Source organism: Sarcophilus harrisii, chromosome X, assembly GCF_902635505.1.
Source record: "Sarcophilus harrisii chromosome X, mSarHar1.11, whole genome shotgun sequence".
NCBI lineage: Eukaryota > Metazoa > Chordata > Mammalia > Dasyuromorphia > Dasyuridae > Sarcophilus > Sarcophilus harrisii.
In genome coordinates, this window is record NC_045432.1 from 57053989 (window position 1) to 57126077 (window position 72089).

Sequence of the window (72089 nt, forward strand, 5' to 3'; positions counted from 1 at the left end):
TGAGACCAATTTGTTTCAATGTCAATGAAAGTGGCTGAAGCAGGTGCTGTGGAGTGCTTAGAGCTTGGTCAGGCACAGAAGGAGTCAAGGTCTTCTGCTGCAACCTGGGCCATCGCCCATCTTCTTGACTTTCATCCTGCCACTGGATTTGGATGCCTCTGGAAGAGCGATTGAAGCTGATGACTTTGTGCAGGTCTGCCTCACTGAGATCCAATTAAGGGCCAAGTGAAGACATCATCCTGTGAGGTCGTTGGTCCTTTGTGAACACAAAGGACAAATGTCAATAATAATGTAGATGCTATGTCCAATTGTTGCAAGTTGTAGCCGTCCCACAGAACCAAGTTCTTACCAGAGGCTCAGGATCATGCCAGAAATGAGAAGGGACTGTATTTGGATACAGTGACATTGAATCTTGGTTAAGGTGTGCAAGTAGACTCTGGGTTTTCAAAGGCTCAGCCAATGGAAGGCAAGGTCTGGTGAGTTATACCAGGCTGGAAAGGTCTCTTGTCCTGTCTTGATGATGGATTCTGTCTGTCATCTGTGATGGGCCATCCATTTGAAGGTGAAGAGCCTCACTAGCTGCAGGTGGCCGCAAGGATGATGGAATTATTTTTTAACTTATTATAGTATTTTGTTTTCCAGTTACATGTAAAGATGGTTTTCAACATTCATTTTTATAAGATCTTGAGTTCCTAACTTTTTCCGTCCTCTTACCCCCTTCCCCAAGATAGCAACAGCAAACAATCTGCTATAGGTTATACATTACAATCATTTAAAATCAATTTTCATATTAATAATGTTGTGAAAGAAAAATCCAAACAAAAGGAAAAAAACCTAGAGAAAGAAAAAACAACAACAAAAATGAAAATAGTATTCTTTGATTCTCACTCAATTGCTCTAGTTCTTTCTCTGGATGCCAATGGCATTTTTCAGGTGATAAGCCTATTAGGCCACAACAACTCAGGAAAACTTTCCACCAAGGCATGATTTCTAGCAACATCAAGGAACAAATCCTAGGTTGAATTACCTGCTTCTTGTCCCTCCCTTCTTCCATCCATTTTGCACAAAGCGGTCAAAATCACCTTCTTCAAACACAACTCTGTCATTCCCCTGCTCAAAAGCCTTCAGCCCTATTGCCCTTGGAAGAGAATGAAAATTCCTTAGCTTAGCTCTGAAAACTCTCCACAATCTGGCTCCAATCCTCTTACTCCCTCCTCCCGGCTTCTCCAATACCCTAGGGCTTTTATTCCATGAACAATCTTCAGGAGCCTAGGATCAGATCTACAGTACTATGAGGCTCACATGGGTGAGGAGATGAGTGAGATGAAAGGAAGGAAGGACACTTTAGTGAGTGGGATCTATATAAGCATAAACCCTTTTTTAAAAAAAAATATGGTCATCTCTGCCTTGAATAATACATTCTCGACCAGTCCTCTGAAACCTGTCTTCTTCTCCAAACTTAGTGGTAGAAATCAAAGAACAGGTTCAGGACCCAGATGCCCCATGCTTTGTTCTATGGCTTAGGGGGTCACAGTGGTGACTCATGAGGCCCATAGGTCAGGGCTGCAACCCTCCTCATGGGCACCATGCCTGGAGGCTTCTCAGTTCTAAGATGTTCCTAAGTCTCAAGTTAGGCAGACTGGAGTTTGAGAACCTCTAGGCATCTATAACTTCTGGAGGATGGGAGAGCTGGGGGTCCACTCTGAGTCTCTGATACAAGGGCCATGGGGATGGAAGGACCAGTCTAGGTAAATTCTAAATCAGTGTTGGGAAAGAGAGGAAATATTTTGCTGCCCCCAAATTGAGACCCCTTTGAGGGTAGCATAGGGGAAAGAGAGCTAAATTTGGAGCCAGAGGAATGCTGCCTCTGCTGCTTTCTCTCTGGATGTCATCATCTCCTGTCAAATGAAGGGGCCGATCTAGATAAGGTCTCTTGCATCTCCATCATTCTAAGTCCTGACCTAGGGAGGAAACACTGCTGTTCTTCTCTTTGAGAGTCACTTCTTATCCATCCTGAGAGAAGTGAAACCCAAAGCACCCGAGGGCTGCTGGGAACTCGGCGTACCCTACGTACAGCCTTTGCTCACTCAGTGGAACATACCAAAATTTACCCAGCCACAGTGCCCATCCCCAGAAACAAGGAGGTTGGGCGATACCACAAACCCACACTGAATGTGACCACAAGTTTAGAAGACAATACACTCTGGCCTTATAAATAGAAAAGATAGTTGTGCCCCCGCTTCCCCCCTCCCCCAGTGTTAAGCTGTATGGCCTCATCCCATGGTCCCAGGGCCCAGCCCAGCCTCATTAATCAGAGAGAGGGAGCTGCCCCCTGGGAAACGGAAATGCTCAACGTGCACTCAGTCTCTTGTAGATCTCACTCTGACATTTCCCTACCATGTTTTATAATATGGTAGGAGGTTTAGAGCTGTGAGCTTCCTTTCTTTTTTTCTGGTGAGGGAAGGAAGACCTGCAGTCATTCTCGAGCCGGGGAGCCAGAATCGATGCGCAGATCAGACTGTCAGGTTGGACTTGCTGTCGGATGAGCCCTTGGGGAGTGGGGGGAGGGCTCGCTGGACAAGAAAGCCAAGGAAAGTCACAAGGTAGGTACCTCATTTATTTTCTGCCATGCCGAGCCTTCACTCAAGATTCCTCCTCCATAGGGCCCGGGGACCTACTCGGTCCATTAGCTCCCCGGGGACCTTTGAGGAATACCTTGATCCTGTACTGGCCATGGAGATCATTTCCTCTGGATTTGTCTTCATGGGGTGAGTCTGGTGGCTGAGTGGCTATTGAGGGGTAGATGGGCCCTTGGGGAGATGAGAATTTTAGCCTATTTGGGGGGGGGAGGTTATTCTCTAACTTCTCTCCCAGTGGTTCTCAAGCAATTGATGTTCAGAAAATGGCCCTAATGGATTCCCCCCCCCCACCCCGGCAAGGTGGCTATGTGCAATCTGACTGATTATCACATACGCGAGCTGATGCTCATGCAAGACAAGTTTTGGTCCATAGTGCTGGATGTAACTATGGCTTTTCTTCTTTTTGCCATCTGTAGAGTAAATTAATGTGTATTTTCTACTTTCGCATCCATTCCTTTTTTTCCCACTCAGAATTTTATCTATGATAAGAAAAACTCTATTGGGTGAATTATATTGTCTAGGGACCCCGATCCACATGGCTGATGCTGCCTCACATCCTACCCTATACATTGGACACTTGGATTATTAAAACTCTGCTTTCCACAAGGCTATCTGGTAAAATTCTGCTTTTGAAAGAGGGGAGGGTGGGGGCATAAAGACGCAAACAAACCATTTTTTATAATGTGAGAGAGAAGGGAAATAGGACAGATTCCTGCTGTTCTGTTCTTTGTAGATAAGCTTTATCTATTGGAAGAATATTTGGCAGTAGACAAAAAACATCAACAGTGAATAGAAGGAATTGGGCTTCAGTTTGTAGCTTGTAAACACTTAAAACAGCCTGAATTTGTTTGGACCCAACAGAAAGGTCAGTTTACTAGTTTTCTCAAGAGAACCATCTATGAAAATTCCCTTTAATTTGAAACAAAATGAGTCAAGCTGGAAGAGATGGGGGCTGAGAGCTGCATAACATAGGAGAAAGTGAAGGGTAGACTTCTCCCTTGGGAGGAAGTAATGCTGCACCCCCAACCCCCAAGAGCACTCCTATCCTTTCCAGCCCCATTGTCAACTGGGCCAAGTGAGGACTGCTGGTTAGTATTTTCTATTCTTGCCTGAGAAGGAGAAAATAGCAAACCTTCATAGAAGTGAGTTGTGGTGATTCCTATTATTATTGCTGTTGCTGCTGCTGCTGCTCTTGCTATTGTTGTTATTCTATTCAGTTAGCAGGGCTAAATAATTAGTGAGCCAAAAGGTAGCCACAAGAATTCCCAGGTATGTGGGAAAAAGCTATGTGGCAGGCAGAACACCATTGGTCCATCCCCAGGTCCAGGATGTGTAATACCCATCACCTGATAGATATTCTGATCATAAAAATCAGCTCTCTGAGACAAAAGGTGGGAGGCTGAATTGTTCTGCCAGTTGGCTTTGAAAAGACTCTTCTAAGGGACCCGGCTTCTCATCTCAGCTCTACAACCTCCAGACATTCCGACTTAGATTAAGTTACTTCCCCAGTTTAGGCCTCTTTCTTTCCTCATCCATCAAAGGAGAGTGTTGAACTAGATGATTTAATGACATTACTCCAGCTCTCAATCCTATGAAAACCTTGGAGATGGAATCATCAGGGACTCCCTTCTGTCAGAACCAGCGGCCTCTGGTGTTGTCTACTGCTAAGAGGCATACCCTGATAGTGGTCATCAGCGGCCTCTGGTGTTGTCTACTGCTAAGAGGCATACCCTGATAGTGGTCATCAGACCTGTTCCATGAGGAAAATTTCTGCTGAAAATCTAAGAGTGATGAACAAATTAGACTTACAGATAAAGAAATTGAGGCAGAGAGAGGTTAAGTGTCACCCAGCTGGTATCTGAGGCTGGATTTTTAACATACTTTTACTATGCTGCCTATCCACAGGGTCATGCCATTTTGGTGCCCCAGAGGCTGCCCAGCTCAAGGAAGAGAATTCTCCTCCTTATACCCATGATTGACCTAAGGCCAACTATAGGCATCCTCGTGTCTGTTAGTCCAGGAAGTAGCTCCAGGGCCCTTCTGAGCATCAGGCCAGAGATGGAGGCCCAATTGCCCCAGGAGCAATTTCCCATCTTTTGGGTTACAATATCAATTTCTGCTTGAATGACAGAATACTTTTAGAGCCAGAATTTCATTTCCTCCTCACTATGGCCCTTTAGACTTGCCATCTAGAAAATTCAAGGCCCAAGGAAATTGGCCTCCTTGGCTAGGGTGAGTTATCTGGGAGAGTCATGGTTCAAACAGGGCACTTATGACTATGCTTGTGCTGCCTACCATAAGCAGGAAAATAGTACTGGGGCAAAACAGCTTGATCCAAATACTGCCTTTCTTCTTGCCACCGGTGTGACCTTGGGCAAGTGATTTGTCCACCCCCAGTATCATCATCTAAACAGTTAAGGTGTTGGAATTCTCTACATCTAGGTTTTCTTCCAGTTCTCCATCTTGATTTTCAGATGATATTCATCAAGAAAAGTGAAAGGAGCTCATTGTAAAACCCCCCCTGGGTGATTTCTAAATATAGGGAATTTCTTCCCATAGTCCAGCCATCCTTCATTCCTGTTCATTCATTCATTCATTCATTCACTCACCCATCCATTTATTCTTTCATCCCTCCATTCAGTAAGCATTTATTAGGCATGTCTCATATGCCAGGCACTGTGCTAGGTGCTGAGGATTTAAAGACAAAAAAGGAAATGGTACTTGGTTGCCATGAACTTTCATTCCTTTGGGTGGGCAATAGAATGGACATAGAAGAATAATGCCAAATTTGGACAGAATAAAGATGAAGCGATTTGGAGAAGGAGGGCACTAAGAACCAGGGACAAAGAGATGAGGGCAGTTCTAGTATAACAGGTGTTTGGTCCATGAACTGAACCTTGAAGGAATGTGCTCAGGGGCAGGGTTTTGGTGATGGCAGGAGAGAATATGAGATCGGAGCCAGGTTATCTGGACTGGAATTCTGCCTCTGCCACTTCTTATCTGTGTGAGATTCACCTCCATGGACCTCGATTTCCCCATCTATAAAGGGAGAAGGTTGGATCATATGGCTTCTGGTGTGCTTTCAAGGATATCCTGATATCCAAACTGGCTATCCCTTCCGGTGTCTGCTCCCATGGCAAAAGCAGCCTTTCAAAGGTTCTGCCAATAAAGGGCCTGCCTCACAGGTCCCACCGAACACCAGAGATCCAGCCACTAAGTGATGAATTTTCATTGACGATTGCTCATAAAACCAGCTCTGGCAATGTAGAGGAGCTGTTATCTGTGTCAGAGAAGAGAGCGCCCACACAGATGGAACCATACATGCTGAGGGGGAGGAGGTGGCAAGCACCTTGTAATTAAGTGAGCAAAGACTGGGAGGAAGGAAGATTGTTTCCTCTGCTTGATTCTATATTTCTACTAGACCTGGAAGTCTGAAATACCAGGTTGAGACTGAGGAGGCAGCCCTATCTCCTGACCAGGGCAGACATCCTCTTCCCAAGTCTGATTGGTTCTGAACTGCCTGACTTACACACTTACCCTTGATGACTTTAACTTTGGTTTACTCCTCTGAGAAATGAAGAGCATTATGCAACCTGTGGTGGGTCCCCAGTCCCTAGGAGTCCCCATCGGGGTTTGCCTTTGGGAAATATAGCCTGATTTGGGTGCCGCTTACTGCCTCTAGTCAGAGATCACAGAAGGAAAGGCTCTTAGAGTTCATGCAGTTCCAGTCTTTGTCACTTTATAGCTAAGGAGATGAAATGGCTTACTCAGGATCATTCGGATTATAAGTGGTCAGAAAAAGCGATACAAGGATGCTCTTGAGGTGTCTCTTAAGAACTTTAGAGTCGATTGTGTGACACGGGAGACACTGGTACAGGACCGCCCAGCATGGTGTACCCTCATCAGAGAAGGTACTGTGCTCTGTGAACAAAGCAGAATTGAATTAGCTCAGAAGAAATGCAAGATGCACAAAGTTAGAGAGTTCCCCCCCAAATGTTCATAGAGATGACTTGTGTCTGACCTGTGGCAGAGCATTCTGAACTTGTATCGGTTGGATCAGCTACAATGGAACATACTAACTCTATTCTAACATGGTGATGTCATTTTGATCCTCTTCAAGAAGGAAAAACAGCAGCCAGCTAACCAATCAACCAACGGGCAAGTCTGAGTATGAAACTCAAGGTTTTAAAATTTAAAAAGCTCTTGCCCAGTGCCACCTAGCTAGTTAGTGGTAGCACCAGGACTAGAGTCTAGGCCTTCTAAGTCTACCACTTCCTAGCTGGGTGGCCTTGGACAAGTCATTTCCCTTCTTCTAAGATTCAGTTTCCTCCTCAAAAAAATGGGAAAACAGGAGTAGATTTTCCAAGGTCCCTTCCAGCTACAACATTGTGGATTCTAAGACCTCTTCCAGCGCTTCCATTTTTTGCCTTAAGGTCCCTCCCAGGTATGAGATTCTCTGCTCCAAGGTCCCCTCTAGCCCTAGGACTTAGGAGTCTATTTCTTGCCTTTTTAGATTTTCATCAGCAGATGACAGGAAGTGAAATTGATTTCTTAAATGAGACCTAATGAGAAAATTCTGCCAAACCGTTGAAACATTTTTTTCATTCTGAATTTTAAAAAATAAGATTCCTCTCTTCTTCCAAAAAGACAAAAGCTATTGAGACTAATGCACATTTGGCATTGGGACAGGCCTAGTGGATGTTTAAGTATCAAGGAGCTGCTGTGCAGATTTGTAAACAACCCCTCCCTTTCCCAGTAAAGGGCACTGGAATTATCTTTAACACAATAGGGCAGTAAAACTGCTTTAAAATTTTACTAGCAAAATAAAAACCATCAGCTGCTCTGCTAATGGTGCCGGAAATGAGGTTGGTTTCATATTTGCCAAAGTGCTCCAAGAGTTAAGGGATTATCCAATTCATTTGGTCATGGTAGAAACAGGAATTGGGCAATCCAGGACAATTAAACACACCTTTGTCCTCATTGGGAGGAGGAAAATGTTTTCGTCGTTCTATATAAAATATCAGAGGATGCTCCCCCCCCCTCCAAAAAAAATAGATTACAAGTAGACCTTCTTAAACTTAAAAAAAATTAGTCAAAGGTACTTCTTAATTCTTTGATACCAAAGATATCATCCATTTGACTTCCAAGAACAGAACCCTTTGCCCTTCTGGTGACTTGTTTGCAGCTCTTCACTCTTTCCCCCTCTTCTCTTAATAGCCTTATGATAAAACAATTCAATCTTTTGAGTGTTTCTAAAGCACTGCTATATGCTTTAACTATATAAAGCTATATGCAAAACACCCACCTTAAAAAATAGCGCTCACCTAGGTCCCGGAACCTCAAAGACAAAATGCAGAAACAGCCCTTGACCTTGAGAAGCTTATATTCTATTGGAAATTCCAAACTCAGGCATTCAAACTCCTCCATGATCTGGCTCCCACTGATTTTTTTTCATCTGATTTCTCTTCATGCACTCTCATTCCATTCAAATTAGCCATCCCAATCTCTGTAGCTTTGCACAAGTACCTCCTTTGTCTAGAATATACAGTACTCCCTCTTCATCTTCCCCTTCTAGAGTCCTACTTTTTCTTCAACATATAGCTCCTGCTTCCCCTTTTGTGATGCCTTTCTCGAGTATAGATATAAATATATAGATATGTGTATGTTCAGTTGTTCTCAGTCACGTCCGACTCATCGTGATCCCATCTGAAATTTTTTTTGGCAGAGATAATAGTGTAGTTTGCCATTTCTTTTTCCAGCTCATTTGACAACGGAGGAAACTGAGGCAAACAGGGTGAAGTGACTTTACCAGGGTCACACATTTGTATCTTAGGTCACAGTTGAATTCAGGAAGATGAGTCTTCTGACTCCAGACAAAGCACTCTGTCCAAAGCAGCACCTCCTACTTGGTATTGATAGATAGATACAAGTCTGTGTGTATACACACACACACACACACACACACACACACAAACATATACACACATATATACATATCCATTTATACATATTATGCATACACACATATGTAGCATTGAATTGAATTGAATTTCAGTGGGGGAAGGGGTACAATATTGAACAGACAAGTCTAGATGCTCTCCTCTGAAGAGCAAGGAATGCACTAAATAACTAAGGCAATCAGAATGAGCTGAGCCTTGAAGGAAACCAGGGATTCAAAGAGACAGAGATGAGAAGAGAGAGGATGTTCTGCTGCAGATTCTGGAGATCATTGAATGGCATGCAAAGTAGTTTGAATTCTCCTCAGCAGACAGTAAGAAATGGCTAAAAAATATATTTTCCAAAACTTTTGCGAAGACAATTGACATCACAAGGTGTATGTATAGGGGGACTGATTCTGGCAGCAATATGAAACCCAGATTGGATTGGAGAGAAAGAAGAGGCAGAAAGACTTGGTAGGAGAGTATTACAGTGTTCTAGACAAACGATAAGTCTTCTTCTAGTGATAGCTGAGGGAATTACAAAGGGGAGACTGGAGAGACCTTAGACATAACATTGGTGGAGGCTAGTAAATGATTGAATATGAGAGGAAAGGGTCAAAGATAACATTGGATTTTGGACAAGGACGAGTGGTGGAATGGTGTGCCCCTGGGAGAAACAGTGATATCTGAAAAAAGAACCAGTTTAAGAGAAATGATGAGGAAACATGTAAGACACATGTTGAATGTGTGTCATGTTGAATGACATTCAGGGAAAATGTCCTGTAGGCAGTTGGATATCAAAGGTCTAAAGCCTCAGAGATGAGTAAGAATCATCCGCACTGAGAGAATACTTGAAGCTCTTGGCCATGAGAGAAAGGACGAGAAGAGGGGAGAGAAGAGGAGACCAGACAAGATGAAATGAGATGAGACCAGACGAGAGGAGCTCTTCTATGAGATGGATAGAAGATGCAGGGTGGCTGTGACTCAGGCATGGTGAAATGGAGAAAGATGGCATTGAGGATGAAATTGACGACTTCATGAGTTTGGGATGGATGAGAGATCACCAACACAGATCCTGAACTTCCTGAGATGATGACAGGAGATGGAATGGAGTCGAAAACTCTAAGTCAGCTGCTCATGTCGGTAAAACAGTTGGGAGAATAGTCTGCCATTTGGTACATGATGTGCCTAGACTTGAAGTCAGGAAGATCTGCCTCTATCTATACTAACTGTGTGGTCTGGGGCAAATCACTGAAACTCTGAGCCTTCATTTCCTCATCTATCAAAGTTTCCTGTATTCTCTAGCTCAGAAGTCATAAAAGCATAGTGGCTAGGGAGCTGAGAGGACCAGGGAGCTAGGGAGGACCTGGGTTCAAGTTCCGCCTTTGACACATTGGCTGGCCCCTTTCAGTGCTCCCGGCAATTGCAGAAAAGGTCTGACCTGCATGGTAGAGGGAATTCTCTCTACCAGTGAAACTACAACACCGGCCCTGATCTCTCTCCTCCTTACCTAGTGTGCAGGTTTGCGGGCAGGGCGAATGGAAGAAGGTGTTCAAAAGTGATTGTGTATGTAAAGCCCTGTGGAAATGTTTACCATCAGGATTGAGATGAGGACAAGATTCAGGAAGGGGGCAGTTGGGGTCGCTTAGAGTCATCGCTCAGACTTCCAGAGAAGGAAGGACCAATTGGTATGGGGGACCCGGCAAACTTCTTCCAATTCTGGGCTCGGGTACAACTTTGAGAACATTTTGTGATCTGCAGAGAACAGCACTGTTTCTCAGAATAAATAAAGTATGACCCAGGTCATACTGTACACAGACTTTCAAGGTAATAAGTATCTGTACAGGAGAAATCATTTCATTCCATGTGGAGAAATATTTGTGTCCATTTACATCTTTTCTAAAAGGAACAGAAAAATAGTTCTGGAAACATTAAAAAGGAAAATCTCTGTGACTTGATTCCCATTTTTTAAAATCTGTCCCTGTGATTTCACTGGGGCAGGGGATTTAATCAGTCAATCAAAAAAGAAGTATTTTTTTTAAAGGTTGTGTGCCCTGTGCCATTTTCAGAGACAAAAGTGAAGCGATTCCTGACATTGTAGGGCTCATGTTCTATTGGAGGAAGACAATGTATACATGCATCACTAGCTGCAAAAATGAATGCCTGGTAATTTGGAGGAACAGAACACTAGCAGTCAGGAGGCTCCAGAAAGCCTTTGTGATTGTGGGAAGTGGCACGCAAGCTGAACTTGGAAGAAACTTAGGGATTTGGAGAGGCAGAAATGAGGAAGAAGAGCATTCTAGATGTGGAGGCCAGCCAGACAAAGGTGTGCAGTTGGGAGATGGACTGTGCTGTGGAAGGCACAGTAGGCATACCAGTTTGGGTGGACCAGAGAGTGTTTTGTGAGGGGGAGTGAGATGCACTAAAGCTGAGAAAGCAGGTGTGAAATTCTCAGTGGGCAACTAGCCTTCACCAAATACTGGTCTGTAACTTGGCATCCTCCAAACTCCCAGGATTTTCTAGGGGCAGTGACACAGGAAGTGATTTGCCCAGGATGATACAACTAGTTTGTATCACAAGGACTAAATCTTCCTGAGTCCAAGGCCAATACACTAAGCTGCCTTATGAGCAAAAGCAGGGTTAATTACCCAAGTTTGTTTGTAAGTTATTTCCTGGCTGTCATTTGCTCAAAAAATGTAGCTAAAAGGGCAGGCAGCCAATATCTGGAGGTTATGAGCAGATCTCACTCCACCCCAATTCACGCAGTTCTACAGGTCGAATTCCCTGGTTAGGGGCACAGTCAGAGTTCAGTTGCTCACTCTCAACACACACACACAGAGCCCTTTTTCACTTTTTCTTTCCACCATATATCTGAGACTTTGATACATCAACCAGGATCAGACAGAGAAAGAAGGGGCCAGACTAGCAAGAACCCTCAAACTAAGTGAAATAGGTGTGGAATATACCCCATAACCCCCAAGAAAATGGCCTTTTTCCGGGGTCTGGGAGCCTAAAGCCAATTGTAGCACCATATGTGTGCAGGCATGCTGACCTGTCTCATTCTAAGCAGCCCTGGGAGGAGGCTGAGAAAAGTATATTCTCCATCTGTAAAACATCAGAATCCTTGCCATTTCAATAGCCAACAGGACTTAGTTCCCAAACTCAGAACTTGATTTGGGAAGCCAGGTTTGATTTTTGGCAAAGTTTCTCCTTGCTCATTTGAAAAGATTTCTCAGGGCTTGGGATGTAAAGGGGCTTTTCTTTGCCCACCTGGTCTCCCTGGCACTGCTGGTGATCATGTCTGTTGACTCAGGGTGCCAGCCTGGGAACTGGGTGAAGCAGCTGGCAACAGCTGGTGGTATGAGCCACAGGATGCTATCAAGGAATGGGAAGGAGAGAACTAGAGGGCAGTAGATTACCACTGAAAAGATATAAAGAGATGGTAGAAATAGGAAAGGAAAGAGAATGAGCATTTGTATTGCTAGGTTGAGAAATTGAGGCAAACAGAGGTTAAGTGGCCTACCCAGGGTCACACACTAGTACTGGTCTGAAGCTAGATTTCAATTCAGGTCTTCCTGAGTTTAGGCATGATGCTCTATTTACTCTAGTGCCACATAGCTGCCCTCAAATGAAATGGGCAGCATGGACCTCCAGAGAGATGGCGGCTAGGGGCAAGGAAGCCCAGGCCATTGGCGTACTTCTGCTGTCCCTTCCATCAAGTGCTCTACTAGTCTCTGTGGTTGGTCACTCTGATCCAAAGTTCTGTACATTTGATTGTACAGCATTATACGGACCAATCAGTGGGGGGACAGAATGCTTCATAAGATCACTGAGTTAGAGCTGGAAGGGACCTCAGATGGGGCAAAAGAAGCCCCAAGACATAGAGAGACTTGTCCAAGATAACACAGCTAGTTAGTAGCAGACCTATGCTTTGAACCCATGCCTTCTGACTCCAAATTGTATTCTTTTCCACTGTACCATGATACAGTGATACATGTTTTTTGTTATATAGATTTCATCTCACTTGGGAAATACACTTATCGTTTTAGATTACTCTTAACATATAACATAGTTCCCCAGCTCACCCCAATGCTTAGAAGCAACAGGAAGACTCAACTTTAGCAGGGACCCCACTGGGCCCCTGTGGGACTGCTCTTGGCCAGGGGAATTAGACATCTGTTAAGGGTTGGAAGGGACCTCAGAAGACGTCCATCTCAAGCATCTCCTTGATCAGGAGTCCCCACTCCAGCACTTCTAGCAAGTGGTTTTCCAGCCCCTATTTGGAGACCTCCAGCAAAACGGAGCCCACTCCCTCTCAAGGCAGCCCATTTCATTTTGGGACCACTCTAGTTGTTGGGAATTGTTCTCATTACATTGAGCAGAAATCAGCCTCTCTTTGGAAATTCCAATTCAGTTCTAATATTTAGGACGCATGTACTATGTGCCAGGCACTGTGTTAGCTGCTAAGTATCCAGAGACAAGAATGGAACCATCCTTGCACTCAAAGAGCTTGTATTCTTGAAGTAGATTCTAACAGGGCACAGAGAAGAAAAAAGAAAATGATCAAAGGCGGGAAGAGAGCACCATCAACTGGGATCAATCCATGGGGTTGTTGTGGCCCTAATCCCATATTCTCAGCTTTGTTACCTTCCATCTATTCTGAATCTGTCTGGGAGATACTTAATTGTTTAGCTCTCATCTCTCCCATTAGTATGCAAGGTCCTTGAGGATAGGGGCTGGTTTTGCTTTTTTCTTTGTATCCTCAGCACTTAGCAGAGTGCCCGAACATAGAGTAAGCATTTAATAAAAGCTTATTGCCTGATTATCTGTCCTGAATTATGAAACTGGAAGCTTAAATTACACAAGGAAATTCATAAAGACTTATGTTAAGATATCTTGTTTGAAATAAACAGAAATAGATCTTCATACACACTGATGATCCATGAGATTAAGGAACCGAAAAGGAAACCAAACAGTGCAAGTTTAATTTTTCTTCCATATGACAACCCTTCTGAATACTTGAGGACATCTATCAGGTTTCCTTTGAATATGTTTTCCAGCCCAAATATCCCCAAATCCAATCAGCTGATCTTCATAGGACATTTAGGGCAGCTATAGTACATAAAGAATCGGACCTAGCGTCAGGAAGATTTGAATTCAAATCAGTTTACTTACAAGCTGTGTGACCCTGGGAGAGTCATCCCATTTGCCCCAGCTTTCTCATTTGGAAGATGAGCTGGAGAAGGAAACGGTAAAGTTCTCCAGTATCTTTGTCAAGAAAACCCCAAATGTGCTCACAAAGAGTCAGACACAACTAAAAACAACTGAACAACAACAACATATGACATATGGACTCATAGCTTTCATGAAGCTACATTTTTTGAAGTTTCCATAGGAAAAGAGAAAATGAGGAAGAAGGAAGGAGAGAAAGATAAAAAGAAAGAAAAAAAAAAAGAAAATGAGTTCAAAGTGATGAAATTTCTGATAGCTTAGAAGGAGATGCAGACCCAGATCAACTCTTTTGCTTATTTATTGTTCATTCTTTTAGTTCTGCCTTACAAAAGGCCAACGAATTTGGACAAGATCTTAACCTTTGTTTTCCATGTTTGCTTTTGTTTATGGTTGTTAGGTTTACTTAAATTTTGAAAAGAAATTGGCAACTAAAAGTAGGCTTGAAATACCAACTCAGTCTATTTTTCTCGAACAGACATTTATTAAGCATTTATTATGTTCCCAATAAAGACAGAAGTAGTGTAAAACAAAGATGGCCATTGGTCTTAGGGAGTCCAGTACAATGGAGAAAGAGCTATACTTGGAAGCAAGAGACCTAGGTTTGAATTCCAAGTCTATCACTTACTTGCTGTGTGACTTGGCTAAGCCCCTCAATCTCTTTCAGCTTCACTTTCCTTATCTGTAAAATGGGAATGATAATAGTTGCACTATCAACCTCCTAGGAGTGTTATAAGCTAAAAAGGGATGGAGAAAGATGAATTGCTTGGGAAGAGAAAAGTTACATATCAAAGCTCAGCTTTCTTGCCTTAGAGGTACTAAGATTTTCAAGCCACAGCTAGGAGGGACTTTAGAGATCACATAGTCTAGTCCTCTCATTTTATGAAGGAAAAAAAAAAGGCCCAGAGAAGGGTAGTAACTGGTCCGAGGTCACATAGCTGGTACAACTGGAAGAAGTTGGCTCACTTTTTGCTAACCAAGTAGATGATTTTTAAAAATTTTTTTAGTATTTTATTTTTCAAAATACATGCAAAGATAGCTTTCCACATTCACCTTTGCAAAGCCTTGTGTTCCAAATTTTTCTTCCCCTTCCTCCCCTCCCCCCTCTCCAAGACATCAAGTAATCTGATATAGGTTAAACATGTGCAATTCTTCTAAACATATATCCATAGTCATCATACTGTGCAAGAAAAATCAGATCAAAAGGGAAAAAACAAGAGAAAGAAAAAAACAAGCAAACAAATAACAATAACAAAAGGAGATAATACTATGCTTTGATGCCAAATGGGTGATTTTTGAAAGTTGGAGTCTAGATGCTCCCAAATCTAGTCTTAGGATTTTATCATTGTCTAGGGCAAATGACACCGTTTCACTCTAGAAAAAGAAGCCAGATGAGATCAAAGGGAATCTTTCATTTCCAGAAGAAGCAACAAGAAGAAAGAGTGAGAAAAAGGGTGTAGAGAGAAAAAAAAAATAAAAGAATTATACAAATTCCTCAAAAGAGGTTTGGGGTAAGGATTTGGGGTCATTATTTTAGGCAAGTTAATATACATCCTTGTGCTCCTACCTCGAGATTCTTAATCTGGGGGTTGGGAGTTACAGTTATAGGAAAAATGTGTTTTCCTTTATATATGGAGAGGAAAAGGGAAAGAAGAAGAGGAGGAAGAAGAAAAAGGAGAAGGAGGAGGAGAAAAAAGGAGAAGAGGAAGAAGAAGAGGAAGAAGAAGAAGAAGAAGAAGAAGAAGAAGAAGAAGAAGAAGAAAAACAGGGAGAAAGAGGAACAAGGAAGAGGAGGAAAAGAAGGAGAAAGAAGAACAAGAACAAGAACAAAAAGAACAAGAAGAAAATCATTGAACCTTTCAATGGTCTAAGCCCTCAACACTCCCAAGTATGGCAAAATCAGATTAAATTGTAATTGGGTATCACCTAACTAAATAAAAATACAGCACATCATAGATGATGTCAACAAGTTGATTTCTAAGTTAATATGCAGCCTACAAGGATCCATATGTACAGTTTAATGGTCCCCTTTCTATTTGCTTGACCCCACTATTCTGGGTAACTCTTTAAGAGCATGAGTTATATGAGGGGGGTTGAGCTGAATTAGCTGAAGGGATTTCATCTTCTAGAAAGGGAGAAGAGGGAAATATGCATTTATTAAGTACCTACTTTGTTCTAGGCACTGTACTAACTACTTGACAAATATTAGCTCATTTGATCCCTGGAGCTCCTTACCTTTATACAAACACAGGGCTGGTAAACAATGACAAACATATTACCACAAGAATAACAGATATTTCTATTTTAAAGTCTGCAAAGCATTTTACCAACATAATCACAACCAAACCTAAAAGATTTCCCTAAACCAAAGCAGCCCATTCCCAATGGGACACCCCTGGTGACTGGGGAGTTTTTTCCTTGGGTCAAACCAAAATCTGTTTCCCAATTATAAATATCATTCCTTTAGAACCTTACGTTTTCTAAAGTGCCTTCCTCCCAACCGTCTAAGTGCTAGGCAGGTGGTGTAAGTATTATTACATTATCCCCATTTTAGAGTTGGGGATTATCCATCCTTATGGCTCAGAAAGGTGAACTGACTTGACCAGGGTCACAGAGTCAGTGAGCATCCCAGCTGGTGCTCAGGGCCAAGTCTTCTGACTCCAAATCTAACACTCTTTCCTCCGTTCTACACCAGGGAGTTGGAAGGGGGTGGGGGAGCACAGCGGGTGTGCCTCTCTGCAAATTCCCGATCTGTTGCATGCTGGGCTTTATCCATTTAAAAGCACCCCCGAGAGTTCCGTTGCATCTGTTGAACTAAATTCATCTGTCTTTTACCTGTTATTCTAAACCAAATTATAAAGTAGAATTCATGGGAAACAACTGTTGCCCTCCCTCTCTCTTTCCCTCTCTTTTTTTTTCTTTTAACTGAAAGGTTTCTTTCAGCACACAGGGGCAGTACACTTGGCTAGGCTTATTCTGGGGGATGCCAGAGAGGGACCAAATGGTTAAAAGATTTGCAGCTGGGGGACCAAGGAGGATCATGGGAGCATGGTTAATCCATATGCAGGAGAATTGAGAGCCAAGTGCTGTTTATGGTCTTTATGGTCTTGAATTTTCCAAATAGCACATTGAGGGGCCCCATGTTGTTCCGGATTAGAGCTGGACTTTTGCCCTTACCCTGGTAGCCCAAGCCCTTCTCCAGAGCTGAATAGTTTCTATACAAGGAACACTTGGCACTTTCCAGTTTGAGTGTTTTCCCCACAATCTAGCATGAGCAAATGCTTCTTCAATACTCCAGGCTCCTCAAAGACAAGGGCTATTTCATTTCTGCCTCTGTATCCCCAGTGCCTAGCCTGTTGTCTGGCACACAGCAACTACTTAATAAGTGCTTGTTGGATTGGATCAGGTCAGAGCTGCAAGCTCAGTGACTTATTTGAATGGACTCCCAATTATACAGATCACAATCCATCCGTCTCTTTGTATTTTGGGTGATTTGTATCCATATCCTCATGTAAGTCCTAAGTAGGAGGTCCACCCAACCATCTGGAGGACTTCTTCTGAGTCTTTTACCACTCTGCAGGTCAATGGCTCGATTCTTCTACTATGTATGCCTACTCATTGGCCATTGGGGAAAGGAAGGGAAGAGGAACAAGAGTGTATGTCCTAAGTACCGTGCTAAGCACTTTACAAATATCTCGTTTGATCCTTATAACCTTTTAAGTCGGGATTATTATTATCCCCATTTAACAGTGAGGAAATTGAAGTGACTGCGTGAGGATGCCCATCACTCTCATGTTTAGCCCAGACCAGACTAAAATGTAATTGGGAAATATTGAACAAAATAAATACAAACACAATAAAACAAAGATAAATTCACTTTTTAAGATGAAGTTCATCTGTGACCCACAGGGATCCTTCTGTACAGGCTAGTGACCTCCATTTCTATTTGAGTTAGACACAACTAGTCTTAGAGAATTGCCTTGGACACTGAGAGATCATGTGACTTTCTCAGAGTCACATGGCCAGCACAGATCAGAGACAGGTCTTGAATGTAAGTCTCCTCACCCCCAGGCCATGCTTCCCTTTATGCCTCAGACTCTGCTCAGAACAAGGGGGAAAGTGAGCTAGAAGACCAAAGAACTTCCTTTGGTAAGGTATTGCTCTGAGGGCCTGGCATTTCATCAGTGAGGGCACTCCTCCCTTGACACATGGCATACTATCTTGATGCCTTTAGTAGATTTTTTTCACAAATTGCTAGGAGAAAAATGACTTCTAGCATTGAGCCTTCTTTGAGTATAACAAGGCTGCCCTCTGGCCTCCTGCTAGAACCTTCTAGAAGCCTTTCCAACTTGAAGCTACCAGAATTTATGTTTCACTGCTATAGCCTTCATGAATCTATCTCAAAGGAAGAGGCAGCTCTCCTTCATGTTATCATAAGGCACCAAAGGAGAAGGTTAGTGGAGAAAGAGATTCACTTATTTTCTTAAAAATGGGTTGAGTTCCCACAATCAGAATCTAGTATTTGCTGTGCTGCCAGACTCATCTCTAGCATCCAAACAAGAGGTAAGCCATTGTAATAGAAACATCTAAGCCAGCTAGCTGTGTTTCTTTGGTGTTTATCCAACAGCAAAGATGAATTATTCCTTGACCCCTTTCAGTCACTGAACTCTGACCCTGTGAACTCTGTTCTGGATTGTGCCCACCTGATCTGCTCCGTTTGGGTGGCACCTGGCCAGTCTTGGTTCTGACCTCACACAGTAAAAGAGGGCATAAGCAACAGGTCTGTTTCCACCTTCCTCACCTAGGCATCCTTTTCTCACCAGAATGAAAATCAGAGAATGTACAAGCTGAAAAGGGACATCAAAGTTCCTCTCTCTGAGAGGAAAATCCATTCCATTCTTTGCAAGTGGTCACTGCCTAAAAGGAGAGCTCACTACCTTCTGAGGTAGCCCATTCAACTTTTGGACAGCTCCATTAGGAAACCTTTGTCTTACCACAACACTTAATTTGTCTCTTTGCAGCTTCTGCCCTTTGTCACTAGTTCTGAGCTTAGTCCTGCCAAACAGGACTTGGCTAATGACTCCCTTGTATTCCTTCCTATATAGAAAGAGCGAGCTGTAGAAGAGAAGACAGCTGTAATGTCAACCCCAAGTCTTCTTTTCTCTGCTCTTAGCATTCCTAGTTCTTTCACTTGATGTAAAACATGGCATGAGTCACTTGACATTTCTGAGGCTCAGTTTCCTCATTTGTAAAAGGAGGGGATTGAAATAGATGACCTCTGAGATACTTTGTAGCTCCTCCTGTGGGATAGTCCCTAGGCCTCTCAACATCCTGGTCACCCTCCCCTGAGTGGGCTCAAGTTTGTCAATGGTTTTCCTAAAATGTGTGGCCTAGAGCTGACCACAGTTGGCCAAATGTGGCCAGACCAGGGTGGCCCCTCCTGGATAAACAGTCAAAGACATCCAGCCTCTCCAGACTTGCCTTTGTGTTTGTTCAGTGGCTTGGGCGGGGGGGGGGGTACCTCGGTACCTCTTTTATCTCCTTTGCTGGACACTTCTCTTGGGGACAACAGACTTTAGAAAAGGGCTTTTGTGTAGCCCCCTACTCCGCTCTGAGTATTTTCTGCATATCCACTTAGCAACTTAGCAAGCACCTGCTATGTACCCATTCCTGTGCCATGTGCTGGGAGATTCAAGAAAAAGAGAAGCTTGGGTTTTCCCACATAGACTTAGGCCATTTGGGTTTTGCTCAACATTCCCCTCATGCTTTTCTCCTCTTCCCAGACCCACTCCCCCAATGTCATCTTCCTGGGGACGGACGAATCTTTTATTGAGCTTCCCCAAGGGGGTCTGGTTTTGCCATACATTGGTGATGCTGTAACTGACATCTCGACAGTGCTTTAAGCGCTTAGTAAATGCTTGTTAACTTCATAAGTTGATTTTTACCACTCTAGGAGGTAAGGACTATGGTTATTATCTCTATTTATCACTGGGGAAACTGAGACTTAGAGAATAACATTGATTTGCCTGGGATTGCATAGCTAGCAAGTGTCTGAGGCAAGACTAAAACCAGGTCTGAAGCCAAGTCCAACATTCCCAGCTCCACTAGGCTGTTTCTCACTATTCTTCCCTGCTTTTTTCTTTCTTCAGCCTTGGATCCCATGGTCTCAGGGTCCTGATCTCTGCTTTCTAAGGTGAAATTCATAGGGGCCTCCTGGTGACACAAAACCTTAACCCAAATAAATGAGTCTTTAATGGTGGGATTTCCAGACTAGTAAGGGAGATATTTGTGGGCATGGGGACCTTTTGGTGACCCTTCAATCGAGCCACACAGACTACTGCCTCTTCTCTTCACACGTTAGGCTGGGAATATTTGGGGTACAAAATGTATATTGGAACACAGCTGTACTGACAGGCTGCTAGGCCTTAATCCACTCACTCAACAGGCAGTGAAACAGCTGTGGTCGTGAGAACTTCCTCCTAAAAAGATTCCTGACTGAGAAAACACATTTGTTGCCCTCCAGTCACAATGAGAATTTGGGGAGGGGGGGTTGTGGGATTTTTTTTTACAGTAAATCTGAGTAGCCACGGGCCTCGTGAGTCACCAGGGACCCTCCAGCTGTCCCATGTCTGAGGGCTTTACCTGTTTTCTCCCCCTTCCTGAGGTGCACTCAGACACAGGGAGACTCCCAGGGGCAAAGGGAGTTTTCCTCTCCTTCATGTAACCCATTCTCTTCCAAACTACTTGCTCCAGTCCCCTTCCATGTGAATTCTCAGTGTCCAGAGGATGCAGGTATCTTACCTGCTGGACATGGAGTCAGGAGACCCGGCCAACAATCCTGCCTTTCTTGGGGAGGTGTGGAACAAGTCATTTCGACTGGAGAGCTTTGTGCTTTGATCCTTTGATTCCCCACATGGAAACATGGCTTGTAGAGTTAGGAGGGATCTCAGGGATCATCCAGGTTTTTAGATAAAGAAAATGAGACCTCGAGAGATGACATAACTTAGCCAAGGTGCAGAGCTTGAATTGGAATTGAATCCAAGTATAGTGCTCTCCTAGTGACACTGACTCCCTTTTCTGAGCCTCAGTCTTCTCATCTATAAAATAGGGATCCTAATACACAGGGTGGTTGTGGAGGGGAAGAAGTGAGTGGTGGCTAGATGGTGCAGTGGTTGGAGTCCCTGCTCAGAATCAGGAAACTGTTGTTGAGTTGTTTTTCAATCACGTCCAACTCCTTGTGACCCCAATGGGAGTCTTCTTGACAAAGATACTGGAATGTTTTGCTGTTTCCTTTTCTAGGCCATGTAACAGATGAGGAAACTGAGGCAAACAGGGTAAAGTGACTTGCCTGGGAGCACGCTGCCAGCTAGCGCCTAAGGCCAGATAGGCTTGGCATTCTATCTACTACAGAGCCACCTATCTCCCTTTGAAGGAATCTAGGGATTCTAGAAATCAGAGCTCAGGAGTGAGCGCTATCCTGGTTCAGCCTCTGCAAACACATAATACCCAGGATAGGAAATGGCGTGAAGGCCAATTGGGCTGAAACATAGAGTGCCCAAAGTGCAGCAAGGCTAGAGCCAGACAGCAAAGGCTTGTAAATGCCAGGCTAAGGGACCTCCTGCTGCATGTTTGCTGGGTTTGTCTGCTCCCAGGGATGTTCCCATAAAATGGATTAGGCCACGATCTGGCCCCAGCAGGAAAGATGCAGATCTGCCCAGATGAAGCCCACTTTTCAGCAATATCATTTTCTCTTTTCCAGATTTGAAAGGGGACCCCAGAAAATGTGGAGACTCAACCCATTGCTCCCCTGTTGAAAGTGAGCATCTTTGAGTAGATGACATAAATAGTTTCACTGTTAGCCTTGAGACCCAGGTTTCTTTTACTGTTGCCCACATCAGTGCATTTGCAAGAAGGAACATGCAGAGAGAAATGCACAGCATTCTGAGAAGGAAAATTCAAGTCTATCCCCGAAGGCCTGGCGATGCTACTAACAGGACTGATATGTGCAGGGTGCTGAATTAGGCAGTAGGAATTGTGCTAGCTCAAGTCCCTAGTCATCAGTGACTCAGTGGATGCCCCCAAGTTGGAGGAACTGAGCAAGGGACAGCATATGAAGGGGGCAATGTCAACCCATTTTTGAGGGTAAGAGACACTATCTGTGAGTGTGATCAGGCCACTGGGCTCAATAAAAGGAGAGGGAGGTAGAGAGAAGATGGAGACAGAAACAAAAAGAGCCAGATGGAAAAAGTAATCTGGTAACCTAGAACACTAACTGGATGGACCCTCCCGTTGTTGAAAAAGACGCCCATTTGGTAGCAATGAATCAGCTCATTCTGGAAACTACTGGGGTTTGAGGCAGTGGAGTGTAATGGATAGAAGACAAGCCTCAGAGCCAGAAAGACCTAGGTTTAAGTTGTACCTCTGGAATATCCTGACTGTGTGACTCTAGACAAGTCACCTAACTCTTGCCCCAGATAAATTCCTAAGACTGTCAGTTTCAAAGAAGGTTCTGAATTGCGTGTATAGAAGGAATTTTTTCTACTCAAAAGCACTCAAAAGTAACAGTAAAATCATGTCTAGTCCCTATGCTATATATATATGTATATATTATATATATATGCATGTATAATGTATATTATATATGTGTGTAATATAATATATGTTACATATATGTGTGTGTATATATATATTAACCAGATCATATTTATAAACACACTCACTTGAAACATTCTACTCTTTCTGTTGCTGTTGTATATATAGACTTATGTGCATATGTGTGTATCCATACACACACACACACACATTCATTCTTTGGAACTTTCACTCTCAGAGAGTTGCCTGGAACACCAAGAGATTTAATGACTTAACAGGGTCACCCAGACAACAAGAATTAGAGAGATGGGTCTTGATTTTGAGGTTATTTTTCTACCTATTGCATTCTTGCTTCTAATCTGTATACGTATGTAGTCTAATTTTGGCCCTCTAATTCTATTCCAATTCCTTATGACTCCTGGAAGTTAAATTAGAATGTTACAGACAAGAATATTTAGTCAATTCTCTGATTTTACAGAGGAAGAAATTCCAAGAGCAGGGAAAACAGGGTTCTGGCTTAGGGGGCTGGATTTCAAGGGTGCTGACAGCAGGTTGTGGTCCTTGAATCTGAGAGTTAGAAGTGATTCCAGTGGTCATGTAGCCCAATCCTTGCATGAGATGAATGTCTACCCTGAGATACTTGACAAGAGGTCATCCACTCTCTCTCTCTCAAGGTGACCCATTGGGAAGCATTTCCTGACATTAAGTCTAAATTTGCTGCTGTAGCTTCTTCCAGTCCATCTTGAGTATGAGCTCTATAAACAGAAGAAGTCTCATCTAAATGAAGACAGCTCTAGTGCCCCCTCCCACAATTTTTCATTATCAGGCTACTTATTCCCAATTTCTCCTGTTCAAGACACTTCACCATTCTAGGTGAGCTTAGCTAGAATTAACAAGAATAGTCTGTTGGGATGGGAGGCTAGCAGACTATGAGCTGGGATGTTCTTCCTTCTTCCCCTTTAGACAAGGCTATATTTTGTGCCACCTGCCTCAGATAATCTACTGGGGCCCCAGATGTGAACATTTCCACTTTATTAGCTCTTTCTTTTGGTCATTTCCAAAATCCAAAAGTGAAAATTGGCACTGAGGCCTTGAAAATCGTTCCCGAGGAGAATCTCAGAGTTAGAACTAGAAGGAACATTGGAGGCCCATTGAATCCAACTCCCTCGTTTGTAGATGAGACTGAAGCTCAGTGTGTGACATGTCCTGGGCCATACAGCTCATGTGTCTAAGGCAAGCTTTGAACAGCATGCTGTGAACTGCAGCATGTAAGATTGAAGGTTATTATAGAATTTAGTTCAACCTCCTCAGTTAGAAGTGGCTGATTTTTGGTCACACAGCTAGCGAATAATTGAACTGAGATTTGAACCAAGTGCTTTCTCCTTAACACCAGACTGCATGTTTGGCAAAACAGAAGCATGACTAGAATAACAATGATGCATTTCTCTCCCCACCACCTCACCCCAACCCTTAACCTCTGCTAATCCTTAAGGGGAAACAGTCATTTGGCTACCTTTCCGTTCCATTTTTGTATATCTTTTTTGAAAAAAAATCTTCATATTTTATATACTTTCTTCATACAAGATAGAGGCTAGAGAGATATTGTGGGGGAAGGGGAGAGGCAGAAGGGAGGGTGTTATGACCTCTCTCAAATGATGAGCTTTCCTCCCAGGGAAATCCCCTTACCTTCTCTGCTGAAGGGGTTTTCCTTGAGTGGGTATTTGCCTCGGAATGTAGGTTATATGGATGAGGTAGGCGGCAAGACTGGGGCCACAATTTAAGAGTGAGGGGGTTCAAGCAAGGCAAAAGACTCTGCATAGCAAAAAAAAAAAAAAAAAAAAGCAAAAGCAAAACTGAGAAACTGTGCCAAAGAGGAAGCAAGAATGGTAGAATGGTAATTAAGGATGGTCTACATGTGGGGGAGGAGGTAAAGAGGGGGTGTCAAAAATGATTTCATGGTTTCCAGCCTGGCAGATTGGGAAGGTAGTGTTAACACTAAACAGAGCAGGTTGGGGAAAGCCATCTCAACTTAATTTGAAATAAACTTTATTTTGGCTTTCTGATGATCTATTTTTCACTTTCTTGAAAGTGACTTATACTCTTAGAAACTAGCGTCCACCAGCGCCTAATCAATATACCTGATGGTCCGCAAGCCAATGACCAAGGAGATCCTCAGATGGGAGATGGGTGTGCTGATCGTTAGCTTCATAAATACCAGGAGACCAGAGTTAGGGCTCCCACATGTTTACTAGATGTGTGTCTATTTGTGAGACCTTTCCTCTCCTCTACAAACTTTAGTTTCCTGTTCTATAAAATGAACTCAATGACTTTTAAGAGTCCTTTCAATTCTGATGTTTTGTCATGTGCAATTGTCTGGTGACCATCTATCAGAAACACAAAGATAGTTTGACTAACTTTGGCAAATGAGTGATACCCTAGAATTCTGTCTCAGCAGCCCAGCTAGTTCCCAGGACCTTTCTCTACCAGTATAGGTATTATTTGTGTTCCTTTGGCTGTGAAATATAGGGATCCACAAGTCAAGAAAACTCACTGTCTGTTATTGGCACCATTTGGGTATGAAAGACATTTCAACTTCCATTTTTCCCAGAATACTCTTAGTGGAAAGAAATTTGGTAGGAGGGGCAGTAATCTGGAACAACCCATCCCAGTTTAAGATTTAAGAATTAGATTATTAGATTATGAGTCTCTTGAGGTCAGAGAATATCCTTTGTCTCTCTTGATATTTGCTTAGCACTTGGCACAACTCCTGGCACATAAAAGGCACTTAATAAAAGCTATACTTACTACTATTTGTGAGACCTGGGCAAGTCTCCTATTCCCTCCTTGCTTCAGTTTTTCACCTTTAAATGAGGGGGTGTACTCCGTGATCTCTAAGGTGCTTTTCTAGCTCTTCATCTGTGGTCCTCCGTTCTTTTCCTTTGACAGGGCTACTAGTCATCTTTGGGCCTTCAGACTGTCTTCTTGGCTCATTCCCTGGCTAGGGAAGGAGTCATTCCTTTTTATGAAAAGTAGCTTACTTTCAAGGCCCTACTCTTGATGTGGGAAAAATTCCTATCTTTGATTCCCAACCCCTCCTAGTTAATGTAATTACCCTTTGACTCACAAATTCTGGTTCCTTTAATTCCAATAGAAGATCTGGACCTGTCCCAGCCCCACCCGAATCTGAGCCGGCTTTGGGGCTACACCCAAAAGCCCCTTGAGCTAAATCTCCCATTATAAAAGGGAGATGCTGGGACCTCCTCTTTGCAGAGATTCCAAACATGCCAGCCATGTGAGGACTCTCTGTCCACTGGCCCCTCTGTCCGGTGCCCTCCTTATGTCTGCCTTCACCTATCTCCTTACTTCCAAACCCAGTAATAAACCTCTTTTATCGATCTAGCTCTTGGGCCAATAAATGCCTTTATTGGGGACTCGCACCACTACTATACCTCATTTACCACCGTATCCTTGTGCCGCATCCAAGGGGGTTGCGGGGAGCTCCATTTGACTCCCTATACTCCAAACCTGCCACTAGACCTCAACTAAACTTTAATTACATTTAGGTACCCCAAATCTAGACCTCAACACTCTCGCTGCTAGGTGTTTTCTGTATGTTCTTTTTTAAAACTGAGGCAAACAGGGTGAAGTGACCCTAGCCAGGATCCCACAGCTAGGAAGTGTTTGAGGCCAGATTTGAATTCAAGAAGAATCTTCCTGATACCAGGCCCAGCACTGTCTCTATTACAACACCACCTAGCTGCCTGTTCAGTTTCTCTTTGGATTCAGAATTGCAAAGAGCTTGGGGCAAGTTGGAAACAGCTTTGCAAGGGAGATTTGTCCTATGTCTGTTTTTAAATGTCTGCATTTTCATTCTGAGTCATTAATACCAGGCCTACTTGGGTTCAAATCTCATCTCTGCTACTTGGATGACCTCCAGCAAGCTACTTAAACCTTTCTAGCCTGTTTCTTTGTGTGAAGTAAAGGAATTGGACTAGGTGACTTCTGAGTTCCCCTTCAGCTCAAAATTCTCTGATCCGATCAGTGGTTCCACTGGGAGAGCCACCTAGAAGCCCCTCAGGGAGCCCTGATGAATCCAATGGTGTGAGAGCCAGATCTGTATTTATTTTTATCCTTTGGCAGATAACTATTGAGGGAAAGCAAATTTCCTATTTAAAAAGACGAGCCTAGTCAGGGAAATCAGAATATAACCTGCTCACTGGACGGAAAAGGGAGGAAAAGGCTCAAAGAAGGTGGCCTCTACCATGGCCCAGGGCCTCCCAAAGGCAGACAACCAGTGATTAAAACAACAGCTGGGAAGTTGCTAAATAAAATGTGATCATGGGGTTTTACAAGAGGAATGACCTTCAAGCTGGCGACAGAGGTGCCTTTCACACTGAATACCTCTGGGGCCTAAGAATACACTGAGCCACAATGAGTCTGGAGCTTGGCTATTGTCTGACAGAGAACAAAGACAACTGCACAGAGGTCTGGCAACTCCAAGAAGTTCTGCTCATTAAATATTATTTAAAAAAAAAAAAAAAAAGAAGTGAAGGTAGTGAGTGCTATTATACTCAGAGCATTCTGCTGGTCCTGAGTTAGATAAGAGAGTCCCCCAGTGGTCACTGGTTCCTCTTTTGGAAAGATTACTAGAAACAAGTGATTTTGGTTTAGAAAGACACAGAGAGGTTGGAATTATTGCTGGACTCAAGTTTAGTAGCAATAATAGTAATAATAATAACTAGTATTTGTAGAATAAGTATTCTACAAATGGTTTGCAAAGCACTTTATATGTACTGTACAGTTTGCAAAACTAATTGTCATTAGCTCCTTACGACAATCCTAGGAGGCAGGTGCTATTAATATTCTAGTTTTACAGATGAGGAAACTGAGACTGGGAGAGTTTAGGTGACTAGCTCAGGGTTGCACAATTGAGTGTCTGAGGCAAGATTTCCACTCAGATATCTGAGTCCAAATATTGACACTCATTGCTACTCATAGTCAAACTTTTCTATTCTCTCTGTTCAGTTTCTGGTTGGGTGGAAGATGTCGCTGTGTCTCTGCCAATTCCTAAGGTCCCCTCTTTGGGAACAGCTGAGTATGATGACTCGAGGGCCCCACAGGATAGAAATGGGTGGCTTAGATTTTTGCTCTTCTCAGTTATCTCCTCCACCTCAAAATGGATAGGAGGAATGACAGACATGGACAAAAGGGGGAGATACATTTCTACTTTTGGAGCCAGCTGGACAGAAGCCAATGCCTTGTACCCGATAAGTTAGCCTTTCTTCTGACCTTGAGTCTAAATATCCAATAACAACAGTTGTCATTAGCTGTCCCTCTCTGGTGCCTCTTTGTGGCATGAAGAGCAGCCTGGACTCTTGAAGGCCATGCCAAAGGAGGGCAAGCTCAGGCAGGTCCTACTAAGTTGGAAAGCCTTTGAGTACAGGCCAGTGACAGACTGGGCATCTCCTGTCCAAGGCCCAGCCTAGAAAAACGCCCAACACCCCAGCACCAAGTTGGCTGCAGCAGGGACAGAACTTTTTGCACCGTTTGGCTTGAAGACTGCTTATAGGTGTGTAAGAAGGCCAACGAAGTTGGTCTATCAAGGCATGGAGAGATCCTGAGCAGTCATTGAAAGAGAGAGCCCTCACATCAAGGAAATCATAGTTCCCTGAGGACTTGAAACAAAGACTCCAGTGATGTAATGGAAAGAGAGCCAGTCTGGGGCTCTGAGGAGCTAAGTTCAAATCCTAGCTCAGTCACATGCTCTTATATGTTCTTGTGCCTCAGCTTCCTCATCTGTAAAATGGGATTGGGTAGGGCTAGGGTGGGAGTAGACTAGGTGCACTCTGAAATTTCTTTTAGATGTAGACTTATAGGCCTCTGAGCCACTTATCCTAGAAGTGTCTGGCCAGTTCTTCCAAATAAGAAAGGGCCCAAGTCTTCTTGGGACTCTCTACTCTTGCCACTGCCATTGTGAGTGACCAATTAGGCTGCCTGTGAAGAAGGGGTGGTTAGTTAGAGGACTCACCTAGCTTCAGTTCTGAATACTCAGGGGAGTTGGGGAAGATTTCTCCAAGAGCCAAAAGATGCCATTAGCAGGCACTTGGTTCAGTAAGATCACTGGTTCCAAATCAGAAGAACCCAAGTGCTAATCCCAGCTTTGTCACTGTTAAGTTTAGTAGTTCAGTAAGTTTAGTGGTTCAGTAAGATCACTGGTTCCAAATCAGAAGAACCCAAGTGCTATGCTAATCCCAGCTTTGTCACTGTTAAGTTGTTCACCCGCTCTTTCTCTCCTTATGCCTCTATTTCCTTAAATTGCAGCAGCTGTGGTCTGGTAGAAAGGATATTTGATTTGAAATCAGGAACACAAAGTTGGAATCCCCTTCTATCTCGGCTGCTTATTCTTTGCGTGACCTTGGAAAATTGGCTTCCCTTCCTTGTGACTCAAGTTCCCCATTTGTAAAAATGAAAGCATTGGATTAGAAGATGTCTAATGTCCCTTTCAGCTCTAATATTCAGTTCCATGGCTGTAATTGAGAAGGCCCTTTAGAATCGACTTGCTTTGAGAAGGGGAGCTTGAGGCTTGGAGTTCTATCTCATGGTGAAACCCAACCCTCATGACCTTCTGTAGACCCAGCTGCGTGTCTAAGATAAAGAATGAGGCGGGGGAATACTAGACCCTTGCTTCATTTGTGGTCCCTCTATCTAGTGCCAAGAAGAATGATGAAGGCTTGAGGATCAGCCAGTCAGCTAGAGACCAATATGCATAGCCAGTCTGTAAAGAAGTGGCCAGAACCTGATATGGCTACTCTGTAGGAAGCTCATCTTCCCATCACAGAGCTTTTCCCTTTTGCTTTTCTCTAAGGAAAAGCATGGGGTCTGGGGGCAACATTCTCGATCCCAGCTCTCAAAACCTATTCTCTGAAAAAGTCTCCAGGCCACAGAATCTCAGAAGTGACCTCAATATCTTGCAGATAGTGGGTGCTTCATGAATGATTTGGGGGGTTGGATTAGAAGAGCTCTCAGAGGCCACCTAGTCCAATCCATGTCTGAACAAGAATCCCCTTACATCATACCAACAATGGTCATCCAGACTCGGCTTGAAGACTCGCAGGGAAGTCTCCCTCACTCCCAAATCTTTAGGCATCCTGTTTCATATTGGGACGGCTCTTCTTAAGAATTTTTCTCTCACATCAAACCTGGATCTGCTTCTCTTCAGATCCCACTCATTGATCCTATTTCTGCCGTTGGGACCAAATGGAGCAAGCCTGGCCCCTGTCCCATATGGCTGTCCTTCATCCCACATGGCTCTCCTTCATATATCTGAAGGCAGTTCTCATGTCTTCCCTCACTCCACCATATTCCCCCCAAGTCTTCTCTTCTCGAGGCTAAGCATCCCCAGCTCCTTCCACTAAGTCTTGCATGGCCCAGGCTCAAGGTCTTTCCCCTCCCTGGTTGCCCTCCCTTGGATGCTCTCCAGAGTATCAACGTCCCTCCTAGGCTGTGGCGCCCAGAGTTGAAGCCAGCCCTCCAGCCGTGGTCTGCCCAGAGCAGCAGAAGACAGCCGGACCATCAGCCTGGACACTGAGCCTCTGAATGCGGCCCAAGGGGGCATTAGCATTTTTGGCTGCCACCCTCACACTGTTGACTCAACCAGCCAGCCCCAGGCTGGCATCTGTTCCTCTGGGTGAATGTAAGGCCCTGTGTTTCCTCTCTTGGGGTATTTGCATTTCAAGGCTGCTTCATGGAATGAATGGCTTTGTCCCCAGGTAAAAAACAAATTCAAGCCTGAGTGAACAGGTGGAGGGAGGCATGAGAGAGGGGACAAGAGGGGCTTTGGGGCCCCTGAAATTCTACCAGGAGACAGCTGCCTGATCTGTCTCATTCTCAAGCTGGCTCTTGGAGAAGAACACCAAAGACTACCTCCATTGTTGGAGTTTTTGCCTTGTCTCCCCTGCCCTTTTAGCTCCCAGCTCCAGTGCCCCAGCTCATTTCTTCCAACTCTGAGACCTGAAGTCAGAATGTAGGATTCAGAACACTGGACATGTCCTCAGGAACTCTGATTTCTAATCTCACCTCTTACTTTCTGCTTACTTACCTGATCCCGAGCAAATTACTTTACCTCTCAGAACCTCAGTATCCTCAGCTGTGAAATTTAGGCAGTGCACACAGGGCTTGAAGAGCTGGGAGGTGGCATCAAATGTGGTGAATGACTGTAAACTTAACCAAGACCCTGAAAAAGACAGTGGTCTTCTGTCAGCAGGAGTTGGCTATAGTGTTCATTGTGATGGGCGTCGGTGTAGGGCCAGCCAAGAGCACCCTGGACAAAGGCACAGAAGACCTGACTTTCAAGCCCCAGCTCTTCCACCCAATGTCCCTTGGGACATTGCAAACATCATTACTCATTTTGTTCCTTTGGGAAATGGAAATGGAGTCTACCAACTCTTCGAGCTGGATAGAGAGAAACTGGGCTATCACTTGTTGAGTACTAAAGAAATGTAAGTTCGCAGCTCAAAATCCTCCACTTCCCTGGGTGAGGTAGCTGTATTGTGGCTCCACCGAACAGCAGGTGAGTCCTATAACTCCGGGAGTGCAGGCCCTAGAAGGCCCGTAGAAAGGTAAAGCCTACCAACAGGGCTCGATTATCTTGGAAGCAAGTCTATTTTCTATAAGTGTGAAAACTCATAACTCCCCCCCACCCCCAGAACCCCCTTCTTGTCCAAACGTTCCTGTCTGGCCCCAGACATAAAGCGAGCATTCAGGAGGGCCGAGGACAGGAAATATGTACACTTTCCCCACTGTAAACAAACCTTGTGATCTTTACATCAGCTTCTCCAAACTGAAAAGGCTGGAATCTTGAAACTTAAAAGGGGCAGACAAGGTGAGCTGTCCTCGAAGAAGAGAGTATTCATTACAAAATTTGGTGTGTATACAACATACACACACACACACACACACACACACACACACACAAGTGCAATGGAGCAAATCGCTGGGGTTTGAAAATATGGTGTGCCTTGACAAGCAAATATTTGGCTCCCTTTAGTTTTAATCTATCTACCTCAGTGTCTCATAGTTTGACCTCAGGACTTTCCCTGGCATGCCAATGATGCAGAAAAAGAGGAGAAAAAAAATTGAGAATCAAGGCAGTGTGATGGAGGGAAAAGCACACTGTCCAGAAAGGCCCTGCTCCTACTTACTAGCTATGGGTTTTGAGCAAGTCCTGCAGGTCCCCCTTTGTCAAGTTAGGGGGTCGGCCCAGATGGTCTCAGAAGTAATGGCACCTTATCAGTAGAACATAAGCCTCCAATCTTGAAAACCACATGTTCAAAAGAGGACACTCTACCCTACTGGACTGTTCCACCCCCCCCCCCCCCAAAGTGGGAGGAGCCTTGCCACCAAGATCCTAAGATCATGGGAACCAGCTAGAAGGCACTCCAGAAGCCATCTACTTCAACTTGTTTTGCAAATAGAAAAACTAAGGCACAGGGAGATTAAGCAACTACCCAAAGTCCCCAAGTTGTAAGCATCAAAGGGGGGGGCCTGAGCCTCAACCTTCCAATCCCAGAGTTGGTGTGCTTTTCTCCTCTAGTTAGTGCACATTCAGGTAGCAGAGTTGAGTTTAGAAGTAATGCTCGACAATAGTCTAAATTGATCCCTATCTAGTGACTCAGTGATGGGGAGGGGGCAAAAGCAGGCAGGGGTAGGGTCTATATAAGAGGAACCCTCATCATTCCCCTTCTCACTCCATCCCATGCTTTTTTTTTAAGTTCCCCACTCAACTTCTTGGGGGTGACTTTCCAGGAAAAGGAGCCGCTTATGGTCAGATTCATGTCAGTGTGCCAGTTTCCAAGTCCCAATGACTTCTGGTACCCAGCCATGGCAGCCTCTCCAATACCACTCACTCTACCATGATTGGAAAATATACTATCCTGCAAGGGTAAGGCTAGTCCAGTAGCACTTTGCCTAACAATGCCAGGCCGAGGGATGACCTCGTCACGGGCTTCAAGTGCAGTAAGGCTCATGACACCAAGTAGAGTGGCCAGATGTTTACTCTTTCTCTCCCCAAGGAGGAGGGAATGAGAGGAAATGGTTTTTGCCTGTAGCCAGTGGAATGTAGATTAGCCACATGGAAGACCTTCCGGTCCCACGAGGGATGCCTTGACAATACTGTATTGTTTTACCTCCCACTTTTTTGTCCTCTTTCCATTGCTCCATGGGGCCCTAGAGGAGGTGTTAAAAATAATACTGGCTGGGAACCTGCTTAGGTTTGACCATTGGCCCCCCAGTTGGGAGGTTTGGGTCAAGAAAGGCAGCACAGACCTGTTTGAACAAACACTATGATGACCTCGTGAGCGGGGCAGAGCTGGTTAACTCCCAAGGAGGCATGGTCTGGTTAATTGCTTCCCAGGCTGTTTAGGCGCCATCCTGTACATACTGCCTCAGGGCTGTTTTAACTGCTGGAATGGGTTTCCAAGAAAAGATTGTGTGAGCTATCCCTCCCGGGGATCTTGAAAAGGGAAAAAAGCTGTGCCCTCCAATCTGTAGAGGTGACCAAGGTTAACAGGCAGCTCTGTCTGAGGTCAGGGGTCAGGACTAAAAACTTTCAGAAGGTCTATTCTTGCTCTCAGATCGTGGGATAGCATAGAAGGTATAGTTTGGGGGATGAATGAAGGATGTTGAATGCTAATCCATCAATGATCCTCTGGCCTTGCTGAGGCATGTGATGGGTCTCTCACTCACAAATGGAAAAGTGAGTTTGTTCAGCAAAGCTTTGAGGTGGATTAAATAGTTATTCCTGAGGCCCCCCTTTCTCTGCCTCACCCTGAAAGATCCCTCTGTTGTACTCATTCTTGGCTCAATGAAGCATCGGTCCTTCATATCCAAGTGGTATTTCAACTTGATTCAGCAGAGCATCCATTTGGCATATGCCGCAAAATTATTTTATTGCCACGTCTCTTGATTGGCAAGAGGTGGGAATGAAGCAGACGGCATAAGTTACCCATTTCACTGGGTTTCAAGTCACACGCTGAACAGGTAAATGGTTAACTCTATTATAAACAGAGCCCTTTCCATGGAAAATTCTCACTCCCACTCTTACCTCTTCACTTCTCTTCAAATTATTCATAGTATGTCAAAGCTAGAAGAAACCTTGGGGATCCCTCAGTCCTTCCTTTGCCACTGAAGAAAAACTGAGGCTCAGAAAAGAGAAAAGACTTGCCTGAGGCCAAACAAGAAATAACGAAGCTAGGATTCAAACCCAGGGCTCATTGACAGTGAGGTATATTTTAGAGGAAATTCTCTGTCAGGTTTGGGTTAGACTCAATGGCCGTCAAGTTGCTGGAATTAGGGCCCTCCAAAGTCAGCGCTATCCCTCCTGTATCACAGCTGTCTCCCTGCTAAGTCTGAAGCAAGATGGAAAGCTTCTTTTGCTGTAAAGGGAAGTCCCCTAAAGAAAAAGTTCATCTCGCCAGTCCTACCACCTCAATGTAGCCTTAGTCCCACGTGGCATTTTTCTTTGTAATTTGGGGACATTATGCCAAGACTTTTAAGGAAAGAAAGCAAAACATGAGGGAAGAGTTTGTCAAACGGTAGCTTGTACATACTGGCAAATCCCAAAGTCTTCCTGGAGTGATCACCTTGATTGATTCTCTTGCTGATGCCACAAATCCCTTTCTACCATACCAAACTTTGCCATGATTCTCACATCCAGGACAGGAACTCAGCCAACAAGACCCTCTAGTCCTCCATTCTTCTCAGAGCCTTTACTGACACTCTTTTTCTGCTCACTCAAGATGATCTTAACCTCCTTAAGGGAAAGAAGTGGTCCCATTTTTGTCCCCGTATCCCAGGATCTTGCTCAGTATCTGGGATCTAACGAAGTTTGATTGAAAAATGGCTCGATGACCAAATACCTTTGTTTTTTCTTTCTTTACTCAAAATAAATATTTTAAAACTTTTCAGTTATGAACAACATTTCCATTTACAAAAGACTGAAAATGACTATATGCACGTAAACAGATGTACAGTGTGTTTCTTTTTTAAGCTTCTCCTACATTTAACATGGTAGTTCCAACACTGCCCTCCTTGTACATGTACCTTTATGGATTTCTCTTTTGTTTATTTTGATAATGTTCCAGTGACTCTCTTTTTCTTCTTTTTCTTCTTTGTTTTCAGTATCTTTAGCACTATACCCATTCCCCAAGTATGGTTTTTTTAAGCTTCTTGGTTTAACAGGATGAATAGATTCTTGCCCACTTCTTAGGACCATCTGTTTGAGAGTAAAAATACAGGTATTAGGTGATTGGTTCTCATTCACATTCAGTAACAGACTCTCATTAGAGTTTCTTGCATTTCGAGTTGGAGAAGACATCAAGTCCAGATGGCAAGATTGAGGAGAAGAGAAAGTGACCTTCCCCAAGTCGCATAGCTAGGGAGTGCCAAGATTTACACCTAGCTCCCACCCAGTACCAAATGCAGTACTCTTGGTGTTGTACTCTGGTACCCCTGAGAAACTAAGTTGAGTCCCCAGATATGGGATCCAGGATTTTCCTGGGTTAGTTTGTCCAAGTGAATGCAAGAATTCATCCAATTCTGCAGATTGACTGAAAAGGCCGCCCCATACTCAGGCAAAGTGAAGAGGGGAGTGTGGAAGTCCTGACAGGGCTGGCTTTGGTGCAGGCAGATAACCTGTTGGGATCGAGTCAAACAAGCCCTTCACTTTTTCAAATCCAATAGGAGGATGGGCGAATGTCCCAATGAACCAGACCTGGATGGAGTCTCCAAAGGTCATTGAATCAAAATCATACCCAAACCAGAATCTTCTCTACTACTCTTTATTGGTCTAGCTTTTCAGATCTTCCAATTCAGCCCCCATCCACCCATCCTTCAAGTCATCACTCCTTTATGGCATGGTCCCAAGGTTCAAACCCTTTACATTTATTCTAAATAAATATCTTTGTTCATTTCGTGAGGGTTGTGGGGGTCACCTCAGTTGCTAACAGCTAGCCTCACAAATAACCAAAAGGTACATTAATGTTTAAGCCAACACATCTTATGTTGGCATGTGGACATCACCTGTGCCTGAGTCCCTGCATCTATAAAACTCCAGTATTAATGCCTACTTTCTGACTACCTTGCCGGGGTCTTGTTGAAGGTTAAACAAAACCATTCATTTTAAGGTCCTTGGGAAATAAAGTACTACTTGGAATTTAGGGATGAGGCTCGGCCAAGCCCCTGTTGGGTATGAGGTGAAGAACAGTTGATGGAACTCCTGCCCTCCTCCCCCAAAATATTTCTGCTCCCCACACCTAACTTGTTTTGGGGCCTGAAAACCTGCCACTCAAGATATTCATGCTGTATTAAGAATCTTTCAGCCCCTATCAAAATGTAAATTTTTCCTCAGAAGGAAAACACCTTAACCGGTTAAGAACAAGGCTCTGAGGGAACCCTCAGTGGTGTAATGGAAAACACTCCTAATTCTGCCTCGGAAGCCTGATGGTCAGAGCCCCTTGGCACTCAATTGCCGGGCCTTTAGAAAAGGAATAGGTTGAACCAGTGAGTTTTCACTTCTTGTGGCTCTAAATCTATAACCCAGTGAATGGAAAGGCAGAAGTGATTTCTAAGGGTTTAGGGTAAGGAGACAGGAGAAGATAAAAGACAAGAACAAACTTGGCCAGTTTTGCTGCTCTGATGAAGGGGCCCCTGTTCCAGAAAAGCCCATCCTGATCCCCAAACCGCCTTGCTAAGATGGTAGAGGGAGGCTACCATAGACCCTGGGTAGAAGCGGCAAGCAGGGTGAGTGGAATCAGTGCTGGACCTGGCTTCAGGAATAACATGGGTTCAGACCCCAGCTCTGACAGACAAGTCAGCTAATCCCCTCAAGCCTCAGTTTCTTCATAAATGAGGACCCCAGAGAAGGGCAAGCTTAACACCTGTGTCAGCCAGTCTCTGAGTTGCTATGAAGATCAAATGAGCTAATGCATATAAAGTGTCTTGCAATGCCTAAAGCCCTATGTAAATGTCAGCTATTATTATTGCTCAGCCTTTCTAATCAGAGCCATCTGTAGGGTATATCCAATTAGGGTCATGGGAGAGGGGCCGCTGTGGCTATTTCAGATAGCTAGGATGACTCCAAGAAGGAGGGAACTCTCCCAGCTGGTGCTAAAAATGATCCAAGCCTCTCATGCACACATTCGAGCCATATAGGGAGGAACTTGTCTCTTGGACTAGGGCAGAGGGCTAGGGATCTTAGGAACCAGTATTACTAGTCCTGACCTTGAACAAGTCAGTCAACCTCTCTGTGGCTCAGTGTCCCTCTCTGTGAGGTACGTGGCCGTAGGACCCCAGAACTTCACCTCAAAGAATACCTAGCTTCCTCCAAAGCTCAGCTCAAAGGTCACCTCCTCTGGAACACCAGTCCTGATTCCCATAGTCATTAGTACCCTTTCTATTCCAGTTGCTAACTAACTGTCCAAAGATTGTTGAGTAGTAGACAAGTGTAGTTCAGAAAGCTCATTCCCTCCTTGACCATCGGGGACAATAGGTATCCAGAGTGACAGATGGTGTCTTGGAACCAGGGGTTCCTCTGCTCTTTGAAATGAGGAAACCACTTGAGGGTCCCAGTGGCAGCCAGGAGCCCTGCTCTAGCAATTGGGTTAATAATCTCATTGAAGCAGAGCATAATTCAATTGAAGTTATACTTTAGAAGACTTAAGTGAAGAGATCGATAAATATTAATAATTAACAGTCATAACTGCTGACCACAGCTCAGTCTGAACCGGCTTCCATCCTCAGGGGATTTCTGACCAGCTTGGCAGGCTGGTTTTGGTCCATTTTTGTTTTAGTTGCAGAAGCAGGTTTGGATTTATGAGGGAAAACTCTGGAGAGCAAGGGAAAAAAATGTGCCTCCTTATTTGAATGGGGACGCTTCCTTCAAGTCATTATCTCATTCAGGCTGAGTCCTTTACAATGTGGATGCTTTCCTGAGGAAGGAAAGTCTCAAAGAATAGTGGCCCGCCCTAGAAAACCAGCTCCAGTCTTTTGTCTGCCTTAAAGACAGATAAGGGACTGTTTACATTCATCCTAGCTCAGATGGTGAGGAGTTTTCTTTATGCAGGAGTGCCTTGAGTCATAGTTTTACTGTAAGTCCTAGTTTTCCTTGAAGTAGTAGGTTGGCCAGGAGGGTGGGGAGAGGCAGCATTTGAGGCAACAGATAGATGGCTTAAGGAGAACCACTGGCTCTCCTGTGTAGTTCTTGCAGCACTCCTGAAAAGAAGGGCCCATGTACACTTTGGGGGAATCCCTTACTGTTAGCTTAGAGCCCCTACCCAGGAAAATTGAGAAAGTACATTCATGGTATCCCCAGGATCCGGAGATTTCCCCTCGCCTTGTAAGCACACACTTGACAATGTCAGGAGGAAATGGGAAGGTTTCATTCAAAGGGGGAAAGTAATGTAATGGGGAATGATGAGTTCCCAGTATCTTAGTAGATTCTGAGAGCCCTTTCTCCCCCCAAAGTCCTGTTCCCTTTGACTTGGGGCTGGGGAGGAGAGACGGTAACATCTCTCTGTGTGTTTCTGTCTCTCTGTCTCTCTCATTTGAACCTCTTCAATTCAAACTTCACTCCTCATGTCTCTGGCCCAAAGGTCCTCCAGTCTTTTGATGCCATCTCACCAGTTTAAGATAAGGGCAAAACTGCCCATGTCCTTTGTTTTTTCCCATCTTGTCAATGCTCATTCTCTATAAACCTTTCCTATTTTCTCCCTGCTTCAGTCTTTTTCTCTTTTCCTGTTTCTAGCCTTTCTGCACATCTTTTTCACTTGGCACTTTATTTTCCCCCAACTACTTAAATGGGAAAAGTGAGGGAGCTGGGCCACATACACAATGTAGTCCAAGAGATGGATACAGAGAATGAGGGTAGAAGGGATGGGACTGGGAAAGGAGAATGATAAGCACATATATAGTCACAAAAGGGGGATCCAGTCAGGGGACTGTAGCCGAGTGCCACAAAGGAGAATGGATGTGGAAGGAAGTTTGGGGATAGGGCAAAACATGAGCAAAAAGAAAAGAGGCAGGAAAAAGCAAGGCATATTTTTTGTCTCCAGGGCCTAGCATAGTACTTTTCACATAGTAGGTGCTTAATAAATGTATCGAGTGAATGGTACCACCTGTTTTGGAAAAGGTAGGAGTTTAGTTTGCCTGAAGCAAAGTGGGAATGTGAGGCAAGAGTGGGAGACAGGGTTTCATTAACTGGGTAGGGGCTATTATGAGAAGCCTTGAAAGTCAGGCCAGAGGGCTTGGTAGATTAAGCAAGAGGGAAGGATCAGCTTTAGGGGGAATAGCAAGATGGAAGTGGTGTTTGAAGAAGCTAAGTCCTTTGGGGGGGGGAGACTTAAAGACTCATAGATGTGGGCCACCAAGGAGGTAGCATTCGAGAAGGTAACATTTTGAATAAAGATACAAAGAAGATTGATGAAATGGAAAAGAACTTTTGGAAAGAACCAAGTGTCTAGAACCCAGCTCTAGGAATTAGGAGAGCTGGGCTCTAGTCTTATTGTGTGACTGTGGGTAAATCGCTTGTCCTCTCTAAACTTCAGGTCCCTCATTTATAAAATTAGTGGTTTGCAACCTTTCAGTTCTAACATTCCACACTTCTCCCATGTTCCTCTTCCCAAAAGGATCCTCTCAATGATTTAATGTTTTGTTTTGTTTTCTATTTTCCTTGCAGTCTGCTGCCTGGTTTCAAGCCTTAAAGGTTCCATGGAAATAACCCCATAGCCGTGCCCTGGGCCAGATTAATTTGCCCTGAAGTGTGATGGACAGAGCTTTCTCCCACTTCCTCAAACCAGTATCCAATATGGTATTTTTCTCCAGCAAGGTCACAACCAACCAAGTTCTTTTAAGAAACTTGGGGGTCTTCCAGAGAGTCCTAAGAAAGCATCGCACCATCGTGTCACATGATAATACTTGCCAAGAGATATCTGTCACCATGTGGAGCTTGGAAGAATCCTTATGTGATACATTCATGATCCTACAAAGAGGGAAGCAACAGTTATAATGTCCCAGAAGGCCTTGCCACCATAGCAGCAAGAAGGGAAACTCATAGATGTCTGTCAGTGGCTCATACAGACTACACTTTCATATCCATGAATACTGAATGCTAATCCAAGGCAAATGTCCACATAATTCTATGAAAAGCACCCAAATCATGTACAGGGGCTCAAGCAGAGGTAATGAAAGGAGAACATTATTCTATGCTTTTAGATTTCCCAGCCCATCCATTATCTGTCACTGAAAAAGCTCTGCAGTTGGCAGTGGACTTACTTATTGACCAGAGAGAGTCTCTGGAGAGAAACATGAGTAGTAACAATTCATGTATCCTAGCAGATATAGCCAACACAGATTTTCGGTACTTTATTTATGCGGTCACGTATACAGTCATCCTGGTGCCTGGTCTCATAGGAAACATACTAGCTCTGTGGGTTTTCTATGGCTACATGAAAGAAACCAAGCGGGCTGTGATCTTCATGATCAACTTGGCCATTGCAGACTTATTACAAGTACTCTCCTTGCCTTTGAGGATCTTTTACTACCTGAATCACAACTGGCCTTTTGGGGAAGGCCTCTGTATGTTTTGCTTTTACCTGAAGTATGTGAACATGTACGCCAGCATTTACTTCTTGGTGTGCATTAGCGTGCGGCGGTTCTGGTTCCTCATGTACCCCTTCCGCTTCACAGACTGCAAAAGGAAATGCGACTTGTACATCAGTGTAGCTGGCTGGCTCAGTATCTGCCTTGCCTGCCTCCTTTTCCCCTTTCTCCGGATCAACCACGAGAAGGCTAGCAACCGCACCAAGTGCTTTGTGGATCTCCCCACCAGGAATGTGAATTTGGCACAGTCCATTGTCATGGTAACAGTGGGGGAGCTGGTGGGCTTCATCACCCCTCTCATCATTGTTCTCTACTGTTCCTGGAAGACTGTGTTATCACTAAAGGAGAAGTACCCAGTGTCCCAGGACCTCGGGGAGAAGAAGAAGGCTCTTAAAATGATCTTAACCTGTGCAGCAGTCTTCTTGATTTGCTTTGCACCTTATCATTTCAGCTTTCCTTTAGATTTCCTGGTCAAAGCCAACAAAATCCAAAGCTGCAGGGCCCGCAAGGTGATTCTGATATTCCACTCGGTGGCCTTGTGCCTGGCGAGCCTGAATTCCTGCCTAGACCCAGTCATCTACTACTTCACCACCAATGAGTTTCGGAGGCGGCTGTCCAGACAAGATTTGCAAGACAGCATTCAACTCCATAACAAAAATTACACGGGCAGCCATGTCTCACCGGCAGGGTCGGGACTCTGTTGAAATCTGAATGCTTGCACTGACTGAAAGCTCAGAGATTAAGACAACTTAACATCCCAACCAGGGAAACAGATGACATCAACCGCACATGTGTGTCTTCCCTGGTTATGTCCTAGCCCATCCATGGGGATCTTTGTAGATCAGAGTCTTGGTTCCCAGTCAGGGCATCACCAGAATCGGCTTGGCAACCGCTCATCCCATTGCCCATCAAATCTCTGCAACCGTTGCACTGACGATAACCATCGTTCATTGGCATTGAAGAGGCAGCAGAGGGTGGCTGTGCCACGAACAGAATGATTTTTTTAAATGTCGGAATTGTTTTTTTTTTTTAATTTAATTCTGCCACATCAGCCCATGAGGCCGTTTGTGTCTAAGTGTAGTACAGTCATCCGGTTATTCTACCAAACGCAGGATTACAGTATAATCTTGGATTTGTGGGGAAAACTGACTGAGTACTGGCCTTGGAGACAGAAGAGCCAAATTCAAATCATGACTCCGATACTTTGTGACACCGGGCAAGTAATTTGCCTTCTCAAAACCCTGGGCTATTTTCTGAGAATAACCTACTAAGTTATAGACAGATTTGAAGCTTTTTTGATCAAAATCACAGATGCTCAACAATACACATATTTGTGCTATAGCCTAGAAATGAATTCTAACCTTTTGTTTGATCATTAACTCATTTGTCAATTCATCCAAATTTGGGAGCTTGGAGATCTTTGTTTTGCCCCTATAACCATTTGCTCCTGACCAGTGACCTCCTAAGTCAGAAGCTTCACATTGCTACTTTAGGAATATGAATCCTGGCCATTGTTTGGACTTCCTAACACAGGAGGAATCACTGATTGCATTGGAACAGCCAGCCTCAGCCATGCCCCTTGGGGAACTGTGTTCCTCATCTGTATCCCTAGCTATTGAAAAAGACAAAACGATCCCCATCCCCACCTCCTACCTCACGGGAAGAGTACAGACGATCTCTCTGGGAAGCCTGGAACCTCTTACGAGATCTTAATGAAGAAAATCACAACGATGAGATCATGACTCCCATTTCTATAGCTTGAGAGTTTACAAAACATTGTACTTACACTGTGAGATAGGGGGGTATATGAGAAGCAAACACAATCTGAGAACACAAGAGGCAGTGTGGGGAAAGGGCAGAGCTATACCCATGTTTGATTCCCACTGTTAACACTTCCCCAGGTGTGACCCTGCATGTACCTTGGAGTTCTTCTCTGAGGCAGATCCCTCTCTGAGCTTCAGTTTCCTCATCTATTAAATGGGGATAATACACTTATAGGACCAATCTCATAGAGTTGCTCTGAGGCTCAAATGAGATGCATAGGCGGTGCATCCTTTTCAACCTTCAAGTCTATTTGTGTGGGAGCTATTACTACCTGATATGCTACTTTTCATGCCTTTTTTTTTTTTAAAAAAAAGAAATGTACATTTATGACATGGGGAAAATTACTTCTTAGACTAGGGAAGAACTGGGTTCCAAACCTGTCTTTGATCCATCCTGGTTGTGAGGCTTTGAGCAAGTCATTTAACCTGTCACGGGCCTGTATCTGAGTTCGCCATTTGCGTAAGTGGAGGACAATTACACATGAAGATGTCTCTGTACTAATGAAATAACAAGTCTGGACACACACATCCATACACACACACACACACACACACACACACACGCACGCGCACGCACACACACACACATAGATCCACACACACATATGGTATGTATGCTCGTCATCTAGAAGACTATGTAAAGTACCCAAGAGCTAGCTTTTATTGGCAGCACAGGGGCTTATTTGAGATGTAAGAATCTAAAGTTAAGAAGTACCTTTGAAAAATAAAGTGAAATAGAAAGGAATTCAAGCATGAGACATGAGACCTTTTTTTTAAGAACAAAGTTTTATGGATAACTTTTGTGTTTATATCACATTCTTTACCACCCCTACCAATCAAACCTCCCCATGTACCTAAGATATATTTGTAAAACAGTTTAGCAAAACCAACAGATAGACTGATGATATCTGACACCTTCAACAGGATGCTACATATATAGTCCTTCACTTCTAAATGAAAGGAGGGAGGGGCATCTGCTTATCCCTTTTCTGGGGCCAAATTTTATCGTTTTATTTATATAGCATTCATTTTTATTGTATTTTCTCCATTTCCATCATTGTACTCATTGCGTATGCTGTTTGCTTGGGGTTTCTTACTTTGCTCTGCATCAATTCATATTAGTCTTTTGATGCTGCTTTGAATTCCTCATCTTTGTTGTTTTTTATAGTACTGTGACATTCCATAACATTTGTGTACCATAATTTGTGGTGTAGAAAGCATTATATTTGGTACTGGGGAAGAGCCAAGTTTAGCTAATATATAGACACTGCCTTTATTTGACTCCAAAGTAGTCTTTTGGGGAGAAAAGCCATAAATATAGATAATGCTAATACATAAAATTACATAGTAAGTAAATGGGAAAGGTGCAAAGTACTGTGTGAGGTCCTGAGGGAGAAATTAGTTACTAAATGAAAGGGCTGGGGGGTAGCACCAGAATGGGAAATGGAGGAGCTGGCCATTGAATTGCACTTTAAGTACAGCAATCCACGTGAGAAGGAAGGTATTGCTATAGCTGTCCCCTTCTCTTTGAATCTTCTTCCTCATGGGATTTTGAAACCACAGAATGTTTAGAGCTAGTAGGTTACTTTGAAGTCATTCAGTCCAATCTTATTTTACAGATGGGGAAACTGAAGGTCCAGACAGAGATGGCAAATGATCACGTCAGCAGGTGACAGAGCCAGTAGCTACCCAGGACTCCTGATTCCCATTTATTCTTCCCACAACTTATAATATTCCTCTACATAATAGTCTTTTAATGCTTCTTCCTTATCATGGCTCTTGAGGCCTTCTACAACCTGGCCCAATTTATTCTTAAAGAAATGGACTGGCCTGGAGTTGGGAGAGCCTTTGACTTCTGCCTCAGATACTTACTAGCTTTGTGACTGGGCAAGTTCCTGTTTCTGAATAACAACTACAACAGTAACTAACGCCTTCCTCCCAAAATTGTTGTGAGGATAAAGGAGGTAATGGTTATAAAGTGCTTTGCAAACCATAAAGCACTATTGAGATACTAAGTTTTATTATTATTATCATTATTATTATTAATCTCAGTCTCCTCATCTGCAAAATTGGAAAAATAATGATAATGATATATACTTTAACATATTTAACATGTATTGGTCTACCTGCCATCTGGGGGAAGCGGTGGGGGGAAGGAGGGGGAAAATTGGAACAAAAGGTTTTGCAATTGTCAATGCTGAAAAATTACCCATGCATATATCTTGTAAATAAAAAGCTATAATAAAAAAATGATAATGATAGCAGATAACTCCCAGGCTGTTGTGAGGATCAAGTGAGAATAATGTGTTGGAAATAGTCTCTAATCCTTAATATGCTTTATGCCTACCAGATGTTGTTATTTCTGCTCTCGTTCTCCGATTCATTTGGAGTTCTCTTTCTTGGCCCACTAACAGCTTCTTGAGGTTGGAGCGGTCTAAGTAGACCTCTTTATAGTAATGATCTCCAGTTTAGGAAGAAGGACCTTTTTGTCACAGTCACTGCTTGACTTTTGTTTCCTGAGCCCCAAATCCAGATCCAAACGTGGGAGACTTTGACAATTGACTTTGAAAGTCACGTCAACAGATCGTGCTTTTCACATGTGGGGGTCAATGAGCCAAAACATTTTGCTTACCATGAGTCTCTAGAGTGGAACCTCCTGTCTCAAGAACCAAGGAAACCTGGCCTAAGTGAGGTTTTGGGGAACCTGGGGATGAGTAAATTTCCAGGTCAAAGTTTTGATTCTTAGAAGTCCGCGTAGCCTTGTGGCAAAAGTAGGAGATTTGGAATGAGGATTTGGATTGCAATTTCACTGCCTGAGTGACCTTGCCCAAGTGACTTAAGATCTCTGGAACCCAGTTTCCTCCTCTATATAATAAAAGAGATGACCTCTAAAATCACATACAGCTCTAAATCCTATAGCTTTTTTCCCCATAAAGTACTGTGAAAATGTATTTTAGCATAATTTACTGCTATAATTTATAAAGTGCATTTTTGTCTCAAAGAGACTCGTTGTACTACTTATTACCTGTGGGACCTCGGGCAAATCACTTCCTCTCTTTGGTTCTCAGTTCCCTCAACTATAAAATAAGGAGCTTGGACTCAGTGGCCTCTTTTGTTCCTTCCAGCTCTAGGTTTGTGATGTGAGTAGTCATTGATACTATTTTGGCATCCAGAAGTCTTGCTTTCACCAGTTGAGAAATCCCTCCCCCCAGGGTTGGGCTTCCTCTTTTTCCAATTGGCGTCTGAGTGCTCAACAGACCCTGTTACTTGACAAAGAAAGCCCCTCTGTTCCCCTGCCCCTCCCAGAATGATCACCTGCCATGCTTGGAATCACATACCCCCTTGGGACACATGATCTAAGTTTGTTCTGACTTGTCTCCTCTGCAGAGCTATACCTAACGATTTTGGGTCACAAGGACTACCAATGCCTTCATTTCAGGTGTTCTGTTTTGTTTTTAAACAAATTCAGTTTTTTAGGGACGGATACATGGTCTCATGAATTCAAGGTAACATACTGTGGAAGAGAAACAGCCCCTGGGACCTCTGAGCCCATGGGTGAAGACACCGGAATGGCAGGAGAGGGAGACTGTCTGAGAGAGGGAACATGGCGGGGGCCAAGCAGGGATGAGTCACCAGTGAGAAGAAGACCCCATCTGGTAGAACTCATATCTAGGAAGCTCCCTGATCTCCAAGTTGCTGAGAATTTCCCAACCTGCTTTGGTAGAGAGAGTTTTCTCCCCTGGTAGTCCTTTATAGCAAGTGAAATCACAGACCCAGGCCCTCCCCATAGACTTGCAAACCATTTGCTGAGTCCAGTTGTTTCTGTGATACTTGAGGGGTACAGAGGCAGAGGCCAAATCCTGGCCGGGCTCTTCTCTGTAGCAGAGAGTAGGCTGGCTCCTTCTACCCCCTGGCTCCCAAGGCTTCCTGAGGTCTCTACTTGGCAGCCCGTTCTTGTATACAGACAGCCCGGAGGCAGAAAAGCGAGTCAGCCTCGTTAGTGAGAGCACAGACTTAGCAAAATTGCCAGACAGGAAGAGAAAAAGACCCATTTCCAGAAAGCCATTTAATTACATGGAATGATATTCCATTTTCTAATTGGGATCCACTTCATTCTTTCCATCTCCTGCAGGGGCTGAATCCCCCCCTGCCTGGTGGGAGGACGGAGGAGGGCGACGTGCCCTTCTTGGGATACCTGGAGAATGGCCGGAGAGAAACCTGTCCCAAAAGAAGGCTGGAAAGACAACCCGGCTTCCTGGCTTGGGAGGTTCTGATGCCCAGCCCTGGGCCAAACTGGAAAGTTGGGGAAATGTGTGTTTTTTAGTCCTCGCCTCCCCTTCCTGTGTCCTTTGCCAATTGATTTCTAACCTCCCTCTTTCCCTTCTTCTAATAGAGATCCTGGCCAGGGGCTCTCTGGTTAGGATAATGCCATTTGCACTAAAGTGTTGGTGCTTACCAGGCCACGAAGTTCCTTCTCAGCACTCCTCACATCCCGGCCCATCTCCTGCAGAGCCCCATTCTGCTCCTGGCCCCTACACATCATGAGCAGCCAGATGAGCAGCCAGATGATCAGCGAGTTACTGCCCAAGCTAACGGTCAATCCAGTGGTGGGGGGCAGGGAGCGACCTGGATTTTGTACTGATTGGACCAGTGGCTCTGGTGGTTTCTGAGACACGGCTTAGAGAAGAATCTCAATTTGCATTTTGGCCCCAGTAGGGCCCAAGAGGGCATCTGTTAGCCTCCCAGTCCCTGGTGTCTAGGCTTGGAAAGATTCTGAAACCCTCCTCCTCTTCTGGCCAATGGCTCCTTGGCCTTGGTTTCCAACAGTTGGCATTGGATTAGTTTCAGACCTGGAAGAGGAGGGTTCTGTGCCACATAAGCCAGTGTGTTCTGAAGAAGCAGACAGGGCAGGTACCCAGGATTATCATGATTTAGACAAAAAGAAAGGATGGGCTTCCCCAGGGGAATCCTGATGAAAGATATTCCTAACTCCATTCCCAAGTCTCCATTGGGTCAGTGAAAGGAGTCACTCACAAAACCACTTCCCCAAATTAATGGGAGAGTTCAGATGGGAAGCTTTGGCTTCTTTCTCCAAGAGGGCTCGTTCCACGCCTCCAGCCTAGCTTGGAATTAGCACACACCTTCCCTAATTTCTCTCTTAAGAATAACCACGAAACCAAAATACCCATCACAACCCTGAAAAAACAGTGCAAGTACTCTTGCTGTCCTTTTCTGGAGGAGGAAACTAAGGCCCGTGGAGGTGTTTCCTTCAAAGTCAGGAAACAAACTTCTTGAACAAAGTGAGGACTTGAACTGAGTTCCTTTAACTCTGAATCCAAGGCACCTTGGTGCTCAGGATTTGGAGCCTGGTTGAAGGTGGGAAAACTTTTACTTCCTCAAGGCCAAAGTAACAAAAAGAAACCCAAAGCATTAACACACAACACATTCAATCTAGAACCATGTGTCTTGGAATAAACAGATGCCCACAGGTGCTGATGCTCTGGGTTCCAGCTTGAGCCTTGAGTTTCAGACAGAGCCATAACTAGTCAGGTGACTGGATTTTGTCCCAAGGTGGGAAATTCAGAGGACTTTTCATCATCTGAGGAAGAAGTGAGAGTGCAGACCAGTGGTCAAATGGAGTTACTGTAGGGCAGTGTGGTTGCAAGATGGTAAGAGCTGGTTCCATCTCATGGGGTCATGTTAGTGAGGGGTAGAAAGGCAAAAGCCTTGCTCTGCTGTACCCTGAGCTTGGGCCTGGCCTAGAAAGTGGGAGAGGTCATACTATCCTAGGCTTAGAACCTTTAGTTAGACCATATGGCTCATTCTAGACTACCTCCATCATTTTATACATGATAGAGTTGAAGGTGCATTTAAGGTTCGAGTTAGAGGTGCATTTAGGGTTGAGTCACAGGTGAGAATCCTTCCCCTGTTCCATACTGGCTGGATCCCCACTTTGAATGAAAACCCATGAAGTCTATTCCCTTACAATTGATTGTGGCGGCCCAGTTTCCTTAGTGACCAACAGGAAAGGGAAGAAAAGTAGTCGTAGTACCTGGGTCTGAGGTCGATAGCCCCATGTTTACTTGTCTCAGGCTTCTGCTCTTCCTGAAGAAGACTATGGGAACCCCCCACCTGATACAAGTGATCTTGGGGTCGGTATGTCTGGGAGAGACCAAGGTGCTCTATTCCCATTCAGCTGCGCCAATTGCGCCATGAGATAGGAGCTGGTGCTCAGTTCAGAATGCCTCAGAATGAGCCTTGACCATATCACAGAGGCCATGTTCAATTAACTAGGCTGAAAGAATGCCGGACTGGTATCATCGAACCGTGGAAGGAACACCAGCAGCCAACTAGTCCAACTCATGCCTGAGAGGGATCTCCATCGTCACATAGCAATCAAGTGGTCGTGCAGCTCTGCTCGGAGACCTCCAAGGTTGGCAAACCCATCACCTCTCAGGGCAACCCATTTCATATGGGGACCAGTATAAGTATCTGGATGGTTTTTGTTCTCCTTGACCTCGAACCTAAAGTGGACTCTTTGCCCCCTCCACTGGTTGCCCCTGGTTCTGTCCTTCTGGGACCAATCACAACAAATCTTCCACATGAATACATCAAGATCACATGTGTCCTCTGAGTCTTCTCTTCTCTAGGCTACAGATACCCAGGCAAGAGATCTTGTGGGTTCCAGTTCCTGTTTTGATATTAATTCTGATCTGTTGTTACTTCCTTTACAAAATCAGAAGTTTAGATGGGGGTCAGTGAAGGTGACCCCCAAGATCAATCCATTCCACTTAGTGCTTTCTTCCTTCTCAACTTTCCTTGTACTATAATTATTTATTGTACCTTCTCCTCCCCATCCTTCCACCACCAATCCTTCCCATCCAAGATCATTTGTATCAGGTGGGGGGTTCCCACAGTCTTCTTCAGGAAGAGCAGAAGCCTAGGACAAGTAAACATGGGGCATGATGGCATAGACTGGGGCTACAGACCTCAGTCTCAAAATTGAAAAAACTTGGATTCAAGATCCATCTTTGACACATCCTAGCTGTGTGACCTTGGAAAAGTCATTCCTCTTAATTCTCTAGGCAGTTTTCTAAGAATCTAAGTTGCAGAGAAGGTGCTGACCTGCATTGGTAGAGTGAGCTTCCTCATCTGGAAATTCTCCACACTGGTGAAATCACAGGTCTGAAAGACACAAAGATACTCATGTTCATCTTGTATCATGGCACAGTGGGAAGAATATTGAATTTGGAGTCAAAAGACCTGGGGTTGAATCCTGGTTCTTCCATTTGTTGCCTGTTTGACCTTGGGGAACTCATTTAACTTCTCTGAGCCTCAGTTTCCTCATCTGTAAAAGAGGGACCCTAAGATCATGGGACCCGAGATTAGAGTTGTAGGGGGCTTTAGAGATCCAATTCTCTTCTTTTTACAGAAAAGGGCTGAACTAGATCAGGAGCATCTAACATGCAGACAGTGACCATGTCGTAGCCCATAACAATCCCAAGTGGAGACTGAACTAAATGGAAAAGTAATTGGGAAATACATAACAACAATAAAAATATCAACAGAACATTGTCCTTCATTGTCAAAGAGGCCCAAAATAACATCACTCTCTTAGGATCAAGGTATGGTACGTCTGAATGTGACTGATCAGACCGAGGTGGGCTGGGAATGCTCTGCCACAGGTCAGGCACAAATAGTCCATGTGAACATTTGGCGGGGCTTCTCCAACTCTGGGCATCCCGTATTTCTTTTGAGCTACTGCAATTCTGCTTTGTACAACAGAACATAGATGATGTCAGTATGTGATTTCCTAAGACAATATGTGCCTGCAGAGATCTTTACGTGCCCTTTAGTGGTCCCGTTTATAGTTGAGCTTGATGCCACCGGAGTACATGAATGACCTCTAAGCTTCCTTCCAAAGTCCCTTTCACAAATTAGGACTCTAAGACATTTAAGTGGTTGGTGAATGGAACTAGTAAATTTAAAACTGTTAAATGACCATAAAAGCATGGAGGGGAACATAAAAACCTCTCATTAGTTATTCATAGATTAGCTGGATATGAAATAGAAATAGGTACCAGGGAACTAGAAGCTGTCTATCCTACCATGTTCATATCCCTTAAAATGGAAATTATTCTTTCTTGCCCCACATGTAGTCTAAAGCAAAGCTTCTTAAACTGTGGTTCACGACCCCATATGGGATCTTGAACCTGAATATGGGGGTCACGGAATTATGATTTGTTATCAGTAAATGTTTTATTTGTATACCTACTTTATTTATCTAGATACCCAGGGTCACGTAAATCTTGTTCTGGAGGAAAGGAGTTGTGAGTAGAAAAAGTTTAAGAAGCCTTGCTCTAGAACCTCAACTCAACCTTTCTATGAATGGGAGGGATTCAGGCAGAGTGAATGCTCCATAGCAGAAAGTGCCTTAGAGTCAGGCCCTCCTGGTACCTGTGGTTGTTGAAGGCATGACGGGGAATAAGGGCCCTGAGACAAATACAGTAGATGTAGGGAGGAGGGCAATGGTGAGCGATGAAGAGAGGTGGAGGGAGATGGCAACAGAGACCCTGAGGTCATTGTTAGCACAGTCACAAGAGGCCAGCAGGGATCCAGGTTGTCCTTACATTTCAGATTCTGAGGGCTGGTTAGGGCTAACTCCAAATGCCTTTGATGTCCTGATGCTTGCTGTAGGCCACTTGGACAAGTGGCTTCCCCTCTCTAGGTCTCAGTTTCCTCCCCTGTAAAAGGCAGACATTTGACTAGACAACTTTCACGACAACTTTCAGGTTTAGAGCTATGACCTGATGATCTCTTCCAGTTCCGACACTCAGTGACTTGATGATTCTGTGTTACCTGCTATATACAGGGATGTTCCAAAGTAAGAAAGTAATCAATTATCCTGGAAGAAGAGCGACTTGCTTCCCACCACCCAAAATTGCAACAACAATAAGCAGAAATGCTATAATGAAGAGCTTTCGTTCCTCCAGCCCAGTGTGTCTCAAACACCTTGAACTCTTCCATCATTCCAACTTTGATTCTCAGTTCCTTCCAGTCCTTGATTTCTAAAAGAGAGACATATATTCTTACTGTTGTTATTGGTAATAATAAACTAACAATTCTTACCTTACTACCTTAATGTTTTATGGGGCCACAATTTCATCCATGCAACCATTCCCTTTGGTGCTAAGCATAATACAATCACATCTTCTCATCCAACGTACTCCTTTCCTCTCTTCTTCCATATAGACTCCATGGAGGATTTCTGCAATAAATGAAAAGCCTTCCTTGAGGTCTCTTGGAATTTTGTGGGTACCAGTACACACCATCTGTCATCCCTCATTCTCCTCACCATGTTTGGACTATCTCCTTTTTTGATGATATGTTTCTCCTCTTAATGTTGATATCTTCGAGGCTCACAATCTAGGAGTCAACCTTGACTCATCCTTCTTTCTCCTCACTCCACATCCAATCCGCTGCCAAGGCCAGTTGTTTCTACCTTTGCAGCATCTCTCATCCATACATCTATAGTTCTCCAAGTCTATGACATGCAACTTTGATTCTTTGGGGAGTGTAACAATCTAAGAATCACAAGCACACAGAATCAGTGGGAGAATATTTACGTTGCAAGGACGGATCTCTTTCAAAAATATATACAGTTAAATGTTATTTATTATTAAATTATCAAATATAAATTATTCAGACTACATTTGTAAATATACAAATAATTTTTATTAAATGACCAAGAACACATTTGTACCCCATTTAAGGATCTGTTTTGTCCTGGTGTCGTGAGGAAAATAACACTTCAGTGATGTCTGTAACATAAATATTGTTTTCCCTCCTGCCACCTATTAACTGTGTGACCATGGCCAAGTTTCTTAAGCCCTCTAGAATCCAGTTCCTTTGCTATAAAAAGAGGAGAATTGGACCTCTAAGGCCCCTCCCAGCTCTAATCTCCGATCCCATGATCTTATGATTACTGTTTTACAGATGTGTCTTGACCCAGATCACAAAACTTGGAAATAACTTCCAGAGCCAGGATTCTACGCCAGGGCTCCTTCTATTCCACCACCCATTAATCATCATTGCCGCATCCCCATTAACAGTGAATGTCCATTAAGTGTCTGGATGAGTTGGGGCCCTGAGGCAGCTACTATAACCCCACTGGTCCCTGGCCTCATGGAGTTAATGGTGTGGTGGGGAGAGAGGACATTGAAGTTAAAGAACACTCCCAGACAGCACGTGCTCCATGGCCCCTGGGTAACCTATGCACAAGTAATAGGAGAGTCATTCATTCCGGAGCCTGATATTTAGTTTAGCTAATTATTTACACCTTATGAAGGGCATTGACATAGAACAAAGGTGGAAGAGAGGAAATGCAAAAAGGTTAGGAGGGCTGTCATGTGTAACTTGGAGTCCATTCTCTCTCCAGGAGTTCAGGAACTCAAAAGTTGGATGAGATCTTCAGGGGTCACAAAGGGAGGCTGGGTATTGCCAGGTTACTGGAGGCCTAGAACAAGTAAGTGATTTGCCTATGGTCACACAGCCAGTAATTGGTATAGGCAGGATTTGAACCCAGATTTTTGTGTATTACAGACTCTGGGCTTCTTTCAAACATACCACCAGAATCACACCAAGGTTCTGGTTGCCTAATGCAAATTCAAGTTGGCCCACAGGCTTTTAAGTCCAGAAAGGTAGAATTGGAGCCAAAATCGGAAATGAGACTTTTGGCCCCAAGAAGTTGCTTCTTCAGGCTCTTGTTTCATGGAGCTAACTTTTTGGCCCATTTATAATTAGGGAGCCTACAAGGGATAGATGTAGTACTATTGTCAATATTAGAGCTGGGGTCAGGAGTCTAGAATTCAAATTTTAGGTATTGTACTTACTAGACCATGGCCAAGACTCTTCTCAATGAAGAAAGGAAGGAAAAAACATTTATTAAGCACTTGTTGGATGCAAAGTTGTGTGCTAAGGGCTGGGCATGTGAATATAAAAGGACAATCCCTGCACTGCAGAATGCATATTCTATTGTTTTTCTTCTAGCTCTCTTGTGAGAGCCTTTTTAATTTCTTCTATGAGATTCATCTGTGCTGAGGAACAGATGATCTCCTCCTGTGGGAATTCACCTGGAGATAATCTGTTTTTAGTCTCCTCAGGGTTTAGAGTCTGCTCTCTGTCCGTATAAAAGCTGTCAATCGTTAAAGTCCTTTTTAACTTTTTGCTCATTTTGTCAGAGAAGAATCAGAGACAAACTAGCAAAGAAAAAAAAAGGAAAAAAACCCCAAATGGAATCTGCTTTTTTGGGGGGAGGGGCTGGGTGGCGTTACCGAGCTTCCTCTACAGACTGCGGAGGCAGCAGCGAGGCACTAGCAGGACTGTGCTGCGCCTGCGCTCTGAGACTCTGAGAGCGTGCTGAGACGCTGTGGGGGAGGGGTGGCCGGTCTCAAGGAACTCCAGCTTTGGGGTTGTATTCTTCACCCCCGGTGTTTTTAGCTTCTCTGCTGGGCTACTGACTTGCTGCCAGAGCAAAGTATCCAATCCTGTGATGAAGCTCTCCCCACAGAGACGGCTGAGATCACACCCCAACCCCCTCCGGTCTGCTCCTGTGAGCTGCCTGCTGAGCTCTCCCTGCCACTGTCTGCCCTCAGTCTGTGCCCGGTCTAAAACCGTCCTGCCCTCGAGCAAAAACAGACCTTTCCTGGCGAATCTCAAGGACGTCTTCTCTTGGTAACTGTTTGTGGGTTTTTTTTTTCAGTCAGGCATTAATTCAGAGGCTTGTAATGAGATGGATTCTGAGAGAAAATGCGGAGCTTACACAGCTGTGTGCCTCCTCGCCGCCATCTTGACCGGAAGTCGTATTCTATTGTTTTTAATAATAGTTTTCCACTTTTAAAATGCATGCAGAGATAGTTTTTAACATTAACCCTTGCAAAACCTTGTATTCTAAATTTTTCCCTCCCTTCCCCCTGAGCTCTCCCCTAGATAGCAAGCAATTCAATATATGTTAAACATGTGCAATTTTTCTATACATATTTCCACAATTATCATGCTACACAAGAAAAATCAGATCAAAAAGGAAAAAAAATGAGAAAGAAAAAAAACAAGCAAACAATAACAAAAAAGTGAAAATACTGTGTTGTGATACACATTTAGTTCCCACAGTTCTTTCTGGATGTAGATGGCTCTCTCCATCACAAGTCTATTGGAATTGGCCTGAATCACCTTGTTGAAAAGAACCGAGGCCATCAGAGTGGATCATCACATAATCTTGTTGTTGTGTATGATGTTCTGTTGCTTCTACTCACTTCACTCAGCATCAGTTCATGTAAGTCTCTCCAGGCCTTTCTGAAATCATCCTGTTGGTCATTTCTTATAGAACAGTAATATTCCATAACATTCATGTACCACAGTTTATTCAGCCATTCTCCAACTGATGGGGATGCACTCAGTTTCCAGTTCCTTGCCACTATAAAAAAGGGTTGCTACCAACATTTTTGCACATGTGGATACTTCTTCCTCTTTTATGATCTCTTTGGGATACAGTCCCAGTAGAGACACTGCTGGATCAAAGGGTGTGCACAGTTTAACAGCCCTTTGGTCATAGTTCCAAATTGCTCTTCCAGAATGGTTGGATCAGTGCACTACTCCATCAACAATGCATTAGTGTCTTAGTTTTCCCACATCTCCTCCAACATTTATAATTATGTTTTCCTGTCATCTTAGCCAATCTGAGGTGTAGTGGTACTTCAGAGTTGTTGTAATTTGCATTTCTCTGATCAGTACTCATGGCTTGGATTCTCATAAATTTGAGTCAATTCTCTATATATTTTAAAAATGAAGTCTTTATCAGAACCCTTGAATGTAAACATTTTCCCCAATTTTCTGCTCCTCTTTTAATCTTGGCCCACATTCGTTTTGTTTGTACAAAATCTTTTTCATTCAATAAAATCAAAATAATCCATTTTGCATTTCATAATGTTTTCTAGTTCGTCTTTGGCCACAAATGCCTTCTTTCCCCACCTATCTGAGAGGTAGACTATCATTTGTTCTCCTAATTTGCTTATAATATCACCCTTTATGTCTAAATCATGAACTCATTTTGATCTTATCTTGGTATAGGGTGTTAGGTGTTAGGTGTTGGTCAGTGTCTATTTTTGCCATACTATTTCAGGAATACATCTTCTAAAGACGGGAGACAGCAGCTATGGAAGGTTTCAGTATCAAGTCAGATGCAAATGCCCCATGGTCCTTAGGGTTATGGCAAAGCTAGTGGGAATATCTTTATTAATGTCATTTCCACTCCTATATCAGTTTCTGATATTGAACAATTTGACAGTAGCAAGGACTTTGGGAGTAAGAACTCTCTTTTCTCTCTTTTATTATTATTATAGCTTTTTATTTATGAAACATACACATGGGTAATTTTTCAACATTGACCCTTGCAAAATCTTCTGTTCCAAAATTTTACCTCCTTCTCCCCACCCCCTCCCTCAGATGGCAGGTAGTCCAATATCTGTTAAATATGTTAAAGTACATGTTAAATCTAATATATGTATACATATTTATAGTTATCTTGCTGCACAAGAAAAATCAGATCAAGAAGGAAGGAAAAGAAAAACTGAGAAAGAAAACAAAATGCAAGCAGACAATAACAGAGAGAGTGGAAATGTTACGTTGTGATCCACACTCAGTTCCCAGAGTTTTCTATCTGGGTGTAGATGTCTCTTCATTACTGAATAATTGAAACTGGTTTGAATCATCTCCTTACTGAAGAGAGCCACATCTATCAGAATTGATTGTTGTATAGTCTTGTCGCCATGTACAATGATCTGGTCCTACTCATTTCACTCAGCATCAGTTCATGCAAGTCTCTCCAAGTCTCTCTGTATTCATCCTGCTGGTCATTTCTTACAAAACAATAATATTCCATCACATTCATATACCACAATTTACTGAGCCATTCTCTAATTGATGGGCATCCACTCAGTTTCCAGTTTCTGGCCACTACAAAAAGGGCTGCCACAAACATTCTTGCACATACAGGTCCCTTTCCCTCCTTTAAGATCTCTTTGGGATCTAAGCCCAGTAGTAGCACTGCCGGATAAAAGAGTATGCACAGTTTGATAACTTTTTGAGCATAGTTCCAAATTGAAGAGCTCTCTTTTCTCACGTATTCAGGAGCTGTGACTTAAGCACCCATAGGAGCAGGTCCAGGCCACAGCTCCACAGGGAATGGCAGCTGAGGGCTGTGGGTTACAAACATGGTTATCCCAAGAGTCTTAGATTCAGGGTCCTGGACTATCTCCATTGGGGTCTGAGGGAAGAGAGATGATGGTCAAGGTGGTGGCAGTGGTGATGGTTTGATTTGCCTGGCACATTGCCCTGATCATCAGGGTACCCTGATCCTTCAGAAAGGCCAGCTTGCCTGCCCTGTGGATGGCAGTTGGTTATCAGTGAGTGGAGGTAGGAAACGGATGTACTTATTTCCTGGCCAATGGCTATGTTCTGGGAGGTGCTACCATTGCTGGAGTTCCTGTGCCTAACTCTCCGAGTAGTAAAATGAGAGTAATAATACATATACACAAAATATAACAATATATAGCCCTTTCAGGGTTACTCAGAAGAAAATGCCTTGTACATTTTAAGACACTATAGAAATCTGAGTTATTTGTTGGCAAGTAGGTTGATGGCCCTAATCAAGTGGCCTATTTCAGCAGATTAGTTTCTGTAACTATAGAAGGTTTATAAACTCTGTGTGTGTGTGTGTGTTTCTGTATGCTTTTTGCAATTCAGATCAGTCACTGCACTGATCAGATTGCCTACATTTTTGTGGTCATTGTGTAAATTGACCTCTGGGTTTCACTCACCTCATTATCAGTTCCAAAGTTTCTCTGAATTTTACTAGTTGTTTCTTATAGTTCAGTTATATTAAGTCCATATCTCATGATTTATTCAACCATATCCTAGTTGATGGGGACCCCCTTTGTTTCCAGGTTTTCTCACAAGAAATACTTTATTTGAGACCTCCTCTCCCTTTCTCTTTGATGTCCCTGTGGTTATGTTTAAATAATGTGATAACAACTCCTAGTTATATAGTGCTTTAACTAAAGTATATTATCTCATCTAAGATTCACAACAAGCCTGTGACATCATGGCACCATTGTTAGCTTCCTTCTACAGAAGAGGAAACTGAGGCAGAAAGAGATTGTCACTTGCCAAAAATCACACAGTTAGAAGTCATGGGAGTAACCCACGCCAGTTGCTTATAGGAATCTAGTGTACAAATACTCTTGTCCAAGCGGGGTCCAGTTTTGTTATTTTTCTCTGCCTTTCTAAATTATCCAAATCAGTTCTTTCAGCCTGAATTTCTTCCAGGCAATCATTCTCATTGTGTGTTTAATCGTGCTTATCACTGGCCTCTACCAGCAGGTGACTGCCCATTTACATCATGAACAGACCTCTGCCAAAGTATCCTGACAGCTGAATGATTTTTTTTTTTTTAACTCAGGCAGGGCCAACTGACCCATTCCTCGCCATGATTTCCATATATGGACTGTACCCACTAAGTTACTTCTGAGGGCCTGCTAAGGAAAAAAAAATGGGGGGGGGGGCGCTTCTGACAATTGGACAGGCTGGTGAGATGTTCCCTGGGGGCAGCAGATGTTTTGGAATGCTGGGCCTGCATTCAGGGAGCCTTAAACCAACTGATCTGCCCAAATTGGCAGGAAGAACGGAGAAAGAGACAATCTCTTCCTTTGTACTATATGGTCTCTAAGGTTCCTTTCAGCTCTGACATTCACTGGAGGAAAACATGACTAACAGTCATGGTATCATAGGATTTAGAGTTGGCAGGGACTTTTGGGATCATCTCATCCAGTTCCCTCATTTTACAGAGAAGGAAACTGAGGCCCACACCATGAGAGTGACTCGCTCCCATGTACGTAAAGAGCAGAGTCAGGGTGTAATCCATTCCATTTCAAAAAACACTCATTAAATGCCAACTTCCATGGGTTTCCATCGTGCCACAGTATTCTTCCTTGCCATATAGGAGAATAACGAGACTCACACGTGCAGGGGGTGGAGGGTGGGGGACAGCAAGTGTAAATTCCATACAATTGGCAGGAGAGCGCCACATGCGCAATGGGATGGCACGGGTAAGGTCCATACCATTGGCTGGAAGCTCTCCTGCCAGGGGCTAGATAAGCCCCATCCAATTCCCAGGACACCTAGAGAAGTCAGGGCATACCCTGCGGCCTGCTGTGCACCAGCCACTAGAGATACAGAGAACAAAAACCAGACAAGCCCCTGCCCTCAAAGAGCTTACATTGCATTGGAATTCTAGGTGAGTGTGTTTTCTGTGTGTATTTATGAAGCCACAAAGTATAATCGTTTGGAAAAAGACGGGGTTGGACTAGACAGTGTCAGAAGTCCCTTCCACCTCTAACTGTGTGATCCTGTGTGCCGGCCCTTGAGAAGGTGGCTTCACCACCCTGGGACTCTGTTTCCCCTTCTGTCAAAGGAGGGGGTTGGGGTGGCCGGCCTCCTAGGTCTCTTCCAGCTGTAGATCTAGCAGCTTATTATGATGAATCAAAAAGTAAGCCTCCTTCATGTGAGTATGTGGTCCTGCTGGGACACCCCCAGGAGGCCCTAAGTTCTCCTCCACTGCTGGCTTTTACACTGGGTAGTGCTACCCCCAAGGAAAACAAGGCGGGAGGCATTTTGAGCCATGCCAAGCACATTTTGTGTTCCTTTTCATAATCTCTCACTCAGCTAAAAAAAGGTGAACTGAATCTCTGGACAGCTCAGTCATTATTATCATTGCATTTCTGCCTGCGGGCTGGTTCCTGGGGCTCTGGCCCTGATCCCAGCTGCCCCCCAAAGCCCCATCCCACCTCTACTCCAGCTTGTGCCATCAGTCCTATGCTGAGTGAGGTCAGGGCCTTTTAATGGGTAGGGAATTCAGTGTTCGGGACATATAAGGAAGACACCCCCTCCCCAAGCTCTGTCCTCCTGCACTGCAGCAGGAGGCAGGATGCAGGTGTCACTGGGAGAGGAGGGAGGCATACATGCCCAGCATAGAGGCCTTGGGCACACGTTGGAGGCCAGCTGGACCTTTCCCTTAAGCCTTGCAGCAACCTCCTAAAGTAGGCAAATCCCACTTTCCTACCAAATTTACTTCTGAATAAAACATATCTTTTTGATTCTTCACTTAAGTATCAACAAACACTCTAAGCCTAACCTGACTCCCACTCTAACCCCAAATGCCCATTTCCATAAATAAATGATAGGAAAATTAGACTATCTAGGAATATCTTAGGTTCAGCTTGGGTTTTTTGCAAGTATTATATTAGATAATTAGATAATGCCAGTATCACCCTTCTTTGCTTGTATCCTTTCGGAACATCCTTCTCTCTTCTATGTATTTTTTAAATGCTCTTTTCTCTTCCTTCCTCTTTTCTTTTTTTTCTTCCCTTCCTTCTTTCCCCTTATTTTTTGCTTTCCTTTTTCCTTTCTTTCATATTGTTATTGCCAGTCTTTTAGTGCTCCCTCGCCTCTGAAGCAATATATGAAAGCTCTCTCTTTTCACAAATCCGTACAGCCGAGCAAGATTATATTCATGGATGATCCTGTCTACAAAGTTATACTTCTTTTTCTCTCTCTGCCAAGAGACAGAAAATGCTTCTGCATTAATCTAAATGGAGTCATGGTGGAGCATGGAAGTAATCAAAGTTCTTAAATCATAGTAGTTTTCCTTCCTAATTTGGCAGTCATAGAAATCGTCCTGCTTCTACTTGTTTTATTCTTCATTTCAGAGAAGTCCTTCTGGGTTTCTCAGAATAAGTCCCTTTTGACATTTCTTACAGCTCAGTAATAATCTATTTTATTCATTAAAAAGCATTGCTATAAAACTTTGTTGCATTTTGGTCTTTTCCCTCTTTCTTTGATCTCCTTAGATCAAATGTTGATTGCACTGGTTAGGCTTCAGTGTCAGCACAGTCTACTGACTTTTTGGGTGGAGTTCCAAATTACTTTTCAGCCAGATTGGATCAATTTACAGGTTTAACAACAGGGCATTGATATGTCTGTCCTTCTTCCCTTCCAACAACTGTTCTTTCTCTTTCTTATCATTTTTCTTTTTGCCCATCTGAGGATTATGAGGCAGACTCTTAGAGTTGCTTTAATTTTCATTTCTTTTATTATTAATGATTGGGAGCATTTTTCTATATGGTTGTTGATAGTTTGCCTTTCTTCTTTTGAGAACTGCTAGACTCATTTATCTCTTAGGAGTGAGTCTTGTTCTTATATGTGTACATGAATTGCCGATAAGTCTTGGATATCCTACCTTTGTTGGAGAAAGTGCAAAGATCTTTTTTCTCCAGTTAACTTCACTTTTATATCTAATTATATTAATTTTGTAAGTTTAACAAGCCCTTCAGTTTTATGAAATCAAAACAGTACCTTTTCTCTCCAAGATTCTCCTTATACCTTATTTAGCCAAGAATCCTTCCTTATCCATAGCTGTAAGAATTATCTCTTTCCCCATTCCTTTTAATTTGTTTAGGATACCAGCCCTTCTATGTAGGTCGTATCTATTTGGAGCATGTTGTGGATTATGGCATGAGATGTTGGTCTATACCTAATTTCCACCAATCTGACTTCTAGTTTTTTAGTAGTTCTTATTCAGTTTTTAAGCCAGTAGTTGGAGTCTTTGGGCTTATGAAGCACTTTGCTTTTCACTTCAGTCACTTCTGGGGCTTGGTGACCCAACTATTCCTCTGATCAACATTTTTACTTTTTAACCAGAACAAATCATTTTGATGATTCCTGCTTTATTCCTCAGTACCTGGAGACAGGCAAGATGTTTGACCTCCCTCGGTCTCAGTTTCCTCATTTGTCAAATATGAGTGGTGGGCTAGATGACTTCAGAGATCTGTAAAGCATGAAGCTTTTGGGCTGCTTCTCAAAATCAGAGAATAAATATAATATATTTATTCCTGATTATATATATATATATATATATATATATATATATATATATATATAGAGAGAGAGAGAGAGAGAGAGAGAGAGAGAGAGAGAGAGAGAAAGAAAGAATCTGGAACTCCTCCCTTGCCCCCTTTAGAGTCTTGACTTTGGAACTTGGCTCTATGCCCTCTTGTAGCCCTAATAGGTCCTAATCATGTATCAAAGATGGCGATGGGCTCTGGATTCCTGGAAGTTTCCAAAGCTTGCAGGCTGCCATGTCTCTTGCTTCAGGCCTCATGGGATGTCCTTAGACCAGTCTCCCTCCTCAGGGGTTTATTGGGGACTGACTCCATCTCCCTGTTGCTGTTCCAACAAACTAGGGCCCAGATCCCTCATTTCCTTGAGGTCTTGTTGGCTTCAGCTTCACTTTGTCGGTACTCTCTCTCAGTGCCTGAATGCTTCTGGCCATCTTTGGGTGCAATCATGGACTGGGTAGAGGAGCTTACCCATTGGCAAGTTTTCATTTCACTTTCTTGATCATTATTCCTTCTGGTACTTTTTAGATCTTTGCTGAGCTGTTTGTGGGAGAGCTGGATGCCTTTAGGAACTTTGTTAAGCAGAAGTCTCAGTGCTGCTTTGGGGATCTTGCCTCACCCACATAGACCCCCTACTTACACCTTTCCCAGCACTACACATCCCTGTTGCCCCACCCAAGTGTCAGTCTATCATATCTAGCTGCAGACTGGTATGTTCCAGGGTAGTGGAAAGAGCTAAAGAATGAAATTTAAGGGAAATTTGGTGGAAGCAGCTCAGTCTGGGGACAGAGTCTAAGTGTGGAGCCCCTGGAGAGGAGGATCTGTATTCAAATCCTATGCTTGGTGTTTGGTACCTGGAGACTTGAGCAAGATGTTTGACCTCCCTCGGTCTCAGTTTCCTCATTTATCAAATATGAGTAGTGGGCTAGATGACATCAGAGATCTGTAAAGCATAGAAGTTTTTGGGCTGCTTCTCAAAATCAGATTTCTAAATGTGCAAATAAAATACAGGGGATTAAAAAAGGAAACCAAGTCTATTAAAATATAGTTGCCCCAAATAAAAACAAAACAAGACAATCCAAGATGAAAAACTGCTATCCTACAATTCCATCAGACTTATGATGGAGAGAGCCATCCATGTCCAAAGAGAGAACTATAGGGACTGACTGGATCAGAGCGTAGGATTTTTACCTGATTTTGTTGTTGTTTGCTTGCTTGGGGTTTTTTCTCTCACTTTTTTTTCTTTCGTCTTTTGGCCTGATTTTCCTCGTGCAGTATAACATATCTGGAAATGTGTCTAGAAGAATTGAACATGTTAAACCTAGATCGGACTGCTTGCTGTCTTGGTGGGGGGGGGGGAGGGAGAAAAATTTGGACACAAGGTTTTGCAAAGGTGAATGTTGAAAATGATCTTTGCATATATTTGGAAAAATAAAATGATGTAATAAAAAAGAAAGAAAAGATAAAACCTCCTGCTCTAGAGCTCTGGTCCTTCTGTTCTAGGTTCGATCCTAACACCAGCAGTGTGACCCTAACCAAGTGGCTTCTCCAGTCGGAACAATAATAAGTGTGTTGCCTGCATGAGGTGGAGGAAGGAGGTGGGGGCTGTTCACTTTCAATGTTAGTTATCATGATCAAGTGAACAAATGTGAGTTATTACTGTGAACTGCTGCCTGGGACCTCAGAACTGGGTTTTCAACTTGGTCACCTCCAGTGAAAGCGAGCTCCCTGCCTCAGAAAGTAGCTTTTGATAACCCGGCAAGTCAGCAACATTCCCCCACTAGGGCCAGCTGGGGGCAGGGGCTAGGGGTGGGAGTGGGAAAGAACTGGATCCTCCTGAGCCCTGAGGACAGGTGGGGGCTGGGGGTGGGAGTGGGGGAGAATTGGATCCTCCTGGGCCCTCAAAATAGACTATGTGTTCAGCCCTCTACTCTGCTCGCCTCTAAAGGGGATTCTTTGCAACAGATCACAAAATGACCTTGGCTGACAACCTTTCTCCTTCTAAGCCTCAGAATCTCCCCCTGGAAAAGGAACCAGTTGCATTTGAAAATGATTATCAGTCCCCCAAATGCAAGGGAATAAGTATTTATTAAGCCCCTGCTATGTGCCAGGCATTGTGCTTAGTGCTTTACAGTTTTTATCTCGTTGATAGCAAGGTACAGGCAAGTTAAGGAACTTCCCTGCACCCTGACTTTTGCCATGCCCATCATTGTTAGAGTATCTCCCTTCTTGAGTTGTCATACTCTAGTTGCAAGTGGCGCCAGTTGTCCTGGCCGGCGCTTAGCACAGTGGTGCACAGTAGGCCCGTGACTGATGTTTGTTGGGTGAAATTCGTTGGGACGATCCCAAGGCTTCATGAACATAGAATAGGAGGAAGAGTTGGGAGAGTTCTAAAACCCTCCTCCACCCCACATGCCTCCCTGTGGGTTCCTGCCATTCTCCCATTCATGATCCATTTCCCTTAGCTTAATCTTTTAACTGAAAAAAAAATTTTTTTTTCGTTTTTTTTTTTTCCCCCTAAAAAGCCAATCGATTGCCATGGGAGGAGGTGGACTCCAAGTCCTGGACTCCAGTGCCTGGCCTTAGCAGCTGGGTGCTGCAGCGGGTAGAGTCCGAAAGAACTTGGGCACGTAGAAGCTGTATGAGCCCTGGGAAGTCACCTGACCTCCCTCAGCCTCAGTTCCCCCTTCTATGAAAAAGGAGAGGGGTGGGGGAGGACTTGACAGTTTCTCAGTATGTGCTCCCGTGCCCCTAGGCAAGTCCAGGGTGCCTGGTGCTCAGGGGGAGGGCGGGGGAAGGCAGGAAGGGGCTGCCCCAACTTGCCTCTCACACTTCCGTCGCCCATGGCCTAGCCCTGCCTAGAAAGCCCACCCCGGGAAAGCCAAGAGGGCCCCTTTCCTTCACAACTGAATTCAGTTAAAGGGGCAGCGCCCCCTCCTCCAGTTCTCAACCACATTTGGAGAGTCAATCACATTCCCAGGGGATGGTGTAATCCCAAAGTCGGGGATTTCTTCCTCTTTTGTTAATGGCTGTAGAATCAATTATTCTCAGGGTGAGCGAGAAAGAAGCGTGCAAAGCTCTGCCTCTCTCCAGAGAGAGCTCAGAGCTCGGGTCCATTTCCCAAAGGGCAGCGCTGTCCCAGCAGGCAGGGTTAGGTTACCCTGGGCCGAGGGGAACAAAGCCGCAGCAGGAAGCTGGAATGCCTGGCGGGGAGGCCAGCACATCTGCTGCAGCTGTGGCGCCTCACCCTGGCCTCCCCGGCCAAAATGGATCAAAGGCAAGAAAGGCTTGAACCCCGTGAAAATCTCCTATTATGGACGGGGTGTCAGTTCCCTGCCTTAGTCTGGATGGCTGAGGCCACCTGTATCTGCTTCCCCAAAGCCACTGAGCCTCCCCCCACACACATGCTGATCTGGGGGGATGGGACCTTCAAAGAGGGGGGGATGGCTCCAAAATCGGCCCTTACGTTGACAGAGTCCAAAATCAGACCCCCAAGAATTGGAAAGATGAAGGTGTGTCCAGAGGCTAGCCAGAGTGGCACTGGCCAGTTCCAAAATATTCGGGGGGGGGGGTAGTAATCTGTCACCTGCACAATTATTTATTTCCAAATTCTCACCCAGGCATTCAAGGCCTTTTACAAACACGCCCAACTATGCCTCCAGTGGTATTCCTCTTCTTCCCTGAACACACCAGAACAATCGGCTGGGCCTTTGCTCATTTATTTATTTCCTCCCGATGAGAATGGGTTTCCCACTGGTCCAAAACCCACTGGAGCTTTCCAGGCCTGACTCAAGCCTCACAACATTCAACCCCTTACCCCTCCCCCTCGAGGGCCTTCCATAAGCAAGGTCTAACGGACCTTTACCAGATAGAAGTCCCCAACGGTCAACAGCTCCTCGGGCTTATGGAAATCAAGGAGGGTTTTTGTCTTTTACACTGTTGAATGGAAGAGCCTTTGCCAAGGCAATAGAAAGAATCGGAGACTTGGGCTTTAGCTATGGGACACTGAGTAAGCCTTGGCCTCTCTGAGCCTCTGTTTCCTCCTCCAAAGGATAAGAGAGTATAGGCCAACACATGAATAACCCAAGGATGATACTAGCAGTATCTAACAGGGTTGTCGTGAGAAAAGCACTCTGCAAACGCATTACTGAGATACCGAGTTGTTTCTCTTGCATTATTACTTAGCCTTTTCTTCAGTTCCTTCTTGGAGGGTGAGCTGAAGGTCCTCCTGCTTCTCCCTGGCACCATGTGGAGCCTGAAGCTTCAGACACAGCAGGTACTCAATTGTTTGTTGACTAATGACCAAAGCAGAGGCGGCCCCAAATTCACAAATGACTTTCATTTGAAGGTTCTCCAGAAGACAGGTGAGGAGATGCTGAAGGCACACATATCCCACCCCCTCCCATGATACCTCGGGCAAGAACTGTGTGAGAGACAGAGGAGCAGGATCAACACGTGAGTTTCCAGAGCAGGTGGGGGCCCCTGGTGTGTCTTGTTATGTGGGCACCCCGCTAAGAATGTGGTTTGTACACATTAGCACAAGTATTTCTTTCTACAGGAAGCAGCGTCTAAGGTTCCTTGTGGCTCCCATCCTTCTTAACCCAGAGAAGGTCTGGCAGAGCCTGCACAATAATCCAAGTCTTTAGAAAAGCCTGCTGGGTATTTTGTTTTTGAAACATGCTCAACTGTGTTGAATTAAGGGCTTTCAGCAGGGGGCTTCAGTTTAAATTTGGGCCCCCTCGAGCTCCACTTGGTAAAGGCTCTTTCTTTCTCTAGGGGAAAAAGAACTGGCTTAGGAGAGGGGGGAGGGTCTTAACCTTTTGTCTTGGACCCTTCTGATAGGCTGGTGGGGCCTATAGACCCTGTCTCAAAATAAAGTTTTTAAATGTGAAAAACAAAATGCACAAGATTACAAAGGAAAGCAATTTTCTTGAAATACAGTCTATTGCAGTGTATTAAAAGAAAAAAGTTTATATAAACCTCAGCTTAAGAACACTTAGATCAGGAGGTCAGATGCAGGGGTCCTAAAACTTTTTAAATAGGGGACCAGTTCACTGTCCCTCGGACTGTTGGAGGGCCAGACTCTAGTAAAAACAAAAACTTTGTTTTGTGGGCCTTTAAATAAAGAAACTTCCTAGCCCTGGGTGAGGGGGATAATCGTCCTCAGCTGCCGCCTCTGGTCCGCCGGCCGTAGTTTAAGGATCCCTGACTAGAGTCTGTTCCTGGCTTTGCCATTACCTTATCTTGGGAAAGCCTTTTCTTCCTGAGGACAGATCAATCCTTCATAAAATGAAAGTCACCTAGGCTTAGAGTCAAAAGATCTCTTGGAGATGCTGTAGTCCAGAGTTGAAAGCCATAGCAAAAGGTAGACTCAGCACACCGGAGTTTTATAGGATCATAAAACTGAAAGGAAACTTGGAGAACAACTGGTCAATGCAACCTCAGTTTAAACAGGACAATAGTGAGACCCAAGGAAGGCCAAGTAGTTTGCCTAAAGTCACACAGGTAAGATGGAAAAGAATTAGAATCCATGTCCTCTAACTCTGCATCTGCTGCAGTTTTTACTGTATTCAATTCAGCAATTTTATTTTAAAAAATTAATGAGATCTTATTTAACATTACCTTAATTTCTGAACATAATCCTCCCTGCTCCTTGATCCAGAGAGACATCCTTTAAAACAGCTAATTTTTTAAAAAAGAAAACAAAGTGTTTTAGCAAAATTAACCAAAATATCAACTGAGACTGATAATTTCATACCCATAGTCCTCCACTTCTGCAAAAAAAAAAAAAAAAAAAGAGGGGCAATTCTTCATCTATTCTTTAGAGCCAAGAATGTGAACTGAATTTAGTTTATTTTTTTTAGTCTTTCCATTTACATTGTTGTAGTCATTATATATGTCATTTTTTCACGATTCTTTTCAACAATTAAATGTTATTAAAATGCATTGTAACCTTATGTAAGGGGATTCAAAGCCTAGGCTTCTTATTGGGCATAAGTACAAAGATACATAGATATACATAGATATATACATAGACATACCTATAGATACCTAGATATACATAGATACACACAGATATACATAAACATGCATGGATACATAGATACATACATAGATGCATAGATATACATAAAGCCGTCAATATATACATACGTAGATATATAGGTTCATGCAGATACATAGTTTTATATATATATAAATATAAACAAGGGGATTAAGGATAGAGTGATCTGCCTTGCTGAGGGTTTTGCCTCTTTTTGCTTTTTGTTCTCATTTCCTCCTTCCTTCTGTTTCCATGGGAGAATCAAAGACCTTTAGGAGATCTGTGGAAATCCACAAACCTCAGGGGCTTCAGACACAGACAGACTTTGGCATTTGGTGGAAAAACCACCTCTGAAATGATTTTGAAGGGGTTCAAGTTGGCAAGTGGAAGTTAAAAGATACTTTCTAATCCTAAGTCAGAGTCTCGGCATGAAGACATAGCCCCCATAAGCAAGAGAACGAGATTCAAAACCAAATGAAATGCTTGTGCCTCCTTTATTAGGTCACTTTCTGCTCTATGTTTTATGTGAGTTTGCCCCCAGAGTCTAAGACTCGGCTCATTTTTGAGGGGGGGGCAGGGGAGTTAGGAAGAAGGGTTGTACTGAACTAAGACTGAGTATCCACAGGTTCTTCTTGTTAGGGGGAGAAAGCAGGTGAGGATTTCTTCCAAATTTGATGACTATTTAAGTGAAGGGCCTTCCTCCCTCACTGAAAGAATTTAAGGCTCTAAGCTAAAAGAGAGCTGGTAGAATCTTATGAAAAAGTAGTAGCTCAACCCAGAAACTAGTAGTTAACAGAAGCATAATGTCCAACTTCCTAATAGAGACACCGGGTGTCATGAGACCTGGAAATGCCCACACCAGAGTAGCCAGGGAGCAACATCTTGAAGAGACCATACCCTCCCCCCCAAACGGTGAGCAGGCCCAGCAGGCTCTTCTCAAGAAGAGCAGTGTGTGTGTTTTTTGGGAGAAGAGGGGGTTAGGTCCCATAGAAACAGGATGATGTCACAGAAGCCATAGAGTGCCCTATCGTGTGAGAGACATGAATTGCCTTTCTATATTTATATTCTGGACACACATGTGCTCTGTATGTATTCATTCTGGGCATATATGTATCCTGCAATAGCCATGTTTTCATGGCTTGAGTTTTTCTGGAAGACCCCAGGTTTAGAGGGGTATGGGAATGTCCTATTGCCGCTTTAAAAAAAATAATATCATTCATTGGATGTCTTTGCTTTGTGTCTTCTGACTGAATGGGCAAACACATTGGGGGTTGTGAGTTATGATTGTAAGCGATTGAGTAGCCACACAATACCTTGAACTAGATCTTGCATTTTAGAAGTAGGTTGTCTTCAAGTGCCACGTTTATTTACTCTGATCTTTTGAACCCAGATGTGATAAGGGGAGAGTACTCTAACTTGAGTCCCTGGGTCAGGGAGGAAGTGGGTGGGACATGGGGTAGAAGGCCACAGGAAGGGGAGGCAGGAACCACCATACACTCGTCTCACTACTTTAACAGTATGACCTAGCCCCCAGCATCCCAGGTACTGATAACCTAAGTAACAAAAGGGCATTTCCCCATATTTCTGGTGCCAATTTAGAGGTAAGCCCAGCTGCTCTCTGGGTATCTCAAAGAAAGGCAAGTTTTCTACCTCCATCACAATGTGAGGTGAGAAATTTAGCCCCTGTCTGTGGTGGAAAATGGGTCCTCTCTGCAGAGGGGCTTGAGAAATGGGGAGACACTGGCTCAAGATCACCAATTGGCCTTTAAAGAGAGCAGTGAAGGTGGTCCCTGTCAGGCCAGGAAGGCTTGACGTCAGGAAAACGTTCCTAGTGATTAGATTGGAGATTGAAAGGCTTTGAATGTGCCACAGTTGAAAAATCGAATCCCATCCTATGTCATTTAAGAGTGAAGAGGAATGTGATGCACTAAAACAATTGGGGGACCTGGGTAGGAATCCCAGCCTCAGACAAACCACTGCTTATCTCTTAAGCCTCAGTTTCCTCATTTGTCAGATCAGGAGGTTGGACAAAGTAATTGCTAACGCCTCTTCCATGTCTAACACCCAATGAATTAGTTCCCTTTCTTCACATCTATCTGATTTTCTGAGTTTCATTTCTCACTAACAAAGCTAGTTTGTCTTTCTGTGTCTCTTCTGGAAACAATAACAAAAAAAGAGCAGGCAATCGGAAAGAGGCTTTGGGAAATGTTTTTTGTCGGGGAGGAGAACAGAGAATGATCAGCTGAGCAAACCCAAACTATCTGAACAGAAGGGAACCCACCGAGTGGGGTGAGGGGGAAGGGGGATCTATTTGGCCATCAAGGGTCTGTTTCTGGTAACCAAGTCCCTTCAGTGTCCCTTTTTTGGAGAAAAGGAAAAAGAAAGACCAATAGCATTTTTCTTTATATATTGAGGGCACAGACTCAGTACTCAATGTCAGTACTAATGGAATTTCAATGACTACAGTTTCAAAAGGGGAAGTGAATGAAGAGGCAGCCTGATACACTAGAAAAAGCCCTGGATTTGGGAGTCAGAAAGCTTTGGATTTGAATCCTTGTTCTACTACTTAAAACCTCCATAACTTTGGGAAAGTGACAGAATAGAGCAAATTTTCCACCCTCTAAGCTGTTTCCTGCATCCAACACAGTCCAGCTACCCCATTAATACCGAGTTTTGGCCAGATAAGTCACAAGAAGGTCAGGAGTTCCTTAAAAGGGACTGCCTGGAATTGTGTATTTGGCTGTGGCTGTTAGTATGATATAGGGGAATGGGAATGGGATGAACATTTATATAGTACCTACTATATCCCAGGCATTGTGCTAAGTATTTCACACATACTATCTTATTCACAACAATCTTGTGTAGTAGGTATTTTTTTATCCCCATTTTACACTTGGGGAAACTGAGGCAAATGGAGGTTAAGCGACTTGAGCAGGATCACACAGCTAATTGGTATCTAAGGCTTGGTTTGAATTGGCTCTTCCTGACTCAAGCCCTACTGCTCTGTTGACTGAATCACCTAGCAGCCTCATGTAGGAAATGGAATTTGAGAAAGAGATTTCAATTTCTGGCCAATGACTTCCAATATATGAATGATGGGCTTTTGGCCAGGAATGGAGTATACCTTAAACAAACAAGAACCAGTAAGAATGTATGTACCTGGTAATTTGCCAATCTAAGCAAAAGGGTTTTTAAACAGAAATGGAAGGGGGAGGAAGAAAACAGCCTTTCTTGACCTACCAGCTATGTGCCATAGAGAGTATCTATACTGTAGGAATAGGAGTTGCAATAAAGATAGCCAAAAGTTCATAGCAGATAAAATCTCAGAGATTGGATTTTTAATTAATAAGACTCGTGGTCTCCACTTTCTATATGGAGATGCACATAGTGTATATGATGAACAAGATGAACTAGAGATACTGGTACAGGGAGGTAAATTTGACCCCATACACCACCAAAATTCGGTGGGATGGGATTGATGACTCTAATATATCTTGATTTCAAAAGAAATAGAATAGGTTAAAGGGAAGGGAGAGATGTCTTAAGATGCTTAATAAATGCTTGTTGGTGGCTTAATTGAAGATATACACATGTGGAGGAATCCAGAAGCCAGAGGCAGGAGATAATTTCTAAGTAACAATCAGCGGAAGTGATATTTCCATTGGAACTACAGACAAACTGGTCAAAAGGAAGGAATAGATGAGCTCAAGCTAGGCACAGGCAAGATATAATGTAATGATGGGGGACTTTATTGTCTTGACACATTACATTTCTCTTGTAGTTCTAAGAAGGGTGGTTAATCATTTCTTGGCTTGGCAAAATGCTATCCTTTATCCTTGTTGAAGAATCAACGAGAGGAACATCTATTCTAGATCTTATTCTCTTCAGTAAGGAGAAATTAGATGTTGCATTTAAATGATGGGAAACAGGGAGGCAAATGGCCTCTCCATCTTAGAATTTGTGATAGAATAGACAAGAAAAAGTAAACGGATGTAGTCCGACATGCACTCTAATTTGGGGGAGAAAAACTTTCAAAGTGATCAGAAAAATGATCCCTTGAAGTGAAGTTCTTCAGGAAAAATTATCCCAGTGAGGAATGCTAAGCTTTCAGGAATGAAAGCTTGAAAACCCAATCAAACAATTTTGATGAGGGACTGAGAGAGTTGTCAAAGCACATTGATATGGATGCACAGGGAACTCATTGACCTACTCAGATTGTTTTTTTTTTAAATACATCTGGAAGATGGGAGCAAGAGCAGGTAAGAAAAGATAAACATAGCAAATTATATGGTCTTATAAGAATAGTGTCAGGAAGGTTAAAGCTCAGAATGGTTGGAGACTGATGAAAGACAAGGATAATGAAATGGATTTTTAAAGTTTTTTTTTTTTTTTTTTGAAAAAAGGAGAATCAAAGAATAGATAATTGCCCACAATGGATGGTAATACTGTACAATGGAAAAGAGAATAGCTTGTCCAGTGTTCATTGTTTTCTCTGCCAAAGATTAAAGAGGATAACTTCAAAATGGCTAATAAGGAATTAATAACCTACACGAGTAGGGAGATAGCAAGGGAGCATTTTAACTGTCTTAGAGTTTGATAGACAACAAGCATTTATTTAGCACCTACTATGTACCCAGCAGTGTGCTAAGGACTAGGAATACAAAGAAAAATGACAGTTGAAGTCACCAAGGTGAAATGAACTCCATGAAAAGAATTGGCAACTGTGATGGCAAATTGCTCTTAGCAATTCTTATGTAGGTGCTGGAGAGAAGTCCCAAGACTGTCCTGATTATCCAAACAAAGAAATGAGAGCAATAGAGCAGAGTCTAAAACTACAAGCCAGTCAGTGAGCTTTACTTTTACTCTTGGTAAAATTCTCAGGTGTAACTTTAGAGAGAGTGAATTTCTAGAAAAAACAAAACAAAACAGTAAAAGAACATGGCTTCCACTCCCCCCTCCATGACTTTTTCAAGAGCCCGTTGTGCTACGCTCTTCAATGAGGCTATTGGACCAGTCAATCATAGGGATGTTGTAGATACAGTTTACCTGGACTTTTAACAAAATATTTGGCAAACAATTCATGCTATCTTCCTGTGGGCTAGATGAAGATGTGGGCCGGATAGTAGTATAATTAGATGGATTTGAAGCTGGTTTGTTGGTCAGAT

At 43.7% G+C, this 72089-nt stretch overlaps 1 protein-coding gene and 1 long non-coding RNA gene across 2 annotated transcripts; one reads left to right on the plus strand and one right to left on the minus strand.

The window, feature by feature from the left end:
- The first annotated feature begins 2174 nt into the window (after window positions 1-2174).
- GPR174 (G protein-coupled receptor 174) lies at window positions 2175-43887 on the plus strand. The gene is made up of 2 exons (XM_023507041.2): window positions 2175-2603; window positions 39129-43887. Exon 2 carries the CDS (start codon window positions 39634-39636, stop codon window positions 40753-40755), a length of 1122 nt encoding a protein of 373 aa, XP_023362809.1. The 5' UTR covers window positions 2175-2603; window positions 39129-39633; the 3' UTR covers window positions 40756-43887.
- Window positions 43888-44623: 736 nt separating this feature from the next.
- LOC116420235 lies at window positions 44624-51482 on the minus strand. Its single transcript, XR_004230532.1, has 2 exons — window positions 51230-51482; window positions 44624-51142 (listed from the first exon to the last, which is right to left on the minus strand). It is a non-coding gene; the product is annotated as an uncharacterized LOC116420235 (long non-coding RNA).
- Between the last annotated feature and the right edge of the window lie 20607 nt (window positions 51483-72089).

Coding starts and splice junctions, on each gene's coding strand:
- GPR174 (XM_023507041.2), top strand. CDS start 39,634: ATGAAAGGAGAACATTATTCTATGCTTTTAGATTTCCCAGCCCATCCA.